The sequence below is a fragment of the Pipistrellus kuhlii genome, unplaced genomic scaffold (assembly GCF_014108245.1).
Source record: "Pipistrellus kuhlii isolate mPipKuh1 unplaced genomic scaffold, mPipKuh1.p scaffold_m20_p_50, whole genome shotgun sequence".
Taxonomy (NCBI): domain Eukaryota; kingdom Metazoa; phylum Chordata; class Mammalia; order Chiroptera; family Vespertilionidae; genus Pipistrellus; species Pipistrellus kuhlii.
In genome coordinates, this window is record NW_023425552.1 from 2,222,230 (window position 1) to 2,290,778 (window position 68,549).

General features: G+C 56.5%; 4 protein-coding genes across 6 annotated transcripts in view; 2 read left to right on the top strand and 2 right to left on the bottom strand.

Moving 5' to 3' along the window:
- The first annotated feature begins 3,061 nt into the window (after window positions 1-3,061).
- On the top strand, window positions 3,062-19,537 carry CHRNB4 (cholinergic receptor nicotinic beta 4 subunit). Of its 2 annotated transcripts, none has more exons than XM_036415622.2 (6): window positions 3,062-3,207; window positions 7,427-7,575; window positions 9,864-9,908; window positions 10,005-10,114; window positions 13,185-14,121; window positions 19,295-19,537. In XM_036415622.2, exons 1-6 carry the CDS (start codon window positions 3,153-3,155, stop codon window positions 19,433-19,435), a joined length of 1,437 nt encoding a protein of 478 aa, XP_036271515.1. In that variant the 5' UTR covers window positions 3,062-3,152; the 3' UTR covers window positions 19,436-19,537. The 2 variants fall into 2 exon arrangements, with proteins under 2 accessions (XP_036271515.1, XP_045429402.1); XM_045573446.1 differs by lacking the exon at window positions 3,062-3,207 and adding an exon at window positions 4,025-4,055.
- A 2,628-nt stretch (window positions 19,538-22,165) lies between these two features.
- On the top strand, window positions 22,166-49,394 carry CHRNA3 (cholinergic receptor nicotinic alpha 3 subunit). Of its 2 annotated transcripts, XM_045573442.1 has the most exons (7): window positions 22,166-22,394; window positions 25,093-25,232; window positions 25,323-25,367; window positions 27,938-28,047; window positions 29,951-31,040; window positions 34,951-35,103; window positions 49,350-49,394. In XM_045573442.1, the coding sequence occupies exons 1-6, from the start codon at window positions 22,337-22,339 to the stop codon at window positions 35,077-35,079; spliced, it is 1,572 nt and encodes a 523-aa protein (XP_045429398.1). In that variant the 5' UTR covers window positions 22,166-22,336; the 3' UTR covers window positions 35,080-35,103; window positions 49,350-49,394. The 2 variants fall into 2 exon arrangements, with proteins under 2 accessions (XP_045429398.1, XP_036271513.1); XM_036415620.2 differs by lacking the exon at window positions 49,350-49,394 and having other exon boundaries at window positions 34,951-35,461.
- CHRNA5 (cholinergic receptor nicotinic alpha 5 subunit) lies at window positions 35,761-58,818 on the bottom strand. Its single transcript, XM_036415583.2, has 6 exons — window positions 58,601-58,818; window positions 52,021-52,172; window positions 49,884-49,928; window positions 44,356-44,465; window positions 40,994-41,831; window positions 35,761-36,394 (listed from the first exon to the last, which is right to left on the bottom strand). Exons 1-6 carry the CDS (start codon window positions 58,704-58,706, stop codon window positions 36,233-36,235), a joined length of 1,413 nt encoding a protein of 470 aa, XP_036271476.1. The 5' UTR covers window positions 58,707-58,818; the 3' UTR covers window positions 35,761-36,232.
- Window positions 58,819-68,392: 9,574 nt separating this feature from the next.
- PSMA4 (proteasome 20S subunit alpha 4) overlaps window positions 68,393-68,549 on the bottom strand; it is a 9,204-nt gene continuing 9,047 nt past the window's right edge. The window contains exon 9 of the mRNA XM_036415624.2: window positions 68,393-68,549. This exon is cut by the window's right edge and continues 100 nt beyond it. Within this exon, the coding sequence (XP_036271517.1) occupies window positions 68,495-68,549 (55 nt within the window). The 3' untranslated portion in view covers window positions 68,393-68,494.

A 68,549-nucleotide genomic window follows, 5' to 3' on the forward strand; every position in this document is an offset into this window, starting at 1 on the left:
AACAGGAAGGCATTCCAGCTCCACCTCCTGCCCCAGAGGCAAGGTCTGCCGCCCGTGGGACCAGGGTCCACACTCCAGCCCCACCTTCCTCCCTCCCCATCCGTTTTCTGTGCTAAAAAGTGGGGGCGTCTGGCTGGCGGGGCTCCGTGGCTGAGCGTCGACCTAGGAACCAGGAGGTCAGGGTTCGATTCCCGGTCAGGGCACAGGCCCGGGTTGCAGGCTCGATCCCAGTGTGGGGCGTGCAGGAGGCAGCCGATCTGTGATTCTCTCCCATCGTGGATGTTTCTCTCTCTCTCTCTCCCTTCCTCTCTGAGATTAATACAAATATACACTGAGCCCCAACCAGTATGGCTCAGTGGATAGAGCGTCGACCTGCAGACTGAAGGGTCCCGGGTTCGATTCCAGTCAAGGGCATGTACCTTGGTTGCGGGCACATCCCCAGTAGGAGGGGTGCAGGAGGCAGCTGGTCGATGTTTCTAGCTCTCTATCCCTCTCCCTTCCTCTCTGTAAAAAATCAATAAAATATATTTTAAAAAAGAAAAGAAATGTAGGTCTCTAAATACTCTTTTTATTACGGAGGAGTACTTAATCACTCCGTGATGGGAGTGAAGCAGAAGCTTTAAATATATATATATATATATCCATCCCTAACCGGTGTTGCTCAGTGGATAGAGTGTCGACTGCAGACTGAAGGGTCCCGGGTTCGATTCCAGTCAAGGGCATGTACCTTGGTTGCAGACACATCCCCGGTAGGGGGTGTGCAAGAGGCAGCTGGTCAATGTTTCTCTCTCATCGATATTCCTCGCTCTCTCTCCCTCTCCCTTCCTCTCTGTAAAAAAAAAAAAAAAATCAATAATACACATTTTTTAAACAAATAAAAGAATGTGGTGCGGCCGCTCCCTGGGAAGCACAGAGGCGTGGAGGTTGGGGGTCAGTGGGTCCTGGCTAAGAAAGAAAGACACATCGCTCCTCTAAGATGCTCTATGTGGGGGTGTGGCGCTTAATGGCCAGGGCTCCTGGAGGGAGCGAAGTGTTTGCAGTCCGAGGGTGTGGTCCATCCCGCTGACCGCCGCTCCAGTGCGCGCTTCCGCAGGGATCATTTCACCCTCAGAAAAACAACAACAAACCTATTATCTTTTAAATATATATATTTTATTGGTTTTTTTATAGAGAAGAAGGGTGAGGGACAGAGAGTTAGAAACATTGATGAGAGAGAAACATCCATCAGCTGCCTCCTGCACACCCCTCACTGGGGATGTGCCCGCAACCAAGGTCCATGCCCTTGGCCGGAATCGAACCCGGGACCCTTCAGTCCACAGGCCGACGCTCTGTCCACTGAGCCAAACCGGTCAGGGCAATGTATTTTTTTTAAAATAAAAGTTCGCGGAAACCGGTTTGGCTCAGTGGATAGAGCGTTGGCCTGTGGACTGAGAGGTCCCAGGTTCGATTCTGGACAAGGGCATGTGCCTTGGTTGCTGGCAAATTCCCAGTGGGGAGGGTTGTTACAGGAGGCAGCTGATGGATGTTTCTAACTCTCTGTCCCTCTCCCTTCTTCTCTGTAAAAAAATCAATAAAATATTTTTAAAAAAATAGATCTTCTACTTCACTCCTATCACCTAGTGATTAAGTACTCCTCTGTAATAAAAAGGACATTTAGAGACCTTCATTTCGTTGTTTTAATATATTTCATTGATTTTTTTACAGAGAGGAAGGGAGAGGGATATAGATTCAGAAACATCGATGAAAATCATCCATCAGCTGCCTCCTGCACGCCCCCTACTGGGGTTGTGCCAGCAACCAAGGTACATGCCCTTGACCGGATTCGAACCGGGACCCCTCAGTCTGAAGGCCAACGCTCTATCCACTGAGCCAAACCGCATTCGTAAAAGGACTGATTCTAAAATGAAAAAAGAAAGAAAGAAAAGAAAAAGATCTGTTTACAAACTCGGCCTGAGGTCTTTTCCCCTTGAAGGGCGTCCCCCCTCAAATTCCCCCTCCCCCACCACGAGAGGCCACCTCTTCCCTAGGCGCCCCCTGCCCCTGGCTTCTGCGCCTGCCCCACTCCCCCCTCCCTGCCCTGCCCTGCCCCTGCCCCCCAGCAAACCCCAGGGACCCCAACTTCAGGTCTTTTCCTCTTAGGTCCTGGGTTCCTACAGCAGGCCAAGCCCAGGATCTCCGGCTGGAATACAACCATCTCCCCAACTATAGACGGTTCAGCCAAAACCGGTGTGGCTCAATGGATAGAGCGTCGGCCTGCAGACTGAAAGGTCCCGGGTTCGATTCCGGTCAAGGGCATGTACCTTGGTTGCGGGCACATCCCCAGTGGGGGATGTGCAGGAGGCGGCTGATCGAGGTTTCTCTCTCATCGATGTTTCTAACTTTCTCTCCCTCTCCCTTATTCTCTGTTAAAAAAAAAAAAATCAATAAAATATATTAAACAAACAAACAAAAAACAATAGACGGTTCTGCGCAGGCACCTGCCTCAGTCTCCCCGTCTGCACAGTGGACGCAGGCGCTGTCCATGGGGCCAGGACACCCCACCCCACCCTCGCCTCCCCAGAGCGGTCCCGAGGAGCGAGCCCCGCACACGCCTACGGGCGGGCCCCGCCCCCAGCGCGTTGGCCCCGCCTCCAGTCCCTGCGCGAGCCCCACTCCCAGAGCTTTGGCCCCGCCCCTGCCCCGCTAGGGCCCCGCCCCCAGAACGTTGACCCCGCCCCCGCTACCAGCGCGTTGGCCTCCCAGCGCGTTGGCCCCGCCCCCTCACCGGTAGGGCCCCACCCCCATAATGTTGGCCCCGCCCCCGCCCGGGCCCCGCTACGAGCGCGTTGGCCTCCCAGCGCGTTGGCCCCGCCCCCTCACCGGTAGGGCCCCGCCCCCAGAACGTTGGCCCCGCCCCCGCCCGGGCCCAGCTACCAGCGCGTTGGCCTCCCAGAGCGTTGGCCCCGCCACGCCACGCCCCCAGAAAGTTGGCCCCGCCCATCCCGTTGGCCCCGCCCCGGACCGCTGGACCCGCCCCCGATCGCGGACCGGCGCGCTCGCTCTCCGGCCACACCTGCCCCCTCTCCCCGCTCGCGGCCGCCGGCGGCCAGGGGTCCCGCCGAGGTCCGACCGGAGCCCGGGAGCCGCCCCGGCCCCCGCCCCCGGCCCCCGCCATGAGGAGCGCGCTCCCCCTGGTCCTCCTCTCGCTGGCCGCCCTCTGCGCGCGCGGTGAGTGCCCGGGGCGGCGCGGGGGCGGCGGGGGCGCGGGGGCGCGGGGCCCGGGGCCCGCAGGACCGGCCTCGGCGGCAGCGGCGGGGAGCCCGGCCGAGGCGGTCCCGGGCGGGTCTGCGAGGTCGGGGTGCGGGCGAGATCCTCTCCCTCCGCGGGGCCTGCGCCCCGGGGTGCCCTTGGGGACGCAGGTCCGGGCGCGCGCTCCGCTCCGTCCATCCGTCCGCCCGGAGGGGGGCCCCTCAGCCCCGCGCGGGGGGCGGGGGGCGGCGGACAGCGGCTCATCCGGCTCCCACGGGTGCCTCCCCGCTCAGCCCAGCCCGCCCGACCGGCCCTGGGACCTGGGACCGGGCCAGTTTGGGGTGAATCTCCTACAAACACCCCCTCCCCCTGGGGCGGGGCTGGGGCCCCCCAGGAGGGGGAAACCCCCCCCCAAGCAGCCCTTGCAGGCAGAGAGAGTTTGGATGTGGTGAGGGCCCCCTCCTCGGGCCTCAGTTTCCCCAAAGGACCCCGTGGGCTCTCCCACTCGGACCCAGAACCGGGGCGTTATCTCCTGGGGCGAGGACACCGCGCAGGCTGCTGTGGAGGCAGGAGAGGGTGGGGCTCTCACCGGGGACCGTGGCTGCACCGCCACTTGCTGGCGACCCCCCCCCATCGTGCCATTCCTTCTCTCCGGGCCTCAGTTTCCCCCGTGGGGCTCCCTCCCCCTGCAGATCCCCGCCGCGGGTCTGCGTTTAGCTAGCTTCCCCCCTTCAATAGCTCCCGCCTCAGTCTCCCCATCTGTGCAGTGGGCGCAGGCGCCGTCCACTGTCCACCCAGGGCCGGAGAAGCGATGGCGGGTCCTAAAGGTGAGCTTTTTTGGGACAGGTACAAGCCCCTCGACCTTTTATTATGTATGTATTATTACTTTTTGGATTCTTTTTAAAAAATATATATTTTATTGATTTTTTTACAGGGAGGAAGAGAGAGGGATAGAGAGTTAGAAACATCGATGAGAGAGAAACATCGATCAGCTGCCTCTTGCACACCCCCAACCGGGGATGTGCCCGCAACCAAGGTCCATGCCCTTGACCGGAATCGAACCCGGGACCTTTCAGTCTTCAGGCCCACACTCTTTCCACTGAGCCAAACCGGTTTCGGCTGGATTCTTTTTTTGATTGATTACAGAGAGGAAGGGAGAGAGAGAGAGAGAGAGAGAGAGAGGGAGAATGAGAGAAACATCATGAAGAGAGAGACTGGGGATCAAGCCCACAACCCGGGCATGTGCCCTTGGCCAGAATCGAACCCAGGACCCTTGAGTCCACAGGCCGTTGTTCTATCCTCTGAACCACACCTGCCCAGGCCACCCTTGACCTTTTATTTATTTTTATTTTATTTTATTTTTTAAGAATATATTTTATTGATTTTTCACAGAGAGGAAGGGAGAGGGATAGAGAGCTAGAAACGTCGATGAGAGAGAAACATCGACCAGCTGCCTCCCCCCCCCCCTGCCCACTGGGGACCAAGCCCACAACCCGGGCATGTGCCCTTGGCCAGAATCCAACCTGGGACCCTTGAGTCTGCAGGCTGAGGCTCTATCCACTGAGCCACACCAGCCAGGGCCACCCTCGACCTTTTTTTTAAGGTCATAGATACATCCTCTCTCTTTGGGACCCCGCGTCTTCACAGGGACTCAGTAACGCAGGAAGGAAGGCCCGGGGGTATGGGGGGCTCAGGGGGGGGGTGCTGGTCTGAGAGAGGCCGGCCCCGGCTCTGTCTCTGCTCGCTGGGGCCCGGGGGAAGTGCCTCCCCACTTTGGACTCAGTTTCCCCTGTGGAGACGCAGAGGGGCTGAAGGATCGGAGGGGTGTGGGGCCTCTGACTCCGGAGCCCACGGCGGGGCCTCCCGATGGGGCGGCACCCTGCTGGCCGGCCAGGTGGGGGCCTGAGGCAGGACTCGCCCAAGGGCGTATTCGCTGGGCCTCCCGGTGGGCTTGGCAGGAGTCCCCTGGGGCCGGGGAGATGGGGGACCCCGGGACTGGGGGGCTAGGAGCTGCAGGTTCACAGACCCAGAGCTGCCCCAGACACGGCAGACGGGCGTGGGCAAGACATACCCCTTTTTATAAAATGACCGGTCAGCTCGGCCAGTGTGGCTCAGTGGGTAGAGCGTCGGCCTGCAGCCGGAAGGGTCCCAGGTTCCATTCTGGTCAAGGGCCTGGACCTTGGTTGCGGGCACATCCCCAGTGGGGGGCGAGCAGGAAGCAGCTGGTTGAAAAATCAATAAAGTATATTTTTTAAAAAATGATTGGTCAGCCCAGCCAGTGTGGCTCAGTGGGTAGAGCGTCGGCCTGCAGCCGGAAGGGTCCCGGGTTCAGGTTCGATTCCGGTCAAGGGCATGCAGGTTCCTCTTTGCCCAGGCCCACACATGCAGGAGGCAGCCAAATCGATGTGTTTCTCTCACATCCATAGTTCCCTCTGTCTCTCCCTCTCTCTCTAAAAATCAAGGGGAAAAATATCCTCGGGGGAGGATTAAAAAAATAAAAAAATAAAATAAAAAGCCCAGTCAGCCAAAACCGGTGTGGCTCAGTGGATAGAGCGCCAGCGGCCTTCGGACTGAAAGGTTCGGGGTTCGATTCCGGTCAAGGGCATGGACCTTGGTTGGGGGCACATCCCCAGTGGGGGGTGTGTGCAGGAGGCAGCTTGTCGATGTTTCTCTCTTATCGATGTTTCTAGCTCTCCCTCCCAATTCCTCTCTGTAAAAAAAAAAAAAATCAATAAAATATATTTAAAATAAAATAGAAAGACGACCGGTCAGCTCAAACGTGTATCCTCGAGAGGGTCCGGGGAGGGGCCCGCCTGGCTGGGGCTGCAGGCCTGGGAGCCGCTGGCCTCTGGGCGGGTTCGGGGGTGAGAGTCGGCCTGGATCTAGGCCGCCTGAACAGCCCCAGGCGGTGGCGGGAGGGGTGGGGGAGGAGAGCCGGAAGGGAAGACACCCGGAGCCTTCCTCACGGGGCTCTGCACGTGGCATCTGCTCCAGATGGGCAGTAAGTCGGAAAGTGCGGGCGGGGAGCCAGCTTCACCCTCCCCTCCCCCCGGAGCCTGCCTCCCACCCCCCCGCCCCCGCACCCCGCACCCCGGCCCCACCCAGAGGGAGAGCCTGTAAGACAGGGGAGCTGGCACCCACCTCCTCAGCCCCCTTCCTCCCCATCCTCCCCCTCCTGCTCCCCGATGCCCGTGCACACTCCCCCCTCTCCCCCCGCTTCTCTGGGCCTCCCTCCCAGCGTCCCTCTCTCCAAGGGGTCCCCCCAAAACTCCCCCCACCAACACGGTTCTGTCCCCCAAGAGCCCAGGCAAGGCCATGAGGGGGGACGGGGCTGGAGGACAGACGGAGGGGCTGGGGGCAGGACAGACGGAACTGGGCACAGGTTCTGGACGGGAAGTTCCGGGTGGGGGGGCACTCCCTGCTGGAGGAACAGGAGGGGGAGCTGGGATGGATGGGGAGCCCCGCTGAGCTCTGTCCCGGATTATTTTTTTTTTTAAAGTATTTTTATTTATTGACTTCAGAGAGGAGCATCCAGGATGAGAGAGGATGACGGATCGGCCGCGTCCTGTACGCCCCACACGGGGGAGGGAGCCCGCAATCCGGGCCTGTGCCCTGACCCCCGTGACCTCCTGGTTCGTAGGTCGATGCCCAAACACGCTGGTTGGGCCATAATCTTTTTTTAAAAATATATTTTTATTGATTTTTTTTACAGAGAGGAAGAGAGAGGGATAGTGAGTTAGAAACATCCATGAGAGAGAAACATCCATCAGCTGCCTCTTGCACACCCCCCACTGGGGATGTGCCCACAACCAAGGTACATGCCCTTGACCGGAATCGAACCCGGGACCCTTCCTTCCGCAGGCTGACGCTCTATCCACTGAGCCACACCGGTTTCGGCTGGGCCATAATCTTATGCTAATAAAAGGGCAATATGCAAATGAACCCCAACACCCTCACAGTAACAACCGAACAGCAGGCCGGGTGGGGCGACCAGGCCAGCAGGGGGGCCAGTTAGGGGCGATCAGGCCGGCCGGCCGGCAGGGGAGCAGCCAGGAGCCAGCGGTCCTGGATTATGGGAGGGATGTCCAATCGGGCCGAAGCCGGCACTGGCACATCTCCCTGGGGTCCCGGCGGAGAGGGTGCGGGCTGGGCGGAGCGGCCGCCCTCTCCCCCTTCCCAGCGGTCCGGCGTCTTCCAGGGCTCGGCCGCGTGGCCAACGCCGAGGAGCGGCTCATGGACGACCTCCTGAACCGGACCCGCTACAACAACCTGATCCGCCCGGCCACCAGCTCCGCCCAGCTCATCGCCATCCGGCTGCAGCTCTCGCTGGCCCAGCTCATCAGCGTGGTGGGCGCAGGGCCGGGGCGGGGGGCCTGGGCGGGGGGCGGGGGGCAGGGGGCAGGGCAGGGGTGCAGGGCAGGGCAGGGGTGCAGGGCCAGGGTGCAGGGCAGGGGTGCAGGGCAGGGCAGGGGGGCAGGGCAGGGGTGCAGGGCAGGGCAGGGGTGCAGGGCAGGGCAGGGGTGCAGGGTGCAGGGCCAGGGCACAGGGCAGGGCAGGGGTGTAGGGACCAGGGTGCAGATCCAGGGCAGAGGGCAGGGCAGGGGTGCAGGGCAGGGCCGGGGTGCAGGGTGCAGGGCCAGGGCACAGAGCAGGGACCAGGGTGCAGGGCAGGGGTGCAGGGCAGAAATGCAGGGCAGGGGTGCAGGGCAGGGCAGTGGTGCAGGGCCAGGGTGCAGGGCAGGGGTGCAGGGCAGGGCAGGGGTGCAGGGCAGGGGTGCAGGGCAGGGCAGAGGTGCAGGGTGCAGGGCCAGGGCACAGGGCAGGGCAGGGGTGCAGGGCAGGGCAGGGGTGCAGGGCAGGGGTGCAGGGTGCAGGGCCAGGGCACAGGGCAGGGGTGCAGGGCAGGGCAGGGGTGCAGGGTAAGGCAGGGGTGCAGGGTAGGAGTGTAGGGCCAGGGCACAGAGCAGGGACCAGGGTGCAGGTCCAGGGCACAGGGCAGGGCAGGGGTGCAGGGCAGAGCAGGGGTGCAGGGCAGGGGTGCAGGGCCAGGGCACAGGGCAGGGCAGGGGTGCAGGGCAGAGCAGGGGTGCAGGGCAGGGGTGCAGGGCCAGGGCACAGGGCAGGGACCAGGGTGCAGGGCAAGGCTGAGGCACAGGGTGGGAGCAGCTCTCCCTCGGGCACGGCTGGGACTGGGGGACGAGGTGCTGGCCTCTTCACTGGATCCCTCCCTTGTGCGTCAGCGACCTGCGAGGGGGACTGAGGGGCGGGCACCTTTCTCAGGGTGTCCTCCCTCTCGAAGGGAGGTGGGTTCGGGGGTCACACTTTGTGAAAACAGGTCGCACAGTACCCAGGAGACCAGGGCGTCACACTGTGAAGAACTTACATCTCAACTTCCAAAGACAGTTTTTAGAAATAGTCTTCTATTGATGTCAGGGAGGGAGGGAGAGATGGAAACATCCATGATGAGAGAGGATCACGGACCGGCTGCCTCCGGCACCCCCCAGGAGGTCAGGGCGCATGCCTCCTCGCAGCTCCATCCCCAGCAGGGGGCGCGCAGGAGGCAGCCGGTCCGTGATTCTCTCTCATCATGGATGTTTCCATCTCTCTCTCCCTCTCCCTTGAAATCAATAAGATCCACAAAAACATTAATTTTTTAAAATATATTTTATTGATTTTGTACAGAGAGGAAGGGAGAGAGAGAGTTAGAAACATCGATGAGAGAGTGTCATCGATCAGCTGCCTCTTGCACACCCCCTACTGGGGATGTGCCCGCAACCAAGGTACATGCCCTTGACCGGAATCGAACCCGGGACCCTTCAGTCCCCAAGCCGACGCTCTATCCATTGAGCCAAACCGGTTTCGGCTGTTTTTTTTCTTTTAAAGAGAAAGAAAATAGCCACTAGTTAGTACATTCAGGAAAATGATGGTGATGAGAATGCAAAGCCACATGAGATGGACTGAACAACAGAAGGGTCATAGCAGAAGGGAAGGTTAAGGGGTGGGGAGAGAGTTCAGTAGAAACCATCCTATAGAATAAAAGCCTAACATGCTAAGTGTCCGGTCGACCGGTCGGCCGTTCAGCCAATCAAAGGGTGATATGCTAATGATATGCTAATGCCGCCCAACCGCTCGCTATGACGTGCACTGACCACCAGGGGGCAGATGCTCCGACCAGGTAGGTTAGCTTGGTGCTGGGGGGTCTAACCGATTCGGACTGAGTGAGACGGGTCAGACACACCCTGGAGCCATCCCACGGTCCCTCCCCGGCCCTGATCGTGCAGGAGTGGGGGTCCCTCGGCCTGGCCTGCGCCCTCTTGCAACCTGGGACCCCTCGAGGGATGTCGAGAGTGGGTTTCGGCCTGATCCCGCAGGCCAGGCTGAGGGACCCACTGGCGCACGAATTCGTGCACCGGGCCTCTCGTAGGAGAGGATGGAAAATAGAGAAGACAGTAGGGTGCCTGTCCAGGGTGCGAGTGCCTGAGCAGACACTGCCACGGAGGACCCAGCGTCCCGGGTGCGAGCTGGAGCTCCGTCTCTGGCTCCCTGGGTCAGAAAGCCCTTGGAGGTGCCTGAGGGCTGCCGGGGGGCGAGGGCTCCTCCCGCCCGTGGACCGACAGCCCCCCGTCTGCCCCCAGAACGAGCGGGAGCAGATCATGACCACCAACGTCTGGCTGAAGCAGGTAAGAGCCGGGGGGTGCCCGCCGGGGGGCCTGGCTCCAGGGCTGCCGTGGGCGGCGAGGGCCTGTGGTGACCGGGCCCCCCCGCCCGCCCCCCAGGAGTGGACGGACTACCGCCTGGCCTGGAACAGCTCCCACTACGAGGGGGTGAGCATCCTGCGGATCCCCGCCAAGCGCCTGTGGCTGCCCGACATTGTGCTCTACAACAAGTGAGTGACGGGGGTGTGTGTGTGTGTGTGTGTGTGTGTGTGTGTGTGGCCAGACCCCGTCTGTGCTGCACCCCGATGTCCTCGCTGTCACGCTAGTGGAGGAATTATTTTTTATTTTATTTTTTTAATATATATATATATTTTTTTTACAGAGAGGAAGGGAGAGGGATAGAGAGCTAGAAACGATGATGAGAGAGAAACATCGACCAGTTGCCTCTTGCACACCCCCTACCGGGGATGTGCCCACAACCAATGTGCATGCCCTTGCCCGGAATCGAACCCGGGACCTTTCAGTCCGCAGGCCGACGCTCTATCCACCAAGCCAATCCGGCTTCGGCTATTTTTTATTTTAATATTAATTTTTAAAATATACTCATACTAGAGGCCCAGTGCACAAAATTCATGCATGGGGAGGGGAGGGGGGGCGGTGCGTCTCTCCGCCCAGCCTGCAACCTTTCCAGTCTGGGACACCACTGGGATCGGGCCTAAACGGGCAGTCGGAGATCCCTCTCACAATCCAGGACGGCTGGCTCCCAACCGCTCACCTACCTGCCAGCCTGATTACCTCCTAACCGCTTCTGCCTGCCAGCCTGATTGACACCTAACTGCTCCCCTGCCGGCCTAATTGCCCCTAACTGCCCTCCCCCGCTGGCCCAGTCACCCCCAACTGCTCCCCTGCCAGCCTGGTCACCCCTAACTGCCCTCCACTTCCAACCTGGTCACCCAACTGCCCTCCCCTGCCTGCCATCTTGTGGTGGCCATCTTGTGTCCACATGGGGGTGGGTGGCCATTTTTTATCACATGAGGGGCCATCTTGTGTGTTGGAGTGACGGTCAATTTGCATATCACTCTTTTATTAGATAGAATTACTTTTCAAAATATACATATATTTTTAATCATTTCAGAGAGGAAGAAAGAGGGAGAGAGAGAGACATCCATGGTGAGAGAGGATCATGGATCAGCTGCCTCCTGCATCCCCTCTACTGGGGATCAAGCCTGCTTGTGCCCTGACTGGGAATTGAACCCTGAACTCCCAGTTTGTGGGTCGATGCCCAACCACTGGGCTAAGCAGGCTGGGCTGGAGGAGGAATTAGAGACGAGCCCAGCAAGTGCCCTCAGCTACATACAGGGGGCAGACGGGAAACTGGAGGCCCGCTGTGCCCAGGCCCAGCCCCATGACCCCAACCCAGGGCTCTCTGTTTTTTCCTCTTTTTGATCTGCACCTGAGAATATGCTTCCACTGATTTTCGAGGGAGTGGGGGAGAGAGACACATCGATGGGTCGCCTCCTGCACGCTCCCCGTCCAGGAGCCCTTGACCAGAATCGAACCCGGGACGCTTCGGTCCGCAGGCGGAGGCTCTACCCACTGAGCCACAGTGGCTGGGGCCACGGCTCCGGCTGACCCTCCGCTGCTTGGCCGGTGTTGGGTGCTGGTGGTAGCACTGACATCCGGTGGGTCCATGTCTCCAGCAGGCAGAGGGATGGTGGGGACTCTGGTAGAAACGGTTAGGAGGGCGAGGTCTAGGGACGGCAGACCTCAGTGGTTTTTTTTTTTAATATATATATATTTTATTGATTTTTTTACAGAGAGGAAGAGAGAGGGATAGAGAGTTAGAAACATCTATGAGAGAGAAACATCCATCAGCCTCTTGCACACCCCCACTTGGGGATGTGCCCACAACCAAGGTACACACATGGATGTGCCCGCAACCAAGGAATCGATCCCGGGACCCTTCAGTCCGCAGGACCAACGCCCTATCCACTGAGCCACACCGGTTTCGGCCCTCAGTGGTTCTGTATATCAGGTTCCTGACCTTGAAGCAGTAGCCTCTTCACTATCCCCGGGGCCTCGGTCTTCCCATCTGTGCAATGGGTACAACATAGGATGACCAGACGTCCCGCTTTTGGCGGGACAGTCCCAATTTTCGGGACACAGGACAAATTGTTAAAAATCAGGACATCTGGCCGGGACTGGTGTGGCTCAGTGGATAGAACGTCAGCGGACTGAAAGGTCCCAGGTTCGATTCCAGTCAAGGGCATGTACCTTGGTTGCGGGCACATCCCCGGTGAGGGTTGTGCAAAGGCAGCTGATCGATGTTTCTAGCTCCTCCATCCCTCTCCCTTTTTCTCTGTAAAAAAAAAAAATGTATTGCTGGGACCGGTTTGGCTCAGTGGATAGAGCGTCGGCTTGGGGACTGAAGGGTCCCGGGTTCGATTCCGGTCAAGGGCATGTGCCTTGGTTGCGGGCACATCCCCAGTGGGGGGTGTGCAAGAGGCAGCTGATTGATGACTCTCTCTCATCAATGTTTCTAACTCTCTCTCTCCCTTCCTCTCTGTACAAAATCAATAAAATATATTTTTTTAAAAATGTATTAAAAATACTGAAACGGGTTTGGCTCAGCGGTAGAGCGCCGGCCTGCAGACTGAAAGGTCCCGGGTTCGATTCCGGTCAAGGGCATGGACCTTGGTTGCGTGCACATCTCCAGTAGGGGGTGTGCAAGAGGCAGCTGATCGATAATTCTCTCTCATCGATGTTTCTAGTAACTCTCTATCCCTCTCTCTTCCTCTGTGAAAAATCAATAAAATATATTTTTTAAAAAGAATTTCAGGTTGTATCTGCAAATAGGATTCAGACAAGAGATGAAAAGTTAAAAAAAAAAAAAAGTATTAAAAAAAAACAAAACAGCCGAAACCGGTGTGGCTCAGTGGATAGAGCGTTGGTCTGCGGACTAAAAGGTCCCAGGTTCGATTCCGGGCAAGGGCATGTGCATTGTTTGCGGGCACATCCCCGGTGGGGGGTGTGCAGGAGGCGGCTGGTCGATGTTTCTCTCTCATAGATGTTTCTAGCTCTCTATCTCTTTCCCTTCCTCTCTCTAAAAAAAAAAAAAAAAAAAAATCAGTAAAATATATTAAAAAAATAAAATAAAAAATAAATAAAAAATTAAAAAAAAAAAAAAACAAGTCTTCCCAGGGAGGGCCTGGGTGGGGGAGTCGGAGGGCGGGGGTGCCCCGTGGGAGCCATCCGCAGGGTTCCGGTGAGTCCTCACGGCCTGTCCCCCCCCCCCCGCAGCGCCGACGGGACCTACGAGGTGTCGCTGTACACGAACGCGGTGGTGTGGGCCAACGGCACCATCATGTGGCTGCCGCCCGCCATCTGCAAGAGCACCTGCAAGATCGAGGTGCGCCACTTCCCCTTCGACCAGCAGAACTGCAGCCTCAAGTTCCGCTCCTGGACCTACGACCACACGGAGATCGACATGGTGCTCAAGACGCCGTCGGCCAACCGCGACGACTTCACGCCGAGCGGCGAGTGGGACATCCTGGCGCTGCCGGGCCGCCGCACCGTCGACCCGGGCGACCCGCGCTACGTGGACGTGACGTACGACTTCGTCATCCGCCGGAAGCCGCTCTTCTACACCATCAACATCCTCGTGCCCTGCGTGCTCATCACCTCGCTGGCCATCCTGGTCTTCTACCTGCCGTCCGACTGCGGCGAGAAGATGACGCTGTGCATCTCGGTGCTGCTGGCGCTCACCGTCTTCCTGCTGCTCATCTCCAAGATCGTGCCGCCCACCTCGCTGGACGTGCCGCTCATCGGCAAGTACCTCATGTTCACCATGGTGCTCGTCACCTTCTCCATCGTCACCAGCGTGTGCGTGCTCAACGTGCACCACCGCGGGCCCGGCACGCACACCATGGCGCCCTGGGTGCAGCGCTGCTTCCTGCACCGGCTGCCCGCCTTCCTCTTCATGAAGCGGCCCCAGGGCGGCGGCGGCGGCGGCGGTCCGGCCCGGCCCGGAAGGCCTCCCCGCCTCCCGGAGGGTCCTTCCGGCTCCCCGTACTTCGTGAACTCGGAAGCAGAAACCCACAAGGCCCCCGGCGCCGCTGACCTCGGGGACTTCCGGCTTCCGGCTTCCGGCGGCAGGTTCCGGCGGGACGTGCAGGAGGCGCTGGAGGGCGTGAGCTTCATCGCGAGGCACATGAGGAGCGACGACCAGGACCAGAGCGTAAGTGGATGGAGCTCAGAGGACACTGCCCGGTCCCCGTGGGGCATTCCTGAGGGACCAGCGCCCCTGTCCCAATAATTCCATAGGGGACGTGTGCACAGGTGGCCTAGGCTGCCTCAGCCGGAAATCTGACACGCACGACCCTAGGTACTTAATTAATGATTCCACCGAGCATACATCACACGGGAGACACACATGCAATGCAACGAGTCACAAGTTGCAGGACCATAGGCATGGACCACAGTTGCAGGCTTGATCCCTGTCCCTGGTCAGGCAACCCACTGATGTGCCTTGCTCACATCAATGTTTCCCTCTCTCTCTCTCTCTCTCTCTCTGTCTCTCAATTTGAGAGGCCAGCATGCTAACCACTGAGCAAACTTGCTTTATTTGCCAGAGTCCTGGTGGGCTCCAGAATCCTCGGCAGGCCACCCGGGGACCCGCACCAATAAGACACACACACACACACGCACACGACACACAACACACACAGTCACACACACACGGTTCGCGGAGGACGGACGTCGCAGCTGCAGCTGGGCTTGAGTTGAGGCGTCTCACAACGGCTCAGGGTCCGAGGCTCAGGCAGAGCTTTGACGGGTGCAGGCAGGGGACGTGGAGAGCGGACCCTCCGTGGAGGAGCAGAAGGGATGGCTCTGATCTCCCTCTTTTGTATGCGTCTTCAGTGCTCAGAGGTGTCTTCGGTGTGTCTCATCAGCGGGTCCCAGGACACAGATCACTTAGTCTGTTTCCTACAGTCAGGTCCCTCAAGGGTGCTTATCAGTTTGTTTACATTCCATTCCGTACTTTCAGATATCACACTTCAATTCCACCCGTTAATGCTTATTCAGTATTATGTTTATCCTTATTACCATTATTATAATAACCCAAACACTTCGCTGGAATAAGGAGCTCCAAGGGAACCGAGTGTGATGACAGCTCATGCTCCCGGCGAGAGGGAGGGAGGGAGGCATGGCCCGCGGTCCCTTTTGTTTGCTCTGGGCTCCCTGAGAGCAGAGGCGAAGATGAGGACCCAGGCAGCCCTGGCTGGTGTGGCTCAGTGGATGGAGTGTCAGCCCACAGACGGAAGGGTCCCGGGTTCAGTTCTGGTCAAGGGCATGGACCACAGTTGCAGGCTTGATCCCTGTCCCTGGTCAGGCAACCCATTGATGTGTCTTGCTCACATCAGTGTTTCTCTCTCTCTGTCTTTCAATTTGGAGAGGCCAGCACGCTAACCACTGAGCAAACTTGCCAGGGCTCCAGTAACAGGATTTTTTTTTTTAGTGTTTTGTGTCTTTTTTATTTTATATATTTGTATTGATTTCAGAGAGGAAGGGAGAGGGCGATAGAAACATCCATGATGAGAGAGAATCATGGATCAGCTGCCTCCTGCACGCCCCTTACTGGGAATCTAGCCCACAACCTGGGCATGTGCCCTTGACCGGAATCGAACCCTGGACCCTTCAGTTTGCAGGCCAAAGCTCTATCCACTGAGCCAACCAGCTAGGGCTAGGCCTTGCATTTTATACTTTGATGGTGCTTTCTTTCTTTTTTTAATCCTCAATTGAGGACATGTTTCCATTAAATATTTTTATTTATTTTTTTAATATATTTTATTGATTTTTTACAGAGAGGAAGGGAGAGAGATAGAGAGCAAGAAACGTCGATGAGAGAGAAACATCGACCAGCTGCTTCCTGCACACCCCCTACCGGGGATGTGCCCGCAACCAACGTACATGCCCCTGACCGGAATCGAACCCAGGACTTTTCAGTCCGCAGACCGACGCTCTACCACTGAGCCACACCTGCCTCGGCTACAAACTGTTTTTATTGGTTTTAAAGAGAGTGGCAGGGAGAGATAGAAACATCAATGAGCCAAAACCAGTCTGACTCGGTGGATAGAGCGTCAGCCTGCGTACTCAATGGTCCCAGGTTCGATTCCATTCAAGGGCATGGACCTTGGTTGCGGGCACATCCCCAGTGGGGGGTGTGCAGGAGGCAGCTGATGGATATTTCTCTCTCATCGATGTTTCTTTTTTTTTTTTTTTAATATATTTTATTGATTTTGTATAGAGAGGAAGGGAGAGAGATAGAGAGTTAGAAACATCGATGAGAGAGCGTCATCGATCAGCTGCCTCTTGCACACCCCCTACTGGGGATGTGCCCGCAACCAAGGTCCATGCCCTTGACTGGAATCGAACCCGGGACCCTTCAGTCCCCAAGCCGACGCTCTATCCATTGAGCCAAACCGGTCTTGGCCTCTCATCGATGTTTCTAGCTCTGTATCTCTCTCTTCCTCTCTGTAAAAAATCAATAAAACATATTAAAAAAAAAAAAAGAAAAGAAAAGAAAAAAAAAACATTGATGAGCGAGAACATCAGCAGGCTGCCTCCTGCGCCCCCTGCTCCCCCTCACTGGGCATCTGGCCCGCATCCTGGGCATGTGCCCTGACCGTGACCCCTGGGTTCATGAGTGGACGCTCAACCGCGGAGCCGCGGTGGCCAGCTGGCACCCATCCTGAGCGCTCTGCTAACGGGCTCCCCGCCCGCTTGGCACGCCCAGGCCGCCTGCTGTTCCTGAGCCCGTTCATCGAGAGTGTCCTTAGGGACGAACACAGGCGGATCCCCGGCTATTACGCCCACCCGTGCTCACCGGGCTCCAGCCACACGTGTGGGGTCTCGGCCGGGCCCTGGCAGCATCACCGCCGACCCTCCCAGGGGCCTGTGACTCGGCGTTTCCTCGAAGCCGCCTTTTCCAACGGGCAGGCTGTGGCCCAGAGAGGGTTGGCGTCTGGCTCAGGGTCACACAGCCGGCCCAGAGCTGGGCGAGCTTCCGGACGCTATTGGTGGCCCTGGGTGGGCGGCCATTAGAGCCAGGGTTCTTGTCCCAGCATTACGAAGGGGTTCGGCCATCTGGAGAAAGCAGTTGCGCGTAGATTCGATAAGGAGTCCAAAGGTGAAAGATGGCTTTTAAGAATATATATTTTATTGATTGTTTTACAGAGAAGAATGGAGAGGGAGAGGGAGATAGAAACATCCATGATGAGAGAGAGACATCCATCCGCTGCCTCCTGCACACTCCCTACCGGGGATGTGCCCGCAACCACGGCACATGCCCTGGACCCGAATCAAACCTGGAACCCTTCAGTCCGCAGGCCGATGCTCTATCCACTGAGCCAAGCTGGTCAGGGTGAAAGATAGTTTTGAAAGGCATTGGGGTTAGAGGAGCTTCCGCTAAAAGGAGCTGAAGACTCTCTCCTGGTCTCAGGACCCCTTGCTTTTTATCAGCACCATGTGTCCTAAGGCAAGGTGGAGATAAGAGGCTTCGGAGGGCAGGGTTTACAGAAGCCTTGTCAGATGGGGGAATGGCCTACAGCTGTTCCGGTGTCTGGCCAACAGGGGGCAGTAACGTGCAGATGGAGATGCCCAGAGCTGTCTGACAGCAGACAGCCGTCCTATTCAGGTTTGGGGGAAGTGCCGTAGCTGTTCTAACAGGGAATTACATGGGTGGCTTAGCCCTTGTTGAGCCCCCCAAGCTTCACCAACCCTTGGATGAAACTCTTGGAATGATGACTCACTGGAATCGGCCCCGGGCAGGCAGGACGTCCCTGACTGGCTTGCCTGGCGCTGAGATCGGGATGGGTTTGGCTGGCCCGCTTTCCCGCTTCCGCATGCCGGCCCCTATGCAGCCGGGCTGTTTCCAACCCTCAGCTCTCACCCTCCTTGTGATTAACCAGACACTATAATAGTGCAACTTTTTTTTGTTTGTTTTTTTTTAATATTTTTATTGGTTTCAGAGAGAGCTAGAACATCAATGAGAGGAATCATTGATCGGCTGCCTCCTGCACGCCCCCCACTAGGGATCGAGCCTACAACCCAGGCACGTGCCCTTGACGGGAATCGAACCTGGGACCCTTCAGTCCCCAGGCCGATGCTCTATCCACTGAGCCACACCAGCTAGGGCAACAGTGCAATGTTTTTGTTGTTTTTTTTGTTTTTTGTTTTTATCTTTTAAAGAGAGAAAGGCACGCCCCCCCCCCCCCCCCCCCAGTACGCTGTCTGAAAGCAGGGCTGCCCAACAGCCACCCCAGAAAGCCAAGGGGTGCCTGCTGGTCCCGGCCGGGGGCTGGGGAGTGGGCTGGCTGCCATGGGACCAGCCAGGGTGGACACACGCCGTGGACTGGGGGAGAAGGGGGCGGCTGACAAACTGGGTCACTGCCACCAGCCGGCCCATCGCGGCCCGCATGTCCAGCTGGAGCCTCGCTCCGCGCCCCCCGGGAGAGGGTGCCGGGGGACCCAGCGGGGCCGGGCGGGAGGCCAGGAGGCTGGGGCGCTCTGGGGCACCCCACTAACCCCACCAGCCCGGCAAAGGGAGCAGGCACATGTATGGGGGCCAGCCAGCTGCCTGCTGACTCCACTCCTGGCTCAGAGAGAGGGGGGGGGGGGGTAGATGACACAATAGGGGAGACTGCGTATCCATTACAAGGACTCACAGACGCTGCTGATACCAGAACCGAGCAAATTCAACGCCAGCATTTCCAAGTGTCCTGCAGTCCCCCCCGTGCGCACCCCACTCCATAAGGGGGCCCCAAAGCTAGCCGTGGGCGGGGGGGGGCCACTCAGGAGGCTCGGGGTGACGCTGAGAGAAAGGCCTCGCGGAAACCGGTGTGGCTCAGTGGATAGAGCGTCGGCCTGCGGACCGAAGGGTCCCGGGTTCGATTCCGGCCAAGGGCATGGACCTTGGTTGCGGGCACATCCCTGGTGGGGGGCGTGCAGGAGGCAGCTGATGGATGTCTCTTTCTCATTGATGTTTTTAACTATCTCTCTCCCTTTCTCACTGTAAAAAAATCAATAAAATATATTAAAAAAAAGAAAGCAGAATAACCGTGTAAAAAAGAGAGAGAGAGAGAGAGAGAAAGGCCTTGTCCCCCTACACACATGCAGGTCCGGTTTCCAACGACACCCATAATCTCCCCCGCAGCCCGCGGGCTGGTGACTGCCCTGCCATGGGGGCAGGCGGGGCGGGCCCAGAAGGTGCCACCCCAGGCCCCCAGGGGTCCGCGGGGTCCGGCCGGGATCGCGAGGGCCCAGCGCGGGGGCAGGGGAGGGCTGGGAGGACGCCAGCGCCCGCCCTCTGCCCGCCCGCCCGCCCCCGTGACCGCCTCTGTCGCCCGCAGGTGGTGGAGGACTGGAAGTACGTGGCCATGGTGGTGGACCGGCTGTTCCTGTGGGTGTTCGTGGTCGTGTGCGTGCTGGGCACCGTGGGCCTCTTCCTGCCCCCCCTCTTCCAGAACCACACAGTCCCGGGGGGGCCCTAGGCCGCCCTGCGTGTCCCGGGGCCCTCCCCCCCCCCCCGCCCCGTCCCCCGGGCTGTGGGGTGAGATGACGGGAGGGGCCCAGGGGGCAGTTCGGCTGTTTCCCTCTGGATCGGAGCACCGAGGCCCATAAGGCACATGGCACTGTCACCCGTCAAACAGCCAGGGCGTGGGAGGGCCGAGTCGGGACCCAGGAAATCCCAGCCCGAGGGGCCATGCTGCATTCTGGCCAGTCTTCCCCTACATCAGGGCAAGGACGGGCACCATAGCAGCACCCACTATGTGCCAGTCCCCCTACTGTGTGCCAGCCCCCTTACCTCCCTGCCCCGGTCTCCCTCCACTCCCCACTGGCGCTCTCTGTCCCTCACACACTTCAGGATCCTTCCCAGCTCCGAGCCTGTCAGTACCGGACCTTCGACCCAACCCTCCTCTCTCAGCCCCAGGGCCCCTCTCTCATCTCCCCGCCTGCTCTTCCCCGGCTGCATCCAGGACTCCGATCCACGCCGTGTGTCACTGTCCCCTCCCTAGAGGTCTTGCCCAGGCCCCCATCCCGGAGCCTTCCCCCCGCCCCGGGGGCCACAGCGCCCGCCACCCTCCCCCCCAGCGCCCCACAGCTCCTGAGGGGCTTACGGGCGGGCTTGTGTATGGCGCACACCCGGCCGCCTGAGGGCCAGCTCCCTGAGAGCAGAGACCCGGCCCTCCCCGTTCCAGGCGGCACCCCAGGGCCCGGGACAGAGCTCGGCACAATAAACGCATTGAAAGAAAGAATGAGTGAATGAATGAAGGCTCCTGTTCCTCCCGCAGCACCACCCCCCCCACCCGATCCCCCCACGAAGGCGGCCTCCCTCGTCCTCCACCGCCCAGGTCCCTCACGTTATGTCATCAGTTTTGGCCATCTCCCTCATGGACGCTCTGTCGCCGCCACATACTACCTTTTTCCCAGTACCCGATGCACGCAGTAGGCGCTCAAGATATTTGTAGAAGGAAGGATAACTTTATTTAAGTTATATTTTTAAATATATATATTTTGTTGATTTTTTTATACAGAGGAAGGGAGAAAGATAAGAGAGTTAGAAACATGGATGAAAGAGAGAGACATCCATCAGCTGCCTCCTGCACGCCCCCCCCCCCCCCCCCACTGGGGATGTGCCTGCAACCAAGGTACATGCCCTTGATCGGAATTGAACCCGGGACCCTTCGGTTCGCAGGCTGACACTCTATCCTCTGAGCCAAATCGGTCAGGGCTAAATTCTATTATTTTTTTTTTTAAATGATACAGTTCTAGCCCAGTCGGTGTGGTTCAGTGGTCGACCTCTGAACCAGTAGGTCACTGGTTTGATTCCCGGTCAGGGCTCATGACTGGGTTGCGGGCTCCATCCTCAGTGTGGGGCGTGCAGGAGGCAGCCGATCCATGATTCTCATCATGGATGTTACCTTCTCTCCCACTCCTTTCCTCTCTGAATCAAAAAATGAAAATGACACAGTTTTAGAAACACACACACAAAAATCTTCTGTTGGCCAGTTAAATACATTTTTTGACACGTCTTGGTTTGTGTAATCGGAATATAGGAGGCTCATTATAAAAAACTAGATGCCTGGTGCATGAATTCGTGCACCAGTGGGGTGCCTCGGCCTGACCTGCAGTACTGGGCCAAAACCTGCACTCTGGCATCCCCCAAGGAGTCCTGATTCGCAAGAGAGTGCAGGCCAGGCTGAGGGACCCCACTGGTGCACAATTGTGGCTGGGGAGGGATGCAGGAGGTTGGCCAGCCAGGGAGGGTCTGCAGGAGGGCTCCAGGGCGTGTCCGGCCAGTCTCGCTCAGTCCCCATCGCCCAGATCCCAGCAGCAAGCTAACCTACCGGTCAGAGCATCTGGGCCTGGTGGTCAGTGCACATCACAGGGAGCGGTTGAGCGGCCTTAGCATATCATTCTCATACTAGAGGCCCGGGGCATTAAAATTCATGCACTGGAGGGCGCGTCCCTCAGCCCGCCCTGCTCCCTCTCAGTCCGAGAGCCCTCAGAGGTGGGAGGTGACCAAGCGATCACACCTCTGCTGCTGCCACTGCCGGCAGCGCCAGCCTCGGCAGGCCCCGGTTAGCTGAGCCTCGGGCAGCCCAGGGTGGCTGGGCAGTGGACATCTGAGGCTTGCCTGTGCCTCGGGCTGGCCCTGGGGGGCTGGGGGCTGAGGGGCCCGGGGGACTCTGTTGGTGCCCTGTCCCTTCAGCCCCTCACAGGAAGAGAGGGATAGAGAGCTAGAAACGTCGATGAGAGAGAAACATCAACCAGCTGCCTCTTGCACACCCCCCACCGGGGATGTGCCCGCAACCAAGGTCCATGCCCTTGACCGGAATCGAACCTGGGACCCTTGAGTCCGCAGACCGATGCTCTACCGCTGAGCCAAACCGGTTTCCGCAAGAGTATATTTTTTAAAAACCACAAAAACCAAGTAGCAGGATCTCACCTCCTATAGTTCACACTTACTTCACCGCGTCCGAATCCTGCGGCCTCCTCCCGGGCTGCGGGAGAGGCCGGGGCGGGCCGTTCCCAGATGCGGGGCGCGCGGGGCGGGCCCGGGGGTCAGGGACCCCGCGGGGTGCGCCCTCCGCCCGGCGCCCGGCGGGCGGGGCGGGGCGGGGCTGGCGGGTCCCGCTCCGATTGGCTGCGGGGCAGGCGGGTCCCGCCCCGATTGGCCGGCGCGCCCTCCCGCACCAGCCCCAGCGCCTCCCCGGAGCGAGCGCCCCAGCGGCCCCGGGCGCGGCGGGCGGCGGCTGGACGGACCGGAGCCCGCGCTCCCGCCCTTTGTCTGCTCCGAGCGGCCGGCGCGGAGCCCCACGGGCGAGGCCGCCTCCTCCCGGAGTTTGTCCGCTCCGCCATCGGGGCCCCGGGCCGCCAGGCGCACGGCCATGGGCGCCGCCACGCGCGGGGCGCACCCCCTCCTGCTGCTGCTGCTGCTGCTCCCCGGTAAGCGCGGGGGCGGGGGCCGAACCGGCGCCCCGAGAGGCGACGCGGGGTCCGAGCGGGGCTGCGGGGCAGCCGGGGGGCGAGGAGGGGGCCGGCCCCGCGCGCACTCCCCGGGGCGCTGCCTCCCCTGCGGGCGGCCTCTGCCCGGCGGGCCCCGCCGCGTGCACCGTTGCCCGTTGACGGGAGAGGCTGGGGCCAGAGGCACCGGCTGGGAGGCTCCCCGGGGGAGGGATTTGGGGGGCGATGGGGGACAAAGCTGGCGCGCCAGCCCCCCTCCTGCCTGCCTTCCCTGCGCCCCGTCCCTCTGCCGGTCACGGAGGAACGGGCACCTGTCGCCAGAAGTCTGTGCCTGGAGGGCCGCTTGTGGGATGGGGAGAGTTTGCGGTGGGGGCGAGGGTTTGGGGGGTCGGGACAGACAGGCGATGTGGCCGTTTGCTCAGAGCCGCCTGGACGCTGAGGCCACCACCGCTCAGAGCGCCTTGCACCCCCTCCCCCAGCTCCTGGGGGGAGGGACGGGAAGGGAGCTGGAAGGATGGCATTTCTATTTTTTTAAAAAATATATATATTTTATTGGTTTTTTACACAGAGGAAGAGAGAGGGATAGAGAGCTAGAAACATCCATGAGAGAGAAACGTGGACCAGCTGCCTCTTACACACCCTCCGCTGGGGATGTGCCCTTGACTGGAATCGAACCTGGGACCCCTCAGTCCACAGGCCGATGCTCTATCCACTGAGTCAAACCGGTTTCAGCAGGATACCATCTCTAGACCTGGAGAAACTGGGACTTCACCAGGGGTCCCCCTCACCTTCCCCCCACCGTCCCCCCCCCCCCCAATTCTAATGCCTGGGGAGGCCCTGACCGGTTTGGCTCAGTGGACAGAGCATCAGGTTGTGGGGGACCAAAGGGTCCTGGTTCAATTCCTGTCAAGGGCACTGTGGATGCATGCCAGAGGCAAACAATCCACTCTCACATCGATGTTTCTTGCTCTCTCTCTCTCTCTCCCTCCCTTCTCTTCCTCTCTCTCTCTCTGAAAATCAATGGGAAAACATCCTGGGATGTAAAGGGGTCCCCAAGGGTTTTGGAGGGCTTGGGGGCTCCGATCAGGATGGGAAGGGGGCCTCCCCAGGAACCCTGGCTCACCCTCTGAGACCCACAGAGCCATGTGTTGGTGCCCAACTTCTATCCTAAGATAGGGTCCCTCGTGGAATGGAGGGGCGCCCCAGGCCTGGGCCGCAGCCTCCCCCTGGGAGGCTGGGAGGCGGCACACCGGTCACCTCCATCCCGGAACCCGATGACAGGGGCTGTACCTGCCCCATAGCAACAGCGAGGAGAAGGGGTGCACCTGGGCCCTGACCCTATGCCTGCACCGGGCTGGGCCCCTGCCAGAAGCCAGTCCCAGCGTGTCATCATTGCGAGAGTTTCATCAAAAGGTGGATGGAACTTGGGGGCTCAAAACAAGGGCTGAGTCACATATGTGGTCACCTGTTGGAGCAGCTAAATGGCACTTCCCCCAAACCTGAATAGGACGGCTGTCTGCTGCCAGACAGCCCAGGGCATCTCCATCTGCACGTTACTGCCCCCTGTTGGCCAGACACCGGAACAGCTGTGGGCCATTCCCCCATCTGACAAGGCTTCTGTAAACCCTGCCCTCCGAAGCCTCTTATCTCCACCTTGCCTTAGGACACATGGTGCTGATAAAAAGCAAGGGGTCCTGAGACCAGGAGAGAGTCTTCAGCTCCTTTAGCAGAAGCTCCTCTGACCCCCCAATGCCTTTCAACATTATCTTTTAGTCTCTTGACTCTTAATCTTCGGACAACCTTTCTCCAGATTGCTGAACCTTTCTTCTGAACCTTTCTTCTTCTTCTTCTTCTTCTTCTTCTTCTTCTTCTTCTTCTTCTTCTTCTTCTTCTTCTTCTTTTTCTTCTTCTTCTCCTCCTCCTCCTCCTCCTCCTCCTCCTCCTCCTCCTCCTCCTCCTTCTTCTTCTTCTTCTTCTTTTTATTGCCGAAACCAGTTTGGCTCAGTGGATAGAGCGTCAGCTTGGGGACTGAAGGGTCCCAGGTTCGATTCTGGTCAAGGTCACGTACCTGGGTTGCAGGCACATCCCCAGTGGGGGGTGTGCGGGAGGCAGCTGATCGATGACTCACTCTCATCGATGTGTCTGGCTCTCTCCCTTCCTCTCTGTAAAAAAATAAATAATATATATATATATATTTATTTATTTTTTTACAGAGAGGAAGGGAGAGAGACAGACAAATCGATGAGAGAGAAACATATATCAGCTGCCTCCCGCACACCCCCCACTGGGGATGTGCCAGCAACCCAGGTCCATGCCCTTGACCGGAATCGAACCTGGGACCCCTCAGTCTGCAGGCCGGCGCTCTACCCACTGAGCCACACTGGTTTCGGCGCTGAACCCTTCATAATGCTTGGACAAGAACCCTGGCAAGCCCCTCCCTCGTCACAGCCCTACGACGACGAGAACACAAGCACAGTCTTTGTTCTCAGGGATAAAGCAGCTGCGGTTCATCAAGGGGAAGCTGCTCGCCTAGGGTCACAGGCTCCCAGGGAGCCGGCCTATCCACACCCACCACCCCGGCTTGCCGGAACGTTCCAGCTCTGGGGGTGCAGCCGAGGAGGCTGTTCCGGGCGGGGCCCCGGGCCAGGGGCTGTGGGTCTGACTGGGCTCCCTCCCTCAGGGGCCCGCGGCTCCGAGGCCGAGCACCGGCTGTTCGACCGGCTGTTCGAGCACTACAACGAGATCATCCGGCCGGTGGCCAACGCCTCGGACGCCGTCATCGTGCAGTTCGAGGTGTCCATGTCCCAGCTGGTGAAGGTGGTGAGTGCGGGGCGCGGGGCTGCGGGGGAGGCTGTCCCCGGGCGGGCGGGGTCCGTCACGCACCCCCCACCCCCAATTCTACCTTTCCAGGATGAGGTCAACCAGATCATGGAGACCAACCTGTGGCTCAAGCAGGTGAGTGGCCAGGCCCTGCGCTCTGCTGCCCCCTGGTGGTGACTGCTCTGCTGGCTTCCTTTCTGTAGACCCAGCCTAGATCCCTTGAGGGGGGGCTGGGGCCCATTGAGGAGGGGCCTGGAGGGGGGGCTGGGGCCCATTGAAGAGGGGCCTGGAGGGGGGTCTGGGGTCATTGAGGGGGGCCTGGGCCCATTGAGGGGGGGCCTGGGCCCATTGAGGGGGGGCCTGGTTGGGGAGCTGGGGTCATTGAGGGGGGCCTGGGCCCATTGAGGGGGGGCCTGGGCCCATTGAGGGGGGGCCTGGAGGGGGGCCTGGGGCCCATTGAGGAGGGGCCTGGAGGGGGGTCTGGGGTCATTGAGGGGGGCCTGGGCCCATTGAGGGGGGGCCTGGAGGGGGGTCTGGGGTCATTGAGGGGGGCCTGGATCCCTTGAGGGGGGGCTGGGGCCCATTGAGGAGGGGCCTGGAGGGGGGTCTGGGGTCATTGAGGGGGGCCTGGGCCCATTGAGGGGGGGCCTGGGCCCATTGAGGGGAGGCCTGGGCCCATTGAGGGGCGGCCTGGGGCCCATTGAGGGGGGGCCTGGGGCCATTGAGGGGCGGCCTGGGCCCATTGAGGGGGGCCTGGGGCCATTGAGGGGGGCCTGGGGCCATTGAGGGGGGCCTGGGGCCCATTGAGGGGGGGCCTGGGCCCATTGGGGGGGCCTGGGGCCCATTGGGGGGGCCTGGGGCCCATTGAGGGGGGGCCTGGGCCCATTGGGGGGGGGCTGGGGCCTATTGAGGGGGGGCTGGGGCCATTGAGGGGGGTCCTGGGGCCCATTGAGGGGGGGCCTGGAGCCATTGAGGGGAGGTCTGGAGGGGGGCCTGGGCCCATTGGGGGGGACCTGGGCCCATTGAGGGGGGTCTGGGTCATTGAGGGGGGCCTGGAGGGGGGTCTGGGGCCATTGAGGGGGGCCTGGGCCCATGGGGGGGGCCTGGGCCCATTGAGGGGGGCCTGGGCTCATTGAGGGGGGCCTGGGGCCATTGGGTGGGGACCTGGGGCCCATTGAGGGGGGCCTGGGCTCATTGAGGGGGGCCTGAGTCCATTGGGGGGGCCTGGGCCCATTGAGGGGAGGCCTGGGGCCCATTGAGGGGGGCCTGGGGCCATTGGGTGGGGACCTGGGGCCCATTGAGGGGGGCCTGGGCCCATTGCGGGGGCCTGAGTCCATTGGGGGGGCCTGGGCCCGCACACCCAGCTGGGACAGATCCGGGCCTGCTCTCCCTGGGTGCTCTGTGCAATGGGCACTCTGTTTGGGGGACCCGGTGGGGAAGGACGTCACTAGCATGAGCTTAGCCCGGCCGGCGTGGCTCAGGGGCTGAGCATTGACCTAGGAACCAGGAGGTCACGGTTCGATTCCCGGTCGGGGCACGGGCCTGGGTGGGGGGCTCCGTCCCCAGTGAGGGGCATGCAGGAGGCAGCCGGTCCATGATCCTCTCTCTCATGGATGTGTCTCTCTCCCTCTCCCTTCCTCCCCGAAATCAATAAAAATCATTGCTAATAAAAGGGTAATATGCAAATTGATCACGATGCCCTCACAGTAACCACCGAACAGCAGGCTGCGTGGGGCGACCAGGCCAGCAGAGGGGAGCAGTGAGGAGCATTTAGGCCAGTGGGGGCAGCAGTTGGGGGCAACCAGGCTGGCGGGAGGGGGCAGTTAGGGGCGATCAGGCAGGTGAGCAGTTAGGAGCCAGTGGTCTCGGATTGTGAGAGGGTCCAGGCTGGGCAGGAGGGACCCCCTCCCCACATGCACCGATTTCATGCACCAGGCCTCTAGTATATTAAAAACAAACAACAACAAAAAACAGCCAAGGCCAGTTTGGCTCAGTGGATAGAGCATCGGCTTGGGGACTGAAAGGTCCCGGGTTCGATTCCGGTCAAGGGCATGGACCTTGGTTGCAGGCACATCCCCAGTGGGGGGTGTGCAGGAGGCAGCCGATCGATGACTCTCTTGCATCAATGTTTCTAACTCTCTATCTCTCTCCCTTCCTCTCTGTACAAAATCAATAAAATATATTAAACACACACACACACACACACACACAAATAAAACAGCACACACGGACCAGACCTGGAGGCCCTTACATCAGTTTCCCAACCTTCTCTCATGATGAGAATCACCTGGTGGAGTTGTTAAAACACAGATTCCCGGATCCCAACTAAGAAGTGCTAAACTAGAATTTTTGGGAACATATAGGTAAAATTGTATACTTAACTAGTGCTCTAAGACAGATTTTATATACAGAGCACTAAGTTAGGTATGCAATTTTACCTATATGTTCTCAAAAATTCTAGTTTAGCACTTCTTAGTTGGGATCCGGGAATCTGTGTTTTAACAACTCCACCAGGTGATTCTCATCATGAGAGAAGGTTGGGAAACACTGCCTTACATGATTGACAGTGGTGGCCCCGCCCACAGCCCAGGGCTCTCGCCCCTGACACCCACGGGTGGCATCGGGTGCGGAGGCGGGGCGGGCGGCGTGAGGGAGTGAGCCGCGCCGTCTCCTTGCCGTTTCCCCCTCTCCCCCCCCCCCACCAGATCTGGAACGACCACAAGCTGAAGTGGAACCCCTCGGACTACGACGGGGCCGAGTTCCTGCGCGTCCCCGCCCAGAAGATCTGGAAGCCGGACATCGTGCTCTACAACAAGTAAGGGGGCGCCGTCCCCCCCTTTCCCCCCCGGCCGCTCCTCCCACGGCCACTCCCTGAGCACCTGCTTGACCAGCATCGAACCCGGGAACCCTTCAGTCCACAGGCTGGCGCTCGGCGCCTGCAAATGCAAAGTAACGGCCCCTCTTTTGTTTCTGTTTTTTGTTTTATTATTATTATTATTATTTTTAAAAAATATATTTTGTTGACTTTGTACAGAGAGGAAGGGAGAGGGATAGAGAGTTAGAAACATCGATGAGAGAGAGTCATCGATCAGCTGCCTCCTGCACACCCGCCACTGGGGATGTGCCCGCAACCAAGGCACATGGCCTTGACCGGAATCGAACCCGGGACCCTTCAGTCCCCAAGCCGACGCCCTATCCATTGAGCCACACCGGTTTCAGCTCGGTCCATCTTTCGTTGGGTTAATGTATTTGCATACTCACTCCTGATTGGCTGATGGGCATCCCAGAGGTACAGTCAATTTGCATATTTCTTTTTTTTTCATTAGCGTAGATACCTTGTTTTGCATATACCTTTTTAAAAATTTATATATTTTTTTATTTAATTTACTTTTTGTTATTTATTCTATTGATTTTTAAAAAAAATATATTTTAATGATTGATTTTTTATACCGAGGAAGGGAGAGAAAGAGGAACAGAGAGCTAGAAAAATCCATGAGAGAGAAACATTGACCAGCTGCCTCCTGCACAGCCCCCACCAGGGATGTGCCCGCAACCAAGGTCCATGCCCTTGACTGGAATGGAACCCAGGACCTTTCAGTCCGTAGGCCGACGCTCTACCCACTGAGCCACACTGGTTTCAGCTGGGCCGACAACATTCACCTCGTTTCTCTCCTTCGAGGGAAAGGGCACTTGGGCTGTCTCATATTACTCTTTTATTAGGTAGGATTTCAGAGAGGAAAGGAGAGAGAAACATCAATGAGGAGAGAGAATCATGGATCAGCTGCCACCTTCATGCCCCACTCCTTGGGGAGGGGGGTGGCGGGGGGGGGACAGGATCGAGATCGCAACGTGTGAGAGAACTCAGGGTATGTGAGAGACGCAGGTTGTGTGATGAGGCTTGATGAGGGTGTCTGATGGTCTGTGTGGTGGATTGTGGGGTAGACGGTCCTGGGCTCCCGTGTCCCCAGTGTCCCTCTTGCTACGTGGCCGGACACCCCGGCCCTCCAAGTTCACGACATGTGTGTGTGTGTGTGTCCCGTGTGTGTGTGTCCCATGTGTGCGTGTCCCGTGTATGTCCGTATGTGTTCATGTGTGTGTGTTCCATGTGTGTCCCGTGTTTGTGTGTCCTGTGTGTGTCCCGTGTGTGTACCGTGTGTGTACCGTGTGTGTTGTGTGTGTGTGCCCCGTGTGTGTATGTCGTGTGTGTCCCGTGTGTGTGTCCCGTGTGTGCGTGTGTATGTCATGTGTGTGTCCCGTGTGTGTCCTGTGTGTGTGTGTCGTGTGTGTGTGTCCTGTGTGTGCGTGTGTCATGTGTGTGTCCCATGCGTGTGTGTGTGTCCCGTGTGTCCCCCCGTGTGTGTGTCCCCCCGTGTGTGTGTCCCCCCGTGTGTGTGTCCCGTGTCTCTGTGTGTCCCATGTGTGTGTCCTGTGCGTGTGTCCCGTGTGTTCATGTGTGTGTCCCGTGTGTGTCCTGTGTGTCCCATGCGTGTACGTGTGTGTGTCCCGTGTGTGCCCCCATGTGTGTCATGTGTGTGTCCCGTGTGTTCATGTGTTTGTCCCGTGTGTGTCCCGTGTGTCCCATGCGTGTATGTGTGTCCCGTGTGTGTGTCCCGTGTGTGTGTCCCGTGTGTGTGTCCCGTGTGTGTCCCGTGTCTGTGTGTGCGTGTGTGTCTCCCCCATGTGTGTGTGCCCCGTGTGTGTGTGTGTCCCCTCTGCAGCGCCGTGGGGGACTTCCAGGTGGACGACAAGACCAAGGCGCTGCTCAAGTACACGGGCGAGGTGACCTGGATCCCGCCCGCCATCTTCAAGAGCTCCTGCCGCATCGACGTGACCTTCTTCCCCTTCGACTACCAGAACTGCTCCATGAAGTTCGGCTCCTGGACCTACGACAAGGCCAAGATCGACCTGGTGCTGGTGGGCTCGGCCATGAACCTGCGGGACTACTGGGAGAGCGGCGAGTGGGCCGTGGTGCGCGCCCCCGGCTACAAGCACGAGGTCAAGTACAACTGCTGCGACGAGATCTACCCCGACATCACCTACTCGCTGTACATCCGGCGGCTGCCCCTCTTCTACACCATCAACCTCATCATCCCCTGCCTGCTCATCTCCTTCCTCACGGTGCTGGTCTTCTACCTGCCGTCCGACTGCGGCGAGAAGGTCACGCTGTGCATCTCGGTGCTGCTCTCGCTCACCGTCTTCCTGCTGGTCATCACCGAGACCATCCCGTCCACCTCGCTGGTCATCCCGCTCATCGGCGAGTACCTGCTCTTCACCATGATCTTCGTCACGCTGTCCATCGTCATCACCGTCTTCGTGCTCAACGTGCACTACCGCACGCCCGCCACGCACACCATGCCCGGCTGGGTGAAGGCCGTGTTCCTGCGGGCGCTGCCCCGGGTCATGTTCATGGCGCGGCCGGAGGCGGCGGGCGGCGCGGGCGGCGCGGGCGGCGCGGGCGGCGGCATCCCGGGGCCGCGGCCGGCCGACTGCGCCGCCCTCGCCCTCGCCGCCCAGCGGGCCGACCCGAACTGCTTCCGCGGCCGCGAGGAGCCCGAGGACGGGAAGGACGGCGCGCCCTGCCCGGAGGGGCCGTGCGGCCGCCACCGCCAGTGCAGCCGCCGCCGCCGCGCCAGCCACCGCGCGGCCAAGGTGCCCAACTTCACCGCCAACCTCACCCGGAGCTCCAGCAGCGAGTCCGTGGAGGCCGCGCTGCCCTCGCTGTCGGCGCTGTCGCCGGAGATCCGGGAGGCCATCCGGAGCGTCCGGTACATCGCGGAGAACATGAAGGCGCAGAACGAGGCCAAAGAGGTGAGGGCGGCGCTCGGCAGACACGCCCGGAGCGGCCGGATGAGGGTGCTCTGTGAACAGCGGAATCATCCGGCCGCTCCGGGTGTGTCCTATAGAATGAAAGGCTCATGTGCACATGGTCCCCTCGACCGGGAGTTCTGCCAGCAGGCAGGCCGGCCAACCGTCCGTGTTCCCTCCCCCTGGCCGGGCTGGCCGGACCCCACCCATGCACCAATGCATGCACCAGAGTGGCCAGATTATTAGGTGTTTGGAGATCATAATAATCTGGCACTTAGTGTATATCCTATAGAATAAAAGGCTCATATGCACATGGTCCCCTCGACCGGGAGTCCGACCAGCAGGCAGGCCGGCCCACCACCCCTGTCCCCTCCCCCTGGCCAGGCTGGCCAGACCCCACCCATGCACAAATTCATGCAGCAGGCCTCACACACACACACACACACACACACACAAACACACACACACATATCCACATACACACACACACACTGAGTGGCCAGATGATGATGATCTCTGAATGCGTAGTAATCAGGCCACTCAGTATCTGTCCTATAGAATAAAAGGCTCATATGCACATGGTCCCCTCGACCGGGAGTTCGACCAGCAGGCAGACCCGCCAACCGCCCATGTCCCCTCCCCCTGGCCAGCCTGGCCGGACCCCACCCATGCACGAATTCATGCACCGGGCCTCTAGTATATATATACAAACACTTAGTGGCCAGACGATGATGATCTCTGAACGCACAGTCATCTGGCCACTCCGTCATATCCTATAGAATAAAAGGCTAATATGCAAATGGTCCCCTCAACCAGGAGTTCAACCAGCAGGCAGGCTGGCCAACCACCCATGTCCCCTCCCCCTGGCCAGGCTGGCTGGCCCTCTGCCTTCCCCTCTCTCTAAAAACCAATGAAAACATATTTTTAAAAATAATTAAAGAGCCCTAGCAGGTTTAGCTCTGTGGATAGAGCATCAGCCTGTGGACTAAAGGGTCCCGGGTTCGATCCTGGTCAAGGGCACATGCCTGGGGTTGCGGGCTCAATCCCCAATAGTGGGCGCATGCAGGGGGCAGCCGACCCATGATTCTCTCTCATCATGGATGTTTTTCCCGCCCTCTCTCCCTTCCTCTTTGAAATCAATCTACCTAATAAAAGAGTAACATGCTAATTGACCGTACCTTTGCGATGCCCACCAGCCAATCAGGAGCGAGTATGCAAATTAACCAAACAAAGATGGCAGGTTAATTTGCATATGCAGGTGCCCAGCAGCCAGGGGCATTCTGTACCACCCAAGCCATTCCAGGCCTCTGGGCAGCGTGGGAAGGTGTAAAGGCGGCCCTAGGCGGTGCCAGCATTCATGGGAAGTAAGGCCCATTCTGGCACAAATCTTCATGCATCAGACCTTTAGTCAAAAATATATATATATATATATATATTTTTTTTAAATATATGTTAATGATTTTTACAGAGAGGAAGGGAGAGGGATAGAGAGCTAGAAACATCGATGAGTGAGAACCATCCATCAGCTGCCTTCTGCACCCCCTCTACCGGGGATGTGCCTGCAACCAAGGCACATGCCCCTGACCGGAATCGAACCCGGGTCCCTTTAGTCCGCAGCCCGATGCTCTATCCACTGAGCCACACCAGTTAGGGTTAGTAAAAATATATTTTAGCTGAAACCGGTGTGGCTCAGTGGATAGAGCGTCGGCCTGCAGACAGAAAGGTCCCGGGTTCAATTCCGGTCAAGGGCATGGACCTTGGTTGCGGGCACATCCCCAGTGGGGGGCGTGCAGGAGGCAGCTGATGGATGTTTTCTCTCATCGATGTTTCTAACTCTCCATCCCTATCCCTTCCTCTCTGTAAAAAAATCAATAAGATATATATTTTAAAAAATGAAATAAATAAAAATAAAAACATATTAAAAAACAACAACAATAAAAGAAAAAAAAAGTCACATATCTTAACCAGACTCTCAGGAGCGGACGGGAGCGGAGCTGGGATGGGAACCGTCCCCGCAGCCCGGGGGGCTGGGCCAGCAGCGCGGGAGGGAGTCCCCGGGTCCGCTCGGTCCCAGATACACACCCAGCTCTCGGGCCCTCGCGTGAAGTCCCTGATGGCGGATGCGGAGTCATTCTGGCCTCACCGGACTCCGCGGTGTCACCAGCCGGGCACCGCGCCTGGCAGCTCGCCGCGGCGAAATAAACCCCGTCTCCCGGCCCCATGGCGGCCCCGAAATGAGATTACCGCGTCCAGGTGGCCTCTCCGTGATGCGATTATTCCTCCCAGATTAGTTGACTCCTGCACTCCCTCTTCTCCCAATTCGATTACGGTTTCCTTCTCTGCAGGGCTGTCTGGGTGCTTAACAGACATACAGCCCCCCCGCCCCCCACCTCGTTCCAGCCTCCGCTGAAGCCATGGTGTACACAAGGGGCCTTTATTTTTATTTTACTGATTTTTTTTTTTTTTACAGAGAGGAACAGAGAGTCAGAAACATCGATGAGAGAGAAACATCCATCAGCTGCCTCCCGCACGCCCCCCACCGGGGATGTGCCCGCAACCCAAGGTCCATGCCTTTGACCGGAATCGAACCCGGGACCCTTCAGTCCGCAGGCCGGCGCTCTATCCACTGAGCCACACTGGCCAGAGACGTCTTCCATCTTTTTTTTTTTTCTTTTTTAATTTATTGATTGATTAAGGTGTTACATATGTGTCCTTGTTCCCTCATTATCCACCCCCCCCCGACCCTCCACTCATGTCTTCCATCTTCTTACTTGATTTTTTATTTTATTTATTTTATTGCCATGCTGTCCTGTGACTGCACGGAATTCCATGATACTTTGAACTTAGGACTGAAGAAGACGGTGTTTGGACATTGGGTATTGCTGGGGCGGGAGGGGTGGGGTGGTGGGCGAGGGAGAGTAGGGGGACGAGGGATTTGCCCTGATCGGCTGATAACTCCCTTTTGGGTGTTAAAAGGAAATTACACCTAAAACTGGGCACGAACAAGTCCTGAGAGAAAAGGGAGATGATGTTGGATTGTATGTGCTGTCCTCACAGAGGCCCGGAATCCTCCACGGAGGCCGAAGTCCGCTGTCTTTACTGACTATAAACTGGAATTGAACATAGAAGACGTAGGTGTGGCTCAGTGTGGCTCAGGGGTTGAGCATCCACCTCTGAACCAGGAGGTCACAGTTCAATTCCTGGTCAGGGCACAGGCCCGGGTTGCGGGTTCGACCCCGTCCAGGAGGAGGCGTGCAGGAGGCAGCCAGTCCATGATTCTCTCTCATCATAGCTGTCTTTCTCTCTCTGTCTTCCTTTCTCTCTGAAATCAATTTAAAAAAAAAAAATCATCTTCTTTTAAATGGAAGGAAAAATAGGTTATGTACACATTGAGAAACGTCTCATTTAAAGAAGATTTAACATGACGGATGTTTTGTACGACTTTTCTGGTGCCTAAAGAGAAACGTGAGAATGGTACACTGCCTCAGACTGCTGGTCAGTGATGCTCTCTCCTCAGGGCTGTTCCTCTCTCTCCTGCTCTCCCTTGCTGTCTGACATCAATACAAATACACACGGAGTGGCCAGATGATGATGACCTCTGAACATAGAATAAATCCGTGCATGGGTGGGGTCCGGCCAGCCCGGCCAGGGGGAGGGGACAGGGGCGGTTGGCCGGCCTGCCTGCTGGTCGAACTCCTGGTCGAGGGGACCATTTGCACATTAGCCTTTTATTCTATAGGATCTACGCCGAGTGGCCAGGTTATTATGCTTCCAGAGAGCATCATCCTCTGGCCTCTCCGGGTATCTATCCTGTGCTCAGGATTTGTATTCACGCCATCTTCTCCGGCGGGCTGTTTATTTTTTTATTTTTTTTCCCCTCTTTTGATGATTATTGTTCTTCTATTTGTTTCAGATTCAGGACGACTGGAAGTACGTGGCCATGGTGATCGACCGCATCTTCCTGTGGGTCTTCGTCCTGGTGTGCATCCTGGGGACGGCGGGGCTGTTCCTGCAGCCGCTGATGGCGCGGGACGAGCCCTGAGCGCGGTGCGCCCGCCCGCCCGGGGGGCGGGGCGAGACGGGAGCTGGGCAGGAGCTCGTTTTTCTACTGAGATAAAACACACGGCGTACACGTCACCATCGTAACCTTCTGACATGCACCGCTCAGCAGCATCCGGCAGCCACGTGGCTGTGCAGCCGCCATCACTCTCAGTCCCCATCACCCTCCCCATCCTGCAGACGGGAACCCAACCCCTTACCCAGCGGCTCCCTGCTCCCCCTCCCCGGCCGCCGCCAACTGCCATTCTGCTTTCTGTTACTTTTCCTTAGTGCATAGATTTTATTGATGTTTACAGAGAAGAGGGGAGAGGGAGAGAGAGAGAGAACCATCGATGAGAAACATCGATCAGCTGCCTCCTGCTCTCCCCCTACTGGGGATGTGCCCGCAACCAAGGTTCATGCCCTTGACCGGAATCGAACCCGGGACCCTTTAGTCCGCAGGCCGACGCTCTATCCACTGAGCCACGCTGATTAGAGCTGCTTTCTTTTCTTTCTTTTGACCCAAAATGTTGAGATTTTGCCCTGGCTGGTTTGACACAGTGGATAGAGTGTTGGCCTGTGGACTCAAGGGTCCCGGGTTCGATTCCGGTCAAGGGCATGGACCTTGGTTGCGGGCACATCCCCAGTAGGGGGTGTGCAGGAGTCAGCTGATGGATGTTTCTCTTCAATCGATGTTTCTAACTCTCTCTCCCTCTCCCTTCCTCTCTGAAATCAATAAAAATACCTTTTTAAAAACTTAAATCATTTGGGAGTCTGGAACGGATTAATTCAACTTACATGATTTCTTTTTTTTTAAATATATTTTATTGATATATTTTACAGAGAAGAAGGGAGAGAGAGTTAGAAACATCCATCAGCTGCCTCCTGCACACCCCCCACTGGGGATGTGCCCACAACCAAGGTACGTGCCTTTGACCGAAATCAAACCTGGGACCCTTCAGTCCACAGACCGACGCTCTACCCACTGAGCCACACCGGTTAGGGCTCAGCTTACATGATTTCTAATCGGGGGTGTGTGTGTGTGTGGGGGGGTGATCCGGTATTCAGACAGCCTTTCGGAGCGCATCAAGGGTGAGACAGGAGGTCCCACTCGCCGGACGTGCCTGACACTCCCGCGGCCGCCGGCCGAGGGAGCGTCATGCGGCTGCCGCGCCGACGTGCACGGGGGCGCCCGCCGCGGCCCACTCGTACACCACCGGGGCGAACATCCCCAGCGAGCCCACCGCCGAGACCAGCAGGAACGCCCAGAGGAGGAGCCGGTCCAGCACCTGGGCGATGAACTGCCAGTCCTCCACCACCTGTGGCCAAAAGAAAAAGGACAGAAAAGAAACGGCTCACATTTGATGCAGAGTGTAACCCTGTCCACGCATGTTAAGGCTAGAGGCCCGGCCGAAGCCGGTGTGGCTCAGCGGATAGAGCGTCAGCCTGCGGACTGGAGGGTCCCGGGTTCGATTCCGGTCAAGGGCATGTGCCTTGGTTGCGGGCACATCCCCATTAGGGGGTGTGCAGGAGGCAGCTGGTGGATGATTCTCTCTCATCGATATTTCTAACTCTCTATCCCTCTCTTCCTCTCTGTAAAAAATCAATAAACTATATTAAAAGAAAGACGAGGCCGGTGCACGAAGAGGTGCGTGCCATAGGCCCTCCTTCCCCTGGGCTTCCGCATTGGTTTTTCTCCCGCACCCGGGACCCAGGCCTTCGCTCCAGCCGGACCCTTCGCCTCCCCCTCACTTCCCCATCCCTCTCATAGCAGGCATCCTGCCCTGCCCAGCCACTCCGCGCCCGGAGCAGCTGGACGGCCTCCATCTTTATCCTCATTTGCATATCCCCTCCTGATTGGCTGGTGAGCATAACAGAGTGATGGTCAATTTGCATGTGGCTCTTTTATTAGATATCATCTGCTGCCATGGCCTGTGTGATTCTGTGGATAGAGCGTTGACTTTCCGACTGAAGGGTCCCGGGTTCGATTCCCAGTCAAGGGCACGTGCCCTGGTTGTGGGCTCAATCCCCAGTAGGGGGCGGGCAGGAGGCAGCCGATCCATGATTTTCTCTCATCATGGATGTTTCTATCTCCCCCTCCTTTTCTCCCTGAAATAAATATATACACTGAGTGGCCAGATGATTATGATTTTTAAACATATAATCATCTGGCCACTTAGTGTGCTTCTCTTGAGCACCTCATTGATTGGATATCAAAGATACTATAGCCGAAACCGGTTTGGCTCAGTGAATAGAGCGTCAGCTTGCAGACTGAAAGGTCCTGGGTTCGATTCTGGTCAAGGGCATGTACCTTGGTTGCGGGCCCATCCCCGGTAGGGGATGTGTAAGAGGCAGCTGATGGATGTTTCTCTCTCATCGATGTTTCTAACTTTCTATCCCTCTCCCTTCCTCTCTGTAAAAAATCAATAAAACATATGAAAGAAAGAAAGAAAGAAAGAAAGAAAGAAAGAAAGAAAGAAAGAAAGCAAGCTCAGGGCAAATAGGTGGCTGATCTCCAGCCAAAGTCTAGAATACTTTTGGGATCCATTTGATACACTGAGTAGCCAGATGATTATGCTTTCAGAGATCATCATCATCTGGCCCCTCAGTGTACATACATATAGATAGATAGGTAGATAGATATTTTTTAAAGATATAATCTGCTGAATTAAGGCCAAAGCAGTTTCTGCTGCCTCAACACTGTATGTCTCCACCCCCCACCTCTGTCCCCCACCCCGTGCTCAGCACTCAGGAACAGATTCTGTGATAAGAGGGACTCAGGCCGAACCCAGTGTGGCTCAGTGGATAGAGCGTTGGTCTGTGGACTGAAGGATCCCAGGTTCGATTCCGGTCAAGGACATGTACCTTGGTTGCGGACACATCCCCAGTGGGGGTTGTGCAGGAGGAGGCTGGTCAATGTATCTCTTTCATCGATGTTTCTAACTCTCTGTCCCTCTCCCTTCCTCTCTGTGAAAAATCAATAAAATATATTAAAAAAAGGAAAAAAAAGAGGGACTCAGGACATGGCCCAATGTCATTCACACATCAACTTGCAATGCTTTACAACTGGCTGGTTTTGATGATATATAATAAAAATTAGAATATTTATTACTATTACTATTTGCCAAAACCGGTTTGGCTCAGTGGATAGAGCATCAGCCTGCAGACTGAAGGGTCCCAGGTTCGATTCCGGTCAAGGGCATGGACCTTGGTTGCGGGCACATCCCTAGCGGGGGGCGTGCTAGAGGCAGCTGATCGATGACTCTCTCTCGTCGATGTTTCTAACTCTCTATCTCCCTTCCTCTCTGTAGGAAATCAATACAATATATATATATTTTTTAAAAAGAATATTTATACTATTTGAATATTTGGTCATAAAACCCCCAAGTATCTTTCATTCCCTTTTTCCTCCCATTAAATATATTTTTATTGATGTCAGAGAGGGAGAGGGAGAGAGAAACGTCCATGATGAGAGAGAGCCATGGGCCGGCTGCCTCCTGCACGCTCCCCACTTGCGATGGAGCCCGCAACCCCGGGCAGGCGCTCTGACCGGGAATCGAACCGTGAGCTCCAGGTTCAAAGGCTGACATTCAACCACTGAGCCACACACCTGGCCTCTTTAATTTTTTTAAAATATATATATTTTATTGATTTTTTTACAGAGAGGAAGGGAGAGGGTTAGACAGAAACATCGATGAGAGAGAATCATCCATCAGCTGCCTCCTGCACACCCCCCACTGGGGATGTGCCCGCAACCAAGGCGCATGCTCCTGACCGGAATCGAACCCGGGACCTTTCAGCCTGAAGACCGATGCTCTATCCACTGAGCCACACCGGTCAGGGCCTCTTTCATTCTTAATATATACAGCAACACCACGTTTTCTTTAAAATCATCTTAGATGCCAGCCAGTGAGCCTCAGGGGTTGAGCGTTGACCTATGAACCAGAAGGTCCGGGCACAGGCCCAGGCTGTAAGCTCGATCCCCAATGGGGAGCACGCGGAGGCGGCCGGCCAATGATTTTCCTCTCATCGCTGATGTTTCTCTCTCTCTCCTTTTCACTTCTTCTTTCTGAAATCAATAAAAACGTATTTACAGCCGAAACCGGTGTGGCTCAATAAAATATATTTTAAAAAATAAAATAAAAACATATTTACAGAAAAATCATCGGAGATGCTGAGGGAGACACAGAGAAGTGGGGCATGTGTGTGTAGACACACCCCACTGGGGATGTGTCCGCAACCAAGGTACATGCCCTTGACCGGAATCAAACCCGGGACCCTTCAGTCCACAGACCAACGCTCTATGCACTGAGCCACACCGGTTTCGGCCAGAAACTATTTTGTTATGTTAACACTAGAGGCCTGTGCACAGATTCGTGCACATGGAAAGGAGATGAATGAGAAGGTGGCTGGAGGGCTGGGTCTGGGCGAGATGGGCCAGACACGCCCTGAGCCCACCTCTCCCAGTCCCTCCCCTGGGACAGATCGGGGCTCGACGGGCATCTGCAGCGTTAGGGGGTCCCTCTGGCAGCTGGGGTCCCTCGGCCTGGCCTGTGCGGATAGGGCCAAAACGGCAGTCGGACATCCCCAGGGATCCCCTAGTGCCAGAGGACACTGAAAAGCTGCTGTCGCTCAGCAGCTCCTGTGTTGAGCACCCGCCCCCTGGTGGTCAGTGTTTGTCATTGCTACCAGCCAGCCCGCTGGTCGCTTAGCCTTCTATATAGAGAGATTTTTTAAAAAATTAATTTCTTTATTGATGAAGGTATCACATATTTGTCCTCAACCCCCAATTCCAATCCCCCAACTCCCCCTCTCATGCCCCCACCCCCCTATTGTCCTGGAACCCTGGTTAGGCTCATATGTGTGCACACAAGTCCTTTGGTTGATCTCTCCCTTTTATCAACATAGATTCATTTTTTATTGATGTCAGAGAGGAAGGGAAAGGGAAAGAGAGCTAGAAACATCCATGATGACAGAGAATCATGATTGGCTGCCTCCCCCATGCTCCTCCCCCCCCACACACACACATACACATACACTGGGGATGGAGCCCGCAACCTAGGTATCTTTCTTCCCTTGACCAGAATCAAACTCAAGACCCATGCCAAAACCAGTGTGCTCAGTGGATAGAGCGTCAGCCTGCGGACCGAAGGGCCCCGGGTTCGATTCCGGTCAAGGGCATGTACATTGGTTGCGGGCACATTCCCGTTGGGGGGTGTGCAGGAGGCATCTGGCTAATGTTTCTCTCTCATCGATGTTTCTAGCTCTCTATCCCTCTCCCTTCCTCTCTGTAAAAAAAAAAAAAAATCAATAAAATACATTAAAAAAAATTTTTTTTAAATAAAGGTGTGGGACTCAGCATGCCAATCTTTAAAAACAAACAAACATCCGAAACCGGTTTGGCTCAGTGGATAGAGCGTCAGCCTGAGGACTGAAAGGCCCCGGGTTCGATTCCAATCAGGGGCCTGTACCTTGGTTGCGGGACATCCCCAGTAGGGGGTGTGCAAGAGGCAGCTGATGGATGATTCTCTCTCATCCATGTTTCTAACTCTCTATCCCTCCCTCTTCCTCTCTGTAAAAAAATCAATAATATATATATATATATATTTTTTTTTAAATAGTCACGATTTAAACAAACAAACAAACAAACAAACGAAAAACCCAGGACCCTTCCGTCTGCAGGCCGGCGCTCTACCCACTGAGCCACACCGGCCAGCGGGGCCAGAACAGATTCTGCAAAGACCTTCACGATGGATGCGCATCCACACGTCCAGCCCCTGCCCTGCTGTGCTGCTTGGCTCAAGGAGGGGGCCGTGACCCGCCCGTGGGACAGCCCCCCACCCCCACTCCCATCCCCACCCCTACCCCCCCCACCCCCACCCCCACCTTCCCCCCACCCCCCCGACCCCAGCACAGACCTCTCGGACCGCGTTCTCCTTCACCACGAGCCCCGCGATGTAGCGGACGGCGTCCAGCGCGGCTCCCAGCGGGTCCCGGGCGGGCGCGGGGCGGCCCCGGGCCCGCTGCTCCCGCCCGCGGGCCCCGGCGGAGTAGCGGTCGGCGTGGCCCCGCATGCACAGCAGCCGGGGCAGCCGCCGCAGGAACAGCCGGCGCACCCAGGGCGCCATGGCCCGGTGCGTGGCGGGCCCGCGGTGGTGCACGTTGGCGGCGCAGACGGTGGCGGCGATGGACAGCGCGGCGAAGATCATGGTGAGCACCAGGGCCTCGCCCACCAGCGGGATGACCTCGGAGGACGACGGCACGATCTCCTCGATGAGCAGCAGGAAGACGGTGAGCGCCACGAGCACGGAGGTGCAGAGGGACACCTTCTCGCCGGCGCGGGCCGGCAGGTAGAAGACCAGGGCGGTGAGCAGCGACAGGCCGGCGCAGGGCACGAGCAGGAAGAGCGTGTAGAAGAGCGGCAGGCGCCGCAGCACCAGCGCGTAGGTGACGTGCGGGTAGCAGCGCCCGCCGGCCGTGCGGTTGGCGCGGCGGCCCGCGGCGCTCAGGAGCTCCCACTCGCCGTTGTCCAGGAAGCCCCGGCGGTCGGCGTCCCGCGCCGCCAGCAGCAGCTCCACCTGGGAGCCGTCGTAGGTCCAGGAGCCGAAGCGCAGGGAGCAGTTCTGGCGGTCGAACGGGAAGAAGGTCACGTCGATGGTGCAGGAGCTCTTGAAGCTGGCCGGCGGCGCCCAGGCCACCGTGCCGTCGAACCGCACCACCGCCTTCGTGCGGGCCCCTTCGAACTGCCCGTCGGCGCTGAAACACACACACACACAGACACACACACAGACACACGCATGTGCCGAAGCCGGTGTGGCTCAGTGGATAGAGCGTGGGTCTGCGGGCTGAAGGGTCCCAGGTTCAATTCTGGGCAAGGGCATGGTTGCGGGCACATCCCGAGGGGGGGGGGGAGGGGCCGTGCAGGAGGCAGCTAGTCGATGATTCTCTCTCCTCATGGATGTTTCTGTCTTTCCCTCCCTCACCCTTCCTCTCTGCGATAAAATATTATATAGCCGAAACCAGTTTGGCTCAGAGGATAGAGCGTCGGCCTGCGGACTGAAAGATCTTGACTTCAATTCCGGTCAAGGGCATGAACCTTGGTTTTGGGTACATCCCCAGTAGGGGGGTGGCAAGAGGCAGCTGATTGATGTTTCTCTCTCTTCGATGTTTCTGACTTTCTATCCCTCTCTTTTCCTCGGTAAAACATTAAATATTAGCCTGCTCTATTTGGTAGGACATTTTTAAAAAATATATATTTTATTGATTTTTTTATAGAGAGGAAGGGAGAGGGAGAGAGAGCTAGAAACATCGATGAGAGAAAAACGTCCAAAAGCTGCCTCCTGCACGCCCCCTATTGGGGATGTGCCCGCAGCCAACATACATGCACTTGACTGGAATCGAACCTGGGACCTTCCAGTCTTCAGGCCGAAGCTCTATCCACTGAGCCAAACTTGTTAGGGCCAGACATTTTTTTTTAATATATATTTTTTATCGATTTAAGGGAGGAAAGGAGAGGAGAGAGAGAGAAATATCAATGATGAGAGGGAATCATGGACTGTCTGCCTGCTGCACGTTGGACCGAGCCTACAACCCAGGCATGTGCCCTTGACCGGAATCGAACTTGGGACCCTTTGGTCCACAGGCTGACGCTCCATCCATTGAGCAACACCGGTCAGGGCTGGTCGAACATTTAATTAACTCACCCTCCTGTCTTGGCTGGGCCAACCATCCCCCTCCCCTGCTCCAGGTGCTGGACCGTGGGACTGACCATTAGCAACCCTCCGACTTCCTCACACCTTCCTGACCTTCCCCAATAAGTCACTGCCAGGATTCTTGTTCTGGCATTAAGAAGGGTTCAGCAGCCGAAACCGGTTTAGCTCAGTGGATAGAGCGTCAGTCTGCGGACTGAAGGGTCCCGGGTTCGATTCCCGTCAAGGGCATGTACCTGGGTTGCGGGCACATCCCCAGTGGGGGGCGTGCAAGAGGCAGCTGGTTGATGTTTCTCTCTCATCGACGTTTCTAGCTCTCTATCTCTCTCCCTTCCTCTCTGTAAAAAATCAATAAAATGTATTTAAAAAAAAAAAGAAAAGAAAAGAAGCCGAAACCAGTTTGGCTCAGTGGATAGGGCGTCGGCCTGCGGACTGAAAGGTCCCGGGTTCGATTCTGGTCAAGGGCATGGACCTTGGTTGCGGGCACATCCCCGGTGGGGGGCGTGCAGGAGGCAGCTGATCAATGATTCTCTCTCATCGATGTTTCTAACTCTCTATCCCTCTCTCTTCCTCTCTGTAAAAAAATCAATAAAATGTATTTAAAAAAAGAAGAAAAAGAAGAAGAAGGGTTCAGCAATCTGGAGAAAGGCTGTGTGCAACTTAAGAGTCCAGAGACAAAAGATGGTTTTGAAAGCCATTGGGGGTCAGAGGAGCTTCTGCTAAAGGAGCTGAAGATTCTCTCCTTGTCTCAGGACCCCTTGCTTTTTATTAACACAATGTGTCCTAAGGCAAGGTGGAGATAAGAGGCTTCAGAGGGTAGAGTTTCCTACAGAATCCATTGTAAGATTAGGGAATTGCCTTCAGCTGTTCCAGTGTGTGGCCAACAGGGGGCAGTAACATGTAGATGGAGAAGCCCTGAGCTGTCTGGCAGCAAACAGCCATCCTATTCAGGTTTGGGGGAAGTGCCGTTCAGCCGCTCCGACAGATGGCCACATATGTGACTCGGCCCTTGTTGAGCCCCATCAACCTTTTGATAAAACTCCTGCAATTGTGACGTGCTGGAACTGGCGATCTGCATGTCACTAATGTCATACATCAAAGAACACTTGTGCGATCAAAAAACAGCACGCACATGCACACGTGCACACGCAAAAGGAGGCGACCCACGGAACCGATCTGAAGCCAAAGAACGTGCAATCAGGTCACGCGACGGGACAGCCACACACGTCGCAGAAGGAAGGAGACGGCCCTGATCCGTGTGGCTCAGTGGATAAAGCGTCAGCCTGTGGACTGAAGGGTCCCAGGTTCAATTCCGGTCAGGAGCATATACCTTGATTGCGGGCACATCCCCAGTGGGGGGTGTGCAAGAGGCAGCTGATGGATGATTCTCTCTCATTAATGTTTCTAACTCTCCCTCTCCCTTCCTCTCTGTAAAACATCATTAAAATATATATATATATATATATTTTTTTTTTTTAAAGAAGAAGGAAGGAGACAGATGTTCCTTGTGTCCAATCACAAGGCCAGTGTTCGCTTTGGACACGCACCACGGAAGCTGGACTGCGACTTACTTATCGAACAGGACGATGTCTGGGGTCCAGAGCAAGTCTGACGGGACCCGTATGGCCTGGATCCCCCCGTAGTCCTCGGGGTTCCACTGGAGCTTCACGTCTCTCCACTCCTTTGGAACAAAGAAAACAGCATCGATTTCTTTTCTTTTCTTTTTTTCTTTTTTATAAGGTGGCTTTTCTTTCTTTTTAAAAAAAATATATTGTAGCTGAAACCGGTGTGGCTCAGTGGATAGAGCGTCAGCCTGTGGACCGAAAGGTCCCGGGTTCGATTCCGGTCAGGGGCGTGGACCTTGGTTGCGGGCACATCCCCGGTTGGGGGTGTGCAGGAGGCAGCTGATTGGGCGCCGGGCACTCCCATTCCGGGCGAGGCCGGGCGCCCTGGTCGTCGGGACCCAGGCCCGGAGCCGAGCCGCCTCTGGCGCTTCGCTCAGCGCTGGCCCTGGGGCGTCCCTCCCGGTGGCCCCGGCCGCCAGGCCTCCGCTAGCCCGCTGCGCCCTGCCGCCTGCGGCCGCGCGGAGGGAGAGGGGCGGCGGGTCCGCTGAGCCGCAGCCCGGACCCGCGCAGCCCGGACCCGCGCAGCCCGGACCCGCGCAGCCCGGACCCGCGCAGCCCGGACCCGCGCAGCCCGGACCCGCGCAGCCCGGACCCGCGCAGCCGGGACGGTAATGGTCAGGCTACCGGGGCGGTGAGCAATGGGTACAGCTGCTGGTGCGCGGGCCGGCTGGGTCAGTGACATGCCACCCACCTGCCAGGTAAATCTGAATGGGATGGGTGGGTTTTTACCAATGCCGGCACTCTGGTGTGCCGTAGTTTTGCCAAAGGTAGTATTGGGAGCCCCAGCCAGGTGGCTCAGTTGGTTAGAGCAGCGTTTTTCAACCGCTGTTCCGCGGCACAGATGTTGCCTGGTGTGCCGTAGGTGCAGACAAGACAAGAATTTTATAATTTTCCACTATTTTGTTTACTTAATATTTCATAATAAAGTAATTATAAAATACTTTCTTTGTGTTTATTTGATTCCTATTCAAGAGAATTACTTTATATATAGTCAATATAGGCACAGAGTTAAATTTTTTAACATTTTCTGATGGTGGTGTGCCTCGTGATTTTTTTCATGAAACAAGTGTGCCTTTGCCCAAAAAAGGTTGAAAAACACTGGGTTAGAGCATCGTCCTGTACCCCAAAAGGGTTGCGTGTTCGACTCCGCTCGGGGGCGTGTAGGGGAGGCAACCCATCCATGATTTTCTCCTTCCCCCTCCTCCCTCCAAAATCAATAAAAACATATCCTTCAAAAAAAAAAAAAAAAGAGGCAGTTGATTGATGAATCTCTCTCATCGATGTTTCTAGCTCTCTATTCCTCTCTCTTCCTCTCTGTAAAAATCAATAAAAAATAATTTAAAAAAAAAAAATATATATATATATATATTGCATTGGTTTTTTTACAGAGAGGGAGAGAGATAGGGGTCTAGTAATAATTAATGCCGTTTTTAAACATTCGTTTAAAATCTTGCTTGGCGTTGACTTGTATTGACATAACCTTCAAACACGTGGTATCTACAGAACGTGTGAAGTGCAATGAACAAGTTTTGCTTGAAAAAGTTTGTGTTTGGTTTGGTTTTTGTTGCAAAACTAGGGCTAAGAAGATGGCGGATGAAGAGCATATTCGGCACTGCATGCTTTACGAGTTCCAATTAGGAAGAAAAGCAAGTGAGGCTGCAAAAAACATCTGTAGTGCTCTTGGTCAAGATGCAGTTAGCGCCAGAAAATGCCAGCGTTGGTTTGAGAAATTTCGCGAGGGAAATTTTTCGTTAGATGACAAGAGTGGTTGAGGCCGTGTGACCAATTTTGATCAAGAAGCTCTTCAAGCTATTTTGGTGCAAAATCCTCAAATTACCCAACAAGAGCTTGCAAAAACTTTAAATTGTTCACAAAAAACAATTTCCAATCAATTGCGTGCACTTGGCAAAGTCCAAAAGTTTGGAAAATGGGTTCCTCATGAGTTGACCGACAACAACCGTAATCAAAGAGTCACAATTTGCAGTTCGCTCCTCTCTCATCAAAACTGTTTGCCGTTTTTAGAGCAAATTGTTACCGGAGATGAAGAATGGGTGCTGTATGTTAATCTGAAAAGGCAGCCTCAATGGTTGGACAAAAATGAGGCTCCGCAGCCCACGCCAAAACCTGACTTGCATGCGAAAAAAGTGATGTTGTGTGTTTGGAGGAATTTTAAAGGAATTCTTCATTATGAACTTTTACCATCTACCCAAACCATTACAAGTGCAGTGTATAGTGCCCAATTGGAAAGGTTAGCCCAAGCTTTAAGAGAAAAAGAACCCGCGCTGATTAATCGGAAGGGCGTAATTCTTCACCACGATAACGCACGACCGCATACTGTAAGAATCACTGCTGAAAAACTGCGCCAGTTGGAATGGGAAGTTCTCCCTCAACCTGCATATTCTCCTGATATTGCCCCTTCCGATTACCATTTGTTTCGTTCTTTGCAAAACTTTCTTCTTGGAAAAAAATTTAATAATGAAGAATGCCTCCAAAATGCACTGACCGAATTTTTTGCATCAAAATCACAAGAATTTTACAACAGAGGGATTAAAATGCTTCCTGAGCGTTGGGCACAAGTAGTAGAAAACAACGGCAACTATATTGTTGATTAAATTTTGTTGTATTGTTTAAATAAATTCGATTTTAAAAAAAGTATTAGAAAACGACATTAATTAATACTAGACCTAATATTAGAAAACGACATTAATTATTACTAGACCTAATAGAAACATCGATGAGAGTCATCGACCAGCTGCCTCCTGCATAACCCCCACCGGGGATGTGCCCGCAACCAAGGTCCATGCCCTTGACCGGAATCGAACCCGGGACCTTTCAGTCCGCAGGCCGACGCTCTACCCACTGAGCCAGCCCGGTTTCGGCACGGCGTCGATTTCGACGGACTTCATCCTCAAAGGGACCGAACACGGTCAGACAGGAGACCTTGTCCGCTCCCGACAGAGAGCGCGCCGGCCACTGGGCCGCCCTGTCCCTGCGGCCGCCGCGGCTCTGAGCGGGGGTCCTGTGGGACAGGGAGCGCCAGGCTGTGTGTGCGCTCCCGGGTCTGCTGGGCGCCCCTTCTCCGACCAGGAGCCGGGCCCAGGAGGTGCGGCCTCGGGCATCTAGGGTCCGGGTTCCAGGGAACATCCCTTTTCGAGCTGTGTGGATGCTCCACGCAAAGCGCAGCTGGACGGACTCCACACTGCACATACGTGAACACACATTCCACATACGTGAACACACATTTCAACCCCCACGCCGGAACGACGCCGGGACCGTGTCAAATCAAGACTCCCAAGGAAATCACTCGTGCCTTTTGGGAGTTAAGGGTTGGGGAAGTGGTGGTTGGTATTAAAAAGTAGGGACACTGGGCCGTAACCGGTGTGGCTCAATGGGTAGAGTGTCGGCCTGCGGACTGAAGGGTTCGATTCCGGTCAAGGGCATGGACCTTGGTTGCAGGCACATCCCCAGTGGAGGGGTGTGCAAGAGCCAGCTGATGGATGATTCTCTCTCATCGATGTTTCTAACTCTCTGTCCCTCTTTCTTCCTCTTTGTAAAATATAAATAAAATATTTTTAAAAATAATAATACTAAAATAAAATAAAAAGATAAATAAATAAATTAATTGATTAATTTAAAAAATAATAATAATAATACTGCCGAAACCGGTTTGGCTCAGTGGATAGAGCATCGGTCTGCTGACTGAAGGGTCCCGGGTTCGATACCAGTCAAGGGCATGTATCTTGGTTGCCGGCATATCCCCAGTAGGGGGTGTGCAAGAGGCAGCTGATCGATGACTCTCTCTCATCAATGTTTCTTTTCTTTTCTTTTCTTTTTTTAAAAAATATATTTTATTGATTTTATACAGAGAGGAAGGGAGAGAGATAGAGAGTTAGGAACATGGATGAGAGAGAGTCATCGATCAGCTGCCTCTTGCACACCCCCTACTGGGGATATGCCCGCAACCAAGATACATGCCCTTGACCGAAATCGAACCCGGGACCCTTCAGTCCCTAAGCCGACGCTCTATCCATTGAGCCAAACCGGTCCCGGCATCATTGATGTTTCTAACTCTCTCTCTCTCCCTTCCTCTCTGTAAAAAATCAATAAAATATATCATATATATATATATATATATATATATATATATATATATATATATATATCTTTTTTTTTCTTAACTTTAGACAATAAAAAAAAAAAATTAGGGACTGCCTGGCCGGCGTGGCTCAGTAGTTGAGCATCAAGCTATGAATCAGGAGGTCAGTGTTCAATTCCGGGTCAGGGCACAGGCCCGGGTTGTGGGCTCAATTCCCAGGAGGGGGCCTGCAGGGGGCAGCCAGTCCATGATTCTCTCTCATCATGGATGCTTCTATATATCTCTCTCCTTCTCCCTTCCTCTCTCTCCCTCTCTCTCTCTCTCAAAAGCAATAAAAACATATTTTAAAAATAAAAAAAAATAAAGCCCTAGCTGGTGTGGCTCAGTGGATGGAGCCTCGGCCTGCGGAATGAAGGGTCCCAGGTTCGATTCCGGTCAAGGGCATGGACCTCAACTGCAGGCTCCCCTCCCTGGATGGGGAGCATGCAGGAGGCAACCCATCAATGTGTCTCTCTCACATCCGTGTTTCTCTCTGTCTCTCCCTCTTCCTTCCATTCTCTCTGAAAGTCAATGGAAAAAATAGTCTCAGGTGAAGATGAACACAAATAAATAAATAGGTCCTGACCAGTGTGGCTCAGTGGATAGAGCATCGGCCTGCAGACTTAATGGTCCCAGGTTTGATTCCCGCCAAGGGCTTGTACCCTGGTTACATGCACATCCCCAGTAGGGGGCGTGCAGGGGGCAGCTGATGGAAGTTTCTAACTCTCTATCCCTCTCCCTTCCTCTCTGTAAAAATCAATTATATATATATATATATATATATATATATATATATATATATATATATACACACACACACACACACACACACACACACACACAACACCCCTATCCTATTTCCTAGCACATTTTTTTAAATATATATATATATATATATATTTTAATATATTTTATTGATTTCTTACAGAGAGGAAGGGAGAGGGATAGAAAGCTAGAAACATCGATGAGAGAGACACATCGACTAGCCACCTCCTGCACACCCCCTACTGGGGATGTGCCCGCAACCAAGGTCCATGCCCTTGACCAGAATCGAACCTGGGACCCTTCAGTCTGCAGACCGATGCTCTATCCACTGAGCCACACCGGTTTCGGCTTCCAGCACATTTTCCCCAAGCTGATCAGTGTTGCTCACGGCTGCTCCCCAGTGCCTGCCACTCAGGTCACACCAGCCGAGTAAACACCAGACCTCCACCTGCCTGGCCTGCCCGCCTCCCACCAGCGCACCAGCCCGCCCGCCCTCACACCCTCCGTGCCTCACGCCCGGTACTCACCGGGTCGCAGGTCGCCAGGGGAGCGGCCTTTCACACTTGATACGTACCTGCTTTAACCAGACATTCGTGGTCATCAGCTGATTTTTCTCGTCCTGAAAAACAAAGATTTAAATAAGACCAGTGGGCCCTGACCGGTGTGGCTCAGTGGACAGAGCGGCTGCCTGGGGGCTGAAGGGTCCCGGGTTCAATTCCCATCAAGGGCACAGGCCTGGGTTGGAGGGCCCATCACCAGTCGGCAGGGGCGTGCAAGAGGCAGCCGATCCATGACTCTCTCTCATCATGGATGTTTCTCTCTCTCTCCCTCTCCCTTCCTCTCTGACATCAATAAAAATACATTTAAAAAATTAAAAAATATTAAATAAGGCAGATAGTTCCGATTCCAGACAGGACGGTTCTTTATAATTCTTTTTTTAAAAAATATATTTTCTTGATTTTGTACAGAGAGGAAGGGAGAGGGATAGAGAGCTAGAATCACCGATGAGAGAGAGTCATCCATCAGCTGCCTCTTGCACACCCCCCACTGGGGATATGCCCGCAACCAAGATACATGCCCTTGACCGGAATCGAACCCGGGTCCCTTCAGTCCCCAAGCTGACGCTCTATCCACTGAGCCACACTGGTTTCGGCAGGACGATTCTTTAAATACAAGTCCTCTCATCTTATGCCAACGCTCCTCCCCGGTAGGTCCACGTTCTGTTCCTCTGCCCTTTTTCCAGCCTCGTTTCACATGATTCCACGCAACACACTCTGCACTTCCGATACTCTGCCCTCACGTTCACCGTTGGCATTTTTATATTATTTTATTTTAATTTTTTTTAAATATAGTTTATTGATTTTTTACAGAGAAAGGGACAAGGATAGAGAGTTAGAAACATCGACCAGCTGCCTCCTGCACAATCCCCACTGGGGATGTGCCCGCAACCAAAGCACATGCCCTTGCCCGGAACCCGGGACCTTTCAGTCCGCAGGCCGACGCTCTATCCACTGAGCCACACCGCTTTTGGCACCATCGGTATTTTTAGATGTAACATTCGTCGTCTCAGCCAGCACATTTCCTCAGATCTAAGATACAACCGAAGAAGTAAGTCCCAACTTTATGTACTCGGCGCTGAGAGAGAGTACGGGCCCTGGCCGGTGTGGCTCAGTGGATAGAGCGTCGGTCTGCGGTATGAAGGGTCCCGGGTTCGATTCCCAGTCAGGGGCATGTGCCTTGGTTGCGGGCACATCCCCAGTGGGGAGTGTGCGGGAGGCGGCTGGTCGATGTTCCTCTCTCATCGATGTTTCTGGCTCTCTATCCCTCTCTTTTCCTCTCTGTAAAAAAATCAATAAAATATATTTTAAAAAATTTTAAAAATAAAAATAAAAACAAAAGCAGCCAAAACCGGTTTGGCTCAGTGGATGGAGCATCAGCCTAAGGACTGTGGGGTCCCGGGTTCGATTCCGGTCAGGGGCGTGTGCCTTGGTTGCGGGCACATCCCCAGTGGGGGTGTGCAGGAGGCAGCTGATGGATGTTTGTAACTTTCTATCTGTCTCCCTTCTTCTCTGTGAGAAGTCAGTAAAATATATTTTAAAAAAGCAAAAAAAATAAAAATTAAAATTAAAAAATTAAAAAAAAAACACAACACAGTAAGAGCAGAGAAGTAGAAGTGGTCCGAACAGCAGGCGAGAGGACAGAAGGATAAATAGCTTAGCGGACGGAGGGCACCCATGCTCGGGCTCATCTAAGAAGGGAGAATGGCCGAAACCAGTGTGGCTCAGTGGATAGAGCATCGGTCTGCGGACTCAAGGGTCCCAGGTTCGATTCCGGTCAAGGGCGTGTACCATGGTTGCGGGCACATCCCCGGTGGGGGGTGTGCAGTAGGCAGCTGATGGATGTTTCTCTCTCACTGATGTTTCTGACTCTCTATCCCTCTCTCTTCCTCTCTGTAAAATATCAATAGAATAATAAGATATATTAAATTAAAAGAAAAAAAAAGAAAAGAAAGAAGGGAGAATGGCCTGGAAGGAAGGAGGAGGCCCCAAGGGAGCAGGTCCCGGAGGCAGAGGCGGCTGGAGGGGTGGTCCTCGCCCCGGAAGGGGGAGCCCGGGGGCAGACCGCCTGGCCAGGTCCCTCGTACCACGGCCCCGGACAGCCATTCCCATCGCTCGGGCGGGTGAGGCCGGGTCCGGGGGCCGCACACCTACCACGTCCACCAGCTGGGAGATGGCGAGGCCAAACGTGATGCTGATCCTGTCGCTGAGGTGCTCCACAGGCCGCACCCACCGCTCGTAGTCCTGAAACAGGTCCCGGAGCAGGCCGTCCTCGTGTTTGGCCAAGGGGAACGGTTCGGCCAGCCCTGCGACGTGACACAGATGCTCCACGGTTAGCCTGCCGGCTTCTCTCCGACCAAATCCTTCTACTTCACACACACACACACACACACACACACACACACACACACACCTGCCGGCTTCTCTCCGACCAAATCCTTCTACTTCACACACACACACACACACACACACACACACACACACACGCTGGCCGGTGTGGCTCAGTGGATAGCGCGCCGGCCTGCGGACTGAAGGGTCCCGGGTTCGATTCCGGTCAAGGGCATGGACCTTGGTTGCGGGCACATCCCGGGTGGGGGGTGTGCAGGAGGCAGCTGATCGATGATTCTCTCTCATCGATGTTTCTAACTTTCTATCCCTCTCTCTTCATCTCTGTGAAAATCAATAAAATATATTAAAAAAAAAAAATACAGACGTCTGAGATCCATGAGGACCACTCTGCTCAGAGACATTTCTTAGTCAATCAGATTACTCACTCGGGAACGTACTGAGTTCCTTGAGAAGCACTCACCGCAATACAGAGGCACTTAGACTCTAAGGACAGCCCGGCCGGCGTGGCTCAGTGGATAGAGCGTCAGCCTGGGGGCTGAAGGGTCCCGGGTTCGAGTCCCGGTCAGGACACGTGCCTGGTTCGCAGGCCCCATCCCCGGTAGAGGGCGTGCGTGGGGGCAGCCGATCCGTGATGCTCTCTCATCGTGAATGTTTCTACCTCTTTCTCCCTCTCCCGTCTTCTTTCCGAAATCAATCCTACATAATAAAAGGCTAATATGCAAATCGACCGAATAGCGGAACAACCGGTCGCTATGACGGGCACTGACCACCAGGGGGCAGACGCTCAACACAGGAGCTGCTCCCTGGGGGTCACAGCTCCCACAGGGGGAGCGTGGCTCAGCCGGCTCACAGCCGCTGAGCTCAGCGGAGGTGGCGGAGCCGTCTTGCCTCCGCTGCCGGCTGGCGGTAAGGAGGGAGGGGTCCCGGACTGAGAGGGATGTCTGACTGCCAGCTTAGGATCCGTGTTCTTTCATCATTGATGTTTCTCTCTCTCTCCCTCTCCCTTCCTCTGAAATCAATTATATATATATAAAAATATATATATATATATACACACACACAAATACACACACACTAGAGGCCCAGTGCACGAAATTCATGCAAGGTGCCCAGCCCCTGCAGCCATGGAGTCTTGCCTGGGCCCTCACAGGCCTTGCTTTGTCCAGAAGGTCATCCGAAAGGACTCTGGAAGGTCATTCAGCTGTCCGGTCTAATTAGCATATTACACTTCTATTATTATAGATTTTTTTAATTGATTTTTTTTACAGAGAGGAAGGGATAGAGATAGAGAGTTAGAAACATTGATGAGAGAGAAACATCCATCAGCTGCCTTCACAGCTCCTATTGGGAATGTGCCCACAACCAATGTACATGCCCTTGACTGGAATCGAACCCGGGACTTCTCAGTCCGGAGGCCAACACTCTATCAACTGGGCCAAACCAGTTAGGGCTATTATAGATTTAAAAAATATATATATATATATTATTTATTTTTTACAGAGAGGAAGGGAGAGAGATAGTTAGGAACATCGATGAGAGAGAGTCATCCATCAGCTGCCTCCTGCACGCCCCCCACTGGGGATGTGCCCGCAACCAAGGCACATGCCCTTGACCGGAATCGAACCCGGGACCCTTCAGCCCGCAGGCCGACGCTCTATCCACTGAGCCAAACCTGTTAGTGCAATAACTAGATAGATAGATAGATAGATAGATAGATAGATAGATAGATATAGATACATATAGATATATATATAGATATATATATACACATATATTTTTTTTTAAGTCTTTAAGACGTTCTGGGACTTGCTCCCCTCCACCCCCAATTCAGTACTGGATGTCGGTACATCTCTAGCCACCGCCAGTCTCTCTTCACAAGTGGTAAGGGGGTCGGGGTTATGGTGTGTTGTCATCTACATAAGCTTTCCCCGCCGAAGGGCATGTCTGTGGTCCTCGGCTTGGGGTTCTTGCTGACGACGCCACGGAGGGAAAATGCTGTGGTTAACATCCTGTGCGTCTTTCCCCCCCACTTACAGGAGAATTTATGGCGGCGACTTTTAGAACCGCTGAGTCAGGGCACGCATGTTTTCAATCCTGCTCGCTGCTGCCAATGTGTGCCCTTTGGTCTGCGCCCGCCGTCACAAGAATAAAATAAGGTAATATATCTGAAATCTTCGTAAGAGGTTTTTCCATAAGGCAGGCATTCCCCTCAATGTCTCCTTGGGAGATATATATATATAATTTTTACAGAGAGGAAGGGAGAGGGACAGAGAGTTAGAAACATTGATGAGCGGAAACCGGTGTGGCTCAGTGGATAGAGCGTCAGCCTGCAGACTGAAAGGTCCCGGGTTCGATTCCAGTCAAGGGCCTGGACCTTGGTTGCGGGCACATCCTCAGTGGGGGGCGTGCAGGAGGCAGCTGATGGATGTTTCTCTCTCATCGGTGTTTCTAACTCTCTATCTCTCTCCCTTCCTCTTTGTAAAAAAAAAAAAAAAATCAATAAAATATTTTTTTTAAAAAAGAAACATTGATGAGAGAGAAACATCCACCAGCTGCCTCCTGCACACCCCCTAGTGTCCCCAGTGCATGTAACCAAGGTACATGCCGTTGATGGGAATCGAAACCGGGATCCTTCAGTCCGCAGGCCGACGCTCTATCCACTGAACCACACCGGTTAGGGCTGGACTTTTTTTTTTTAAGTTAACAGAAAGTGACATAACCCTTAAGAAAAAAAAAAATCCTTTCGTAACAGTCCCAGGAAGGCTATTTTAAGCGACGGCGAGAGAACACAGCGGTGAGCATAATTGGCCGTTTTGTCAATGAGGAGAAAGGTGTGTTGTCGCCAACACTTTCAATGTGACAAATGGGTACTTATCAGTCTCTATTTTAGGTATTACAGGTGAAATGCGGGGGGGGGGGTGGTATTTCCATCCTGGGATTTTCATTATACACGGAGTGGCCAGATGATGAGGATGATCTCTGAACGCATAATCATCTGGCCACTCGGTGTCTGTCCTATAGGATAAAAGGCTCATATGCACATGGTCCCCTCGACCGGGAGTCCGACCAGCAGGCAGGCAGGCCCACCGCTCACGTCCCCTCCTCCTGGCCAGGCTGGCCGGCCCCCACCCATGCACGATAATCTGGCCAATCAGTGTGTGTGTGTGTGTGTGTGTGTGTGTGTGTGTAGATCACATGTGTCAAACACAAGGCCCGCGGGCCAAATCCGTCCCGCCAGGCCTTGCAATGTGGCCCGCCCCGCGCTGTCATCACTGCACTCCGCTGCGTTTCCATCACAATGACAGTTTATGACTGTTCAGTAAACCATTCGGCCCGCGATTTAGGCTGGATTTTAGATTTTGGCCCCTTCTCTGATTGAGTTCGACACCCCTAGTCTAAAGGCCTCGAGGAAGCGAGGCAGGAGGGGGCTCCGCTTTCCAAGATGGAGGCTCACAGACCCGGCCCCGAGGCTCCGGGAGGGGCACCCAAAGGTCAAAAGGTCACGGGTTCAGCTCCAGGTCAAGGGCAGGTACCTGGGCTGTAAAGACAGCCCATCCATCTCTCTCTCTCTCTCTCTCTCTCTCTCTCCCCCCCCATCCCTTCCACTCTCTTTTAAAGAAAAAAAATATCAATGGGAAAAATACCCTCAGGTGAGAGTTAACAAAAAATAAATAAAAATAAATAAATAAACAAACATGCTCGGGTGAAGATTTAAAAGTAAACACACTATTTTATTTTTTAAATATATTTTTATGGATTTTAGAGAGGAAGGGAGAGGGAGAGAGAAATAGAAACATCAATGATGAGAGAGAATCATTGATTGGCTGCCTCCTGCACGCCCCCTACTGGGGATGGAGCCCGCAACCCGGGCCTGTGCTCTTGACCGGAATCGAACCCTGAACCCTTCAGTCCGCAGGCCGACGCTCCATCCACTGAGCCACACCAGACAGAGGGAAAAAAATAAATAAATAAATAACCTTTAAAAAAAAAAGAACACAACCGAAACAGGTGTGGCTCAGTGGATGGAGCGTCAGCCTGCAGACTGAAAGGTCCCGGGTTCGATTCCTGTCAAGGGCACGTACCTTGATTGCGGGCACATCCCCAGTGCGGGGTGTGCAGGAGGCAGCTGATGGATATTTCTCTCTTATCAACATTTCTAACTCTCTATCCCTCTCATTTCCTCTCTGTGTAAAATCAATAAAATAAAATTAAAATTAAAAAAAACACATAAAAACAGCCCTAGCCCCGGCTGGTGTGGCTCAGTGGGTGGAGCGCCGGCCCGCGAATGAAGGGTCCAGGGTCGATTCCCGTCAAGGGCATATGGACCTGGGTTGCAGGCTCCACCCCTGGCTGCCCACCCCCGGGGTGTGTGTGGTAGGCAGCTGATGGGTCTATCTCTGTCTCCCCCAACCCCTTCCACTCTCTCTAAAAAATCAATGGGAGCCCTAGCAGCTGTGGCTCAGTGGACACAGTGTCCTCCTGCAGACTGAAGAGTCCCGGGTTCGAGTCCAGCCAAGGGCACCTGCCTGCGTTGTGGGCTCCATCCTCAGTGTGGAGCGTGCAGGAGGCGGCCGATCCATGATTCTCTCTCATCATGAATGTTTCTCTCTCTTCTTCTCCCTTCCTCTCTGACATCAATAAAAATAAATTTTAAAAAAGAACAAAGTGCTGAAACCGGTGTGGCTCAGTGGACAGACCGTCGGTCTGCGGACTGAAGGGTCCCGGGTTCGATTCTGGTCAAGGGCATGTACCTTGGTTGCGGGCACATCCCCAGTGGGGGGCGTGCAGGAGGCAGCTGGTGGATGATTCTCTCTCATCGATGTTTCTGACTCTGTCCCTCCTCTCTCTTCCTCTCTGTGAAAAATCAATAAAATATATATATTAAAAAAAGAGTAAAATAGGATCATAAAATAAAATAAAGTGACATGAATAAAATAAAATCATAAATAAAATTAATAGAGTAGAAAAACGTTAAATCATAAAATAAATTAGCTGACTAGAATAGAATAAAATAAATAGCGTAAAACAAAATCAATCAGAAATACGCGGAGGTCGGAGCGCCGTGCCTCCCGCTGAGAGGAGCTGCTGTCTGGGTGGGGGTCCCACCCCCGGCCCCCCATCGGGCCTCGGCAGCCTTGGGGGACCACGACGCCTCTTCTCTCCCGTGGGGACCGCGTGACCTGCGGGGGCGGGGCGGGCTCCGCGGGGCGGGGGCGGTTCTGGGAGGACTCGGGGCGCCCCGACCCCACCCCGCGACGGCCACGGGCTCCTGCGGCACCGGGGCGGGCTCCCCAACGCCACGGAGCCCGGGGGGGAGTCAGGGGGCTCAGGGCGGGCTCCCCAACGCCTCTGACAGCCCGGCGCCCAGCGCCTTCCCCCAGCGAGGTGCCCGAGGGCATTCCCCCCCCCCCCGCATCCCGCCCCGCCCCCCCCCCCCCGCAGGCCCCCGCCCCGCGCCCCCCGCCCCCCGCAGGCCCCCGCCCCGCGCCCCCCGCCCCCCGCAGGCCCCCGCCCCGCGCCCCCCGCCCCCCGCAGGCCCCCGCCCGCGCCCCCCGCAGGCCCCCCACCCCGCGCCCCCGCAGGCCCCCGCCCCCCGCAGGCCCCCGCCCCGCAGGCCCCCCCGCAGCCCCGCCCCCCGCAGGCCCCCGCCCCGCGCCCCCCGCAGGCCCCCGCCCCGCGCAGGCCCCCGCCCCCCGCCCCCCGCAGGCCCCTGCCCCCCGCAGGCCCCCCGCCCCCCGCAGGCCCCCCGCCCCCCGCAGGCCCCCAGCCCCGCGCCCCTCGCAGGCCCCCGCCCCGCGCCCCCGCAGGCCCCCCGTCCCGCGCCCCCCGCCCCGCGCCCCCGCAGGCCCCCCGCCCCGCGGCCCCCGCAGGTCCCCCGCCCCGCGCCCCCGCAGGCCCCCCGCCCCGCGGCCCCCGCAGGCCCCCCGCCCCGCGCCCCCCGCAGGCTCCCGCCCCGCGCCCCCCGCAGGCCCCCGCCCCGCGCCCCCCGCAGGCTCCCGCCCCGCGCCCCCCGCAGGCTCCCGCCCCGCGCCCCCCGCATCCGCCCCGCGCCCCCGCAGGCTCCCGCCCCGCGCCCCCCGCATCCCGCCCCGCGCCCCCCGCCCCGCGCCCCCCCGCATCCCGCCCCGCGCCCCCGCCCCGCGCCCCCGCAGGCCCCCGCCCCGCGCCCCCCGCAGGCCCCCGCCCCGCGCCCCGCGCCCCCCAGAGGCTCCCCGCCCCGCGCCCCCCGCAGGCCCCCGCCCCGCGCCCCCCGCAGGCCCCCGCCCCCCGCAGGCCCCCGCCCCGCGCCCCCCGCAGGCCCCCCGCCCCGCGCCCCGCGCCCCCCAGAGGCTCCCCGCCCCGCGCCCCCCGCAGGCCCCCGCCCCCGCGCCCCCCGCAGGCTCACCTCCGGGCGCGCCGCCCCCCGCGCCGGCCGGACCCGGGTGCCCGGCCACCAGCGGGACCAGCAGCAGGAGGCGGAGGGCCGCGGGCCCGGACCCCTGCGCCGCCATCGCCCCGGAGGCGCCTCAGGACTCGGGGGCGGAACCGCGAGCGGGTCCCAGCGAAGCGAGCGACCGGCCCTGGTTCCCGGCGCCCGAGGAGCCGCCCGCCCCGGCAAGCCCCGCCCCCCGCGCTGGCCCCGCCCGCCCGCCCGCCCCGTCTGGTTGTAGTGAAGGGTTTTCCCGCTCCGCCTCATTTGCATCCAGCCCGCCCCTCCCGCCATAGCCCCGCCTCCTCTCTTTAGCCCCGCCCTCCAGCCCCTCAGTCTTCCTACAGCCCTGCTCTGTCTGGTTGTAGTGAATGCTTTTCCCGCTCCGCCTCATTTGCATCCAGCCCGCCCCTCCCGCCATAGCCCGCCTTGTCCCTCTTTAGCCCCGCCCAGTCTCTTTAACCCCGCCCCCTCAGCCTTCTTAGGGCCCCACCCCGTCTGGTTGTAGTGGATGCTTTTCCCGCTCCGCTTCATTTGCATCTAGCCCGCCCCTTCCGCTATAGCCCCACCCCTCTCCTAACACCCGCCTCCTCTCTCTTTAGCCCCGCCCTCCAGCCAATCAGTCTATGTCCGGCCCTGCCCCGTCTAGTCTAGTCGTACTTAGTGCGTTTCCAGCTCCGCCTCATTTGCATCTATCCTGATCCCACCCCCACCCCCCCCTAGCCCCGGCCCACCCTCCTGCCCCTTAGTTTCCCTATGCCCCCCCCCCCCATCCCGCCCAGCTAGATCCCATCCCTGCCTTTGGTCTCTCTGCCCACTGGCCCCGCCTCCAGAGCAGGTGCCAGTGTACCTCAGCTGACCCTGGGCAAGGCCTCGCACACCTGGGCACACCTGCCATTCACTGACACCTGCACCCGGAGGCAGGCGACAGGTGGGCAGAGAGAGAACTGACAGGAAGCCCCGCAGGCGTCCCAGGTTCGATTCCGGTCAAGAGCATGTACCTTGGTTGCGGGCACATCCCCAATGAGGGGTGTGCAAGAGGCAGCTGGTCGATGTTTCTCTCTCATCGACGTTTCTAGCTCTCTATCTCTCTCCCTTCCTCTCTGTAAGAAATCAATAAAACATATTTTTAAAAGAGAGTCAACTTAACCTTTAAAAAAAAAAAAAAAGAAAGAAAAGAAAACTGTGACATGGCCACATAGTCACGAGGGGTAGAATGTGCCCCTGGCTCAGGCCCCCCACCCGCACCCCAAGGATACCTCCCAGCAGCCTGCGGTCTCCAGGTCCCAGTCAGCCAGGCCACTGGGCAAGTACCCCCCTTGGGACCAGTTTCCTTGTTCATTTTATATATATATACTAGTGGCCTGTGCATGAAATTCATGCATGGGTGTGTGTGTGTGTGTGTGTGTGTGTCTCAGCCCGGCCTGCACCCTCTCCAATCTGGGACTCCTTTGGGGATGTCCAGCTGCCAGTTTAGGCCTGACCACAGGGATCGGGCCTAAACCAGCAGCCAGACAACCCTCTGGCAATCCGGGACTGCTGGCTCCTAACCGCTCACCTGCTCACCTGCCTGCCGGCCTGATCGCCCCCACCTGCCACCCCTGCAGGCCTGATCGCCCCCAACTGCCCTCCCCTCCTGACCTGATTGCCTCTAACCTCCTCTGCCTCAGCCCCCCCCCCCCCACCATGGCTTTGTCCATAAGGATGTCCGGAAGGTCTCCTGGTCTAACTAGCATATTACCCTTTTACTGGTATACTAGAGGCCTGGTGCACAAACTTGTGCATAGGTGGGGTCCCTCGGCCTGGCCGGCAATTGGGGCTGTTTCACCCAGTCCCGATGGAGGCCTGCAGGGACCATGGGAGGTTGGTCGGCCACAAAAGGTTGGCTGTGGGAGCTCACTGTTCACCAGGGAGAGGTGCACTGAGCGTCTGCCCCCTGGTGGTCAGTGTGTTGTCATAGCGACCGGTCTCCCTGTCATTTGGTCAACCGGTTGTAACAGTCATGTAGGCTTTTATATATATAGATATATACTAATAAAAGGGTAATATCTGCTGAAACTGGTTTGGCTCAGTGGATAGAGCGTCGGCCTGCAGACTGAAGGGTCCCGGGTTCGATTCCGGTCAAGGGCATGTACCTTGGTTGCGGGCACATCCCCGGTAGGGGGCGTGCAAGAGGCAGCTGGTCGATGTTTCTCTCTCATCGACGTTTCTAGCTCTCTATCCCTCTCTCCTCCTCTCTGTAAAAAATCAATAAAATATATATTTTTTAAAAAGGGTAATATCTGTATAAGTGATTTCAGAGCGGAAGAAAGAGGAAGAGAGAGATTGAAACATCCATGATGAGAGAGAATCATAGACCCGCTGCCTCCTGCACGCCCCCCGCTGGGGACCGAGCCCACAACCCGGGCCTGCGCCCTGACCAGGAATCGAACCGTGGCCCCTAGTTCCTAGGTCAACGCTCCACCCCTGAGGCACACCGGCCGGACCCGTTTCCTCCTTCTGGAACCGAGCAGGTCCCCAGGAGAAGCCCCCCTCCTCCGGGCAGTCCACGGAGACGCCACGCCATGGCCTCAGAAGCCCCAGCGAACACCGTGACGCCATCCGCCACCGGCGCTGTGGCTCCCACGCTGACGGACGCTGCCAGCGGCAGGCCCACGCACACCCAGCCCTGCCCTCCCGCCCGTCCCTCCCGCCCACGATGGCTCCGGAAGCTCTTTGGCTGCAGAGATTCTGTGAAGCCGCGGTGGCAGAGCGTGGCCAGGCCCCCCCAGAGCTCCATGGGGGTGACACCCCTCAGAAATGTCACTCAGGCCGGGACCAGTTTGGCTCAGTGGTAGAGCGTCGGCCTGCGGACCGAAAGGTCCCGGGTTCGATTCCGGTCAAGGGCATGTACCTTGGTTGCAGGCACATCCCCAGTGGGGGGTGTGCAGGAGGCAGCTGGTTGATGATTCTCTCTCATCGATGTTTCTAGCTCTATCCCTCTCCCTTCCTCTCTGTAAAAAATCAATAAAATATATATTTTTAAAAGCAAGCATGGCTCAGTGGTTAGGCATTGACCTATGAACCAGGAGATCAAGGTTTGATTCCCGGTCAGGGCACATGCCCAGGTTGTGGGCTCAATCCCTAGTGGGGGGCGTGCAGGAGGCAGCTGATCCATGATTCTCTCTCATCATGGATGTCCCTCTCTCTCTCTCTCTCTCTCTCTCTCTACCTTCTTCCCTGAAATCAGTGACAATGTATTAAAATACTAGAGGCCCGGTGCATGGATTTGTGCACTGGTGGGGACCCTCAGCCTGGCCTGCACCTCTCACAGTCTGGGGGCTGTCAGAAGCCGGTTTCAGCCTGATCCCCAAGAATCTGGGCACCGGGCCTCTAGTAGGCATATAAGATATTTGGTTAATCTCTTCCTGCCCCCCCCCTTCCCTCTGAGATCCATCAGCCGGTTCCATGTTTCCCTGCCTGTGCACTGAGCGTCTGCCCCCTGGTGGTCAGTGCCTGTTATGGCTACCAGTTAAACGGTCGCTTAGGTTTTTATATACGTATATACTGGTGACCCAGTACACAGAATTCGTGCATGGGGGGGGGGGCAGGGGTGGAGGTGTCCCTCAGCCCGGCCTGCACCCTCTCCAATCTGGAACCCCTAAACAGGCAGTCAGACATCCCTCTGGCAATCCAGGACTGCTGGCTCCTAACTACTCATCTACCTGTCTGCCTGATCGCCCCTAACCACTCTGCCTGCCAGTCTGCTTGCCACCAACTGCCCTCCTCTGCCCTCTCCTGCCCTCCCCTCCCCTGCCCTCCTCTCCCCTGCCCTCTCCTGCCCTCCCCTCCCCTGCCCTGTCCTCCTCTCCCCTGCCCTCTCCTGCCCTCCCCTCCCCTGCCCTCCTCTCCCCTGCCCTCCCCTCCCCCACCCTCCCTTCCCCTCCCCTGCCCTGTCCTCCTCTCCCCTCCCCTCCTCTGCCCTGTCCTCCCCTGCCCTGTCCTCCTCTCCCCTCCCCTCCCCTGCCCTGTCCTCCTCTCCCCTGCCCTGCCCTGCCCTGTCCTCCTCTCCCCTGCCCTCCCCTGCCCTCTCCTGCCCTCCCTCCCCTGCCCTCCCCTGCCCTCGCTGGTCACGGTATGTAATTGCCTGCCCTGCAGTGTCTGATTCCCCATAGGAATCAGCTCCAGCAGCTGTGCTGCCAGCCCCAGCGGGGGCCCAGGACACAGAGTGTGCAGGCGATGGGCAGTGACTGTGGGTGAATAAATGAATAAATGAATAAATGAATAAATGAATAATAAGGAGCTCGCCCAGGGGCTCCAGCAAGCTGGAAAATGGCGAGCAGGCTGCCAACCCACGGGTGCTGCCTTCAGACACGAAATCTCGCCCGGCCGGCGTGGCTCCGTGGCTGAGCGTCGACCTAGGAACCAGGAGGTCAGGGTTCGATTCCCGGTCAGGGCACAGGCCCGGGTTGTGGGCTCCGTCCCCAGTGGGGGGCGTGCAGGAGGCAGCCGGTCCGTGATTCTCTCTCATCATGGATGTTTCTCTCTCTCCCTCCCCCTTCCTCTCTGAAATGAATAAGAACAGATTAAAAAAGTAAAAAATAGCTGTTGGTGGCGATTATTTGTGTGGCAATTAATGTTGGATGTGCATTTTCGGATACAAAACCCTTCGCCAAGGCCTGCTGATACTTCCACATTAAAAGCGAGTGGGGCCCTGACCGGTGTGGCTCAGTGCCTGCGGACTGAAAGGTCCCGGGTTCGATTCCGGTCAAGGGCATGTGCCTTGGTTGCGGGCACATTCCCAGTGGGGGCCGTGCAGGAGGCAGCTGATGGATGTTTTTCTCTCATCGATGTTTCTAACTCTCTATCCCTCTCTCTTTCTCTCTGTAAAAAATCAATAAAAAATATTTGAGAGGGAGAGAAAGAGAGAGAGAGGGAGGAAGAGGGAAGGAGATTCGGAGGCCACATAAACAGCAGAAATAAACAATGAACACCGTCCTCTGAGCGGAGTGATGGAATGTGTTGTCTCTCACCTCCACGAAGCTGCTGGCTCCCCGTTTTTTATTACGGGGTCAGCTGAGCTGAACGCAGAGCCGGGCGGGTGTGGAAAACCCCGTCAGCGTTTCGTCCCGGCTCGGCGATCCATCCCTCCGCCAGCCTCAAGGACGACCGCCAAGTGACAGGCTCGTGAGAGATGGAAACGGACGCGGTCCATCTCACCCCGGGCAGCGGAGGCGGATTCCGAGCCGGAAGGACAAAAGCAAGCACCGCTGAAACCGGTGTGGCCCAGCGGAGAGAGCGCCGGCCTGCGGACGGAAGGGTCCCGGGTTCGATTCCGGTCAAGGGCATGGACTTGGTTGCGGGCACATCCCCAGTGGGGGGCGTGCAGGAGGCAGCTGGTCGGTGTTTCTCTCTCATCGATGTTTCTAACTCTCTCTCCTTCCCCCTTCCTCTCTATAAGAAATCAATTTAAAAAAAACCAAGTGTGTGTGTGTGTGTATATATATATATATATATATATATATATATATATATATATATAATTTTTTTTTTTAAGCAAGCACTGACGGGACATTACCTTCCTTCTCGCATAAAGAAGGGTAGACCTAGGGCTGGATGTCTCCTACAGGGGTCGTTCCTGTATCTCCCCACAGCTGCCGACCCATGTGGAGATTTTTTGTAATTTTTTAATATATATATTTCATTGATTTTTTACAGAGAGGAAGGGAGAGGGGCAGTGTTAGAAACATCGATCAGCTGCCTCCTGTACACCCCCTCCTGGGGATGTGCCCACAACCAAGATACATGCCCATGACTGGAATCAGGATATTTTTTCCGTTGATTTCTAGAGAAAGTGGAAGGGAGAGGGAGAGTCAGAGAGAAGAGAGAAACACTGATGGGAGATAGAGAAAGGGAGAGATTGATGGGTTGCCTCCTGCATGTGCCTCGTCCAGGGCCCTGGCTGGGGAGGAGCCTGCCCCTGAGGCACATGTCCTTGACCAGAATCGAACCCGAGACCCTGCAGGTCGCAGGCTATAACGCTCCATCCACTGAGGCACACCGGCTGGGGCTTGAAAGAAAAATTTTTGTTTTATTTATTTATTTTTAAAAATATATATATATTTTATTGATTTTTTACAGAGAGGAGGAGAGAGGGATAGAGAGCTAGAAACGTCAATGAGAGAGAAACATCGGCCAGCTGCCTTCTGCACACCCCCTATTGGGGATGTGCCCGCAACCAATATACATACCCTTAACCGGAATCGAACCCGGGACCTTTCAGTCCGCAGGCCGACGCTCTACCACTGAGCCAAACCGGTTTCGGCTTTTATTTATTTATTAATATATTTTTTATTGATTTTCTTACAGAGAGGAAGGGAGAGAGAGAGAGACCTAGAAACATCGATGAGAGAGAAACATCGACCAGCTGCCTCTTGCACACCTCCCACCGGGGATGTGCCTGCAACCAATGTACATGCCCTTGGCCGGAATCGAACCCGGGACCCCTCAGTCCACAGACCGACGCTCTATCCACTGAGCCACACCCCCAAGGGCCTGATCACCATTCTTGAGGCAATAAATAGAAAACGAAGCGTTGGGGGATTCTGCTTTTTCTCTTTTTTCCTTAGAAGACGTTTATGGAAGCCGGGGACAGTGAGACCAGGAAGGGCCGGGGTCACGGGAGAGGGACTCGGTGGGGAGCCGGGCCAGTGAGAAGCCAGAGAAAGGGCCCTTGGGACAGGCTTGGGGTTTGTCCGGTGGGGCCGGGCAGGGTTACTGGCCGGGAGCTCAGTGCTCCAGGTCAATTAGAAAAGATTTTAGCCAAAACCGGTGTGGCTCAGTGGATAGAGCATCGGCCTGCAGACTGAAAGGTCCCGGGTTCGATTCCGGTCAAGGGCATGGACCTTGGTTGCGGGCACATCCCCAGTGGGGGGGTGTGCAGGAGGCAGCTGGTCGATGATTCTCTCTCATCAATGTTTCTAACTCTCTATCCTCTCTTCCTCTCTGTAAAAAATCAAAATATATATTTTTTAAATACCGTATTTTTCGGACCATAAGACGCACTTTTTTCCCCCCAGAAGTGGGGGGGAAAAGTCCCTGCGTCTTATGGTCCAAATATAGCCTACACATATACTTTAAAAAAAAAGTTTTTTTACTTGCCCGGCTCTGTGTAGTCTCTGTGTGCTTGCCCGGCTCTAAAATGGTTCTAAATGCTGCTGTTTACTTTACAGGGTTGATTACATGTGTTTATGACTGTGATGTTGGGTTTTAATGCACATAAAATATTTTAGGACACTATTTGTTTCAGAATCTTTTTTTCTTCATTTCCCTTCTCTAAAAACTGGTGCGTCTTATGGTCCGGAGTGTCTTATGGTCCGAAAAATACGGTATATATTTTAAAAAAAAGATTTTAAGGCCAGTGGGAATGAGATTCAAGTCAAGTGGGGTTTATTGAAGATACACCCCAAGCCAGGAGCCGGGCAGACGAGAGACCGTGGCCCCAAACTCCTGGTTTATATGTTTTTTCCCGGGGATTCTACTTTTGTCAAGATTTTATCGATTTGAGAGAAACATTAATGTGTGACTTCACGTATTGATGCACCCATTGGTTGATTGTGACATGTGATGGAACCGGAAACCTTGGCGTATCGGGACAAGGCCTGACTGACCGAGCGACCTGGCTAGGGGCTGGGGGAGTGCCTTCTACTCTGGAGCAGGGGTCAGAAAACGCCTTTTTTTTTTTTAATTCTCACCTAAGGATATTTTTCCATTGACTCCTAAGATTTTTTTGTTACTGTTTTCTAAATATACTTTATTGATTTCTTACAGCGAGGGAGAGAGAAACGTGGATCAGCTGCCTCCTGCACACCCCCCACCGGGGATGTGCCTGCAATCAAGGTACATGCCCTTGACCGGAATCGAACCCGGGACTTTTCAGTCCGCAGGCCAAAGGTCTATCCACTGAGCCAAACAGGCTAGGGCCTGAGGGCAAGATGAAAACGGAGGTCAGGGTTCAATTCCTGGTCAGGACACGTGCCTGGGCTGCTTGATCCTCAGTAGGTGCTTCTCTCTTTCTCTAAAAATCAATAAAAAACATATTGAAAGTAATAGAACCCTAATATGCAAATCAACCCAATGGTGGAACCACCAGTCACTATGACGTACATTAGCCACCAGGGGGCAGGCACTCCATGTAGGAGCAGGGCTCACACTGGCGAATGCTGCAGTGCTGGCAGGGAGCCGGCCTAAGCCCACAGGCGGACATCCCCTGAGGGGCCGCAGACTGAGGGCACAGGCTGGGCTGAGGGCCACCCCCGCCCCCCCCAAGCACAAATGTCATGCACCGGCCTCTAGTATTGGAAACAGAGAGAAGCTCTTGATGTCAGAGCTGGTTGACCTGGACACTGGGCTCCACGTCACGTCCCCTCTAACCCGGGGGTGTGGGGCGGGACGCCAGTATCCACAGGACTAGCTGGAGGGGAACTGGCCGTCCCAGCAGCAGCAACCGACAACTGGAGGGGCGGGAGGGCGGGCGCTCAGCAGGGGCTCCCCGTGGTGGGGTCCTCAGCACCCCTTCCTCACCCACAGACCGAACGTGGCTCAGCCCATCTCTGACACCTGCAGGCCACCGAGCTGCTGGAGGATGAGGCCCTGGAGCGGAGGGACAGGGGCAGGCTGAGGGCACACAGCCCCCGGAGGGGAGGGGAGGGGAGGGACAGGGGCAGGCTGAGGGCACACAGCCCCCAGAGGGGAGGGGAGGGGAGGGACAGGGGCAGGCTGAGGGCACAGCCCCCGGAGGGGAGGGGAGGGACAGGGGCAGGCTGAGGGCACACAGCCCCCGGAGGGGAGGGGAGCGGAGGGACAGGGGCAGGCTGAGGGCACACAGCCCCGGAGTGGAGGGACAGGGGCAGGCTGAGGGCACACAGCCCCCGGAGGGGAGGGACAGGGGCAGGCTGAGGGCACACAGCCCCGGAGGGGAGGGGAGGGGAGGGACAGGGGCAGGCTGAGGGCACACAGCCCCGGAAGGGAGGGACAGGGGCAGGCTGAGGGCACATAGCCCCGGAGGGGAGGGGGAGGGACGGAGGGGAGGGAGGGACGGGGAGGGACAGGGGCAGGCTGAGGGCACACAGCCCCGGAGGGGAGGGACAGGGGCAGGCTGAGGGCACACAGCCCCCGGAGGGGAGGGACAGGGGCAGGCTGAGGGCACAGCCCCCGGAGGGGAGGGGAGGGGAGGGACAGGGGCAGGCTGAGGGCCCGCAGCCCCCGGAGGGGAGGGGCAGGGGCAGGCTGAGGGCCCCTAGGGAGAGGAGATGAAGCCGAGGGAGCTGTGCCCTCAGGGGAGGGAGGAAGGAGACGTGAAAGGGACACATGGGGCGAGAAGTGTGGATCGTGTTGTTGCTGAGAAAGGGGCATGGGTACCGGCCTTTCGCTGTCATCGGGCTTTGCGTGCTGTACGTGTGATGCGTGTGCACATGTACGTATGTACATCCAGGAGGAAGATCCATCAACACCCAAGGCTGGCGAGCCCCGAGTGCGATTCTGACCTCACTGGACAGCCCCCCCCACCCCTGCCCGCCCCCCCACATCCCCGCCAGAGGCCCGGGCCCGGGTCCGGCCGTGGCAGGGGATGGCAAGGTCACCCCCGGGCACAAGCCCGTCTCCCCCTTCTGGGGACGCTCACTTGTCCCCTTTACCGCCCTGCGTGCAAGCCTCCGCCAGGGCGCGCGAACGCCCGAAGAGCAGACCCCGTCCGGGCCTACAATCACGGCCAGTGCTTCCTCCACCACGTCCATCTTCCCAAGTTTTATTCCCGAAAGGGGAGGGGATAAAAGGTCCATGAAGAGCCACGTCATCGATGGACGAGCTGAGCTGTCGCGGCCGCTCCCGCCCCTACTTGTCCTTCTCCTTCTGCTCTTTCTCCTTCTTCTCCCGCTCGGCCTTGGCC

Excerpts from the sequence above, each read along its gene's own strand:
- CHRNB4 (XM_036415622.2), top strand. The coding sequence starts at position 3,153 with ATGAGGAGCGCGCTCCCCCTGGTCCTCCTCTCGCTGGCCGCCCTCTGC. Across the intron at positions 7,576-9,863 it reads TGGCCCAGCTCATCAGCGTG|AACGAGCGGGAGCAGATCAT; the intron begins GTGGGCGCAGGG and ends GTCTGCCCCCAG. Across the intron at positions 14,122-19,294 it reads GCGACGACCAGGACCAGAGC|GTGGTGGAGGACTGGAAGTA; the intron begins GTAAGTGGATGG and ends TGTCGCCCGCAG.
- CHRNA3 (XM_045573442.1), top strand. The coding sequence starts at position 22,337 with ATGGGCGCCGCCACGCGCGGGGCGCACCCCCTCCTGCTGCTGCTGCTG. Across the intron at positions 28,048-29,950 it reads GACATCGTGCTCTACAACAA|CGCCGTGGGGGACTTCCAGG; the intron begins GTAAGGGGGCGC and ends TCCCCTCTGCAG. Across the intron at positions 31,041-34,950 it reads CGCAGAACGAGGCCAAAGAG|ATTCAGGACGACTGGAAGTA; the intron begins GTGAGGGCGGCG and ends TATTTGTTTCAG.
- CHRNA5 (XM_036415583.2), bottom strand. The coding sequence starts at position 58,706 with ATGGCGGCGCAGGGGTCCGGGCCCGCGGCCCTCCGCCTCCTGCTGCTG. Across the intron at positions 49,929-52,020 it reads TCTCCCAGCTGGTGGACGTG|GACGAGAAAAATCAGCTGAT; the intron begins GTAGGTGTGCGG and ends TTTGTTTTTCAG. Across the intron at positions 44,466-49,883 it reads CGAATGTCTGGTTAAAGCAG|GAGTGGAGAGACGTGAAGCT; the intron begins GTACGTATCAAG and ends TTTGTTCCAAAG.